The sequence below is a fragment of the Oncorhynchus keta genome, chromosome 11 (genome assembly GCF_023373465.1).
Source record: "Oncorhynchus keta strain PuntledgeMale-10-30-2019 chromosome 11, Oket_V2, whole genome shotgun sequence".
NCBI classification, from domain to species: Eukaryota; Metazoa; Chordata; class Actinopteri; order Salmoniformes; family Salmonidae; genus Oncorhynchus; species Oncorhynchus keta.
Genome location: NC_068431.1, coordinates 45,057,746 through 45,128,798, shown reverse-complemented (window position 1 = coordinate 45,128,798; position 71,053 = coordinate 45,057,746). Strand labels below are relative to the sequence as shown.

General features: G+C 45.1%; 4 protein-coding genes across 7 annotated transcripts in view; 2 read left to right on the top strand and 2 right to left on the bottom strand.

Annotated features, from left to right (window-relative positions):
• The window catches only part of LOC118390322 (period circadian protein homolog 1-like), an 8,792-nt gene extending 1,785 nt beyond the window's left edge, over window positions 1-7,007 (top strand). For 2 of the 4 annotated variants that reach the window (XM_035780767.2, XM_035780768.2), the window contains exons 3-17: window positions 110-363; window positions 496-617; window positions 716-917; window positions 1,037-1,417; window positions 1,542-1,695; window positions 1,842-2,085; window positions 2,223-2,337; window positions 2,450-2,719; window positions 2,827-2,985; window positions 3,089-3,415; window positions 3,552-4,606; window positions 4,717-4,873; window positions 4,990-5,173; window positions 5,414-5,564; window positions 5,728-7,007. In XM_035780767.2, coding sequence (XP_035636660.1) covers window positions 110-363; window positions 496-617; window positions 716-917; window positions 1,037-1,417; window positions 1,542-1,695; window positions 1,842-2,085; window positions 2,223-2,337; window positions 2,450-2,719; window positions 2,827-2,985; window positions 3,089-3,415; window positions 3,552-4,606; window positions 4,717-4,873; window positions 4,990-5,173; window positions 5,414-5,564; window positions 5,728-6,150 — 4,198 coding nt within the window. In that variant the 3' untranslated portion in view covers window positions 6,151-7,007. Of the gene's footprint in view, window positions 1-109; window positions 364-495; window positions 618-715; window positions 918-1,036; window positions 1,418-1,541; window positions 1,696-1,841; window positions 2,086-2,222; window positions 2,338-2,449; window positions 2,720-2,826; window positions 2,986-3,088; window positions 3,416-3,551; window positions 4,607-4,716; window positions 4,874-4,989; window positions 5,174-5,360; window positions 5,565-5,727 lie in introns of all 4 variants that reach the window. The other 2 variants (XR_008060602.1, XM_035780769.2) reach the window with 2 other exon arrangements.
• A 6,530-nt stretch (window positions 7,008-13,537) lies between these two features.
• Window positions 13,538-19,221, top strand: LOC118390321 (procollagen C-endopeptidase enhancer 2-like). The gene is made up of 9 exons (XM_035780765.2): window positions 13,538-13,767; window positions 16,265-16,373; window positions 16,473-16,731; window positions 16,900-17,024; window positions 17,221-17,357; window positions 17,727-18,082; window positions 18,186-18,263; window positions 18,428-18,598; window positions 18,785-19,221. The coding sequence occupies exons 1-9, from the start codon at window positions 13,658-13,660 to the stop codon at window positions 18,913-18,915; spliced, it is 1,476 nt and encodes a 491-aa protein (XP_035636658.1). The 5' UTR covers window positions 13,538-13,657; the 3' UTR covers window positions 18,916-19,221.
• A 21,360-nt stretch (window positions 19,222-40,581) lies between these two features.
• Window positions 40,582-43,446, bottom strand: tmem88a (transmembrane protein 88 a). Its single transcript, XM_035780764.2, has 3 exons — window positions 42,901-43,446; window positions 41,513-41,898; window positions 40,582-41,352 (listed from the first exon to the last, which is right to left on the bottom strand). The coding sequence occupies exons 2-3, from the start codon at window positions 41,885-41,887 to the stop codon at window positions 41,074-41,076; spliced, it is 654 nt and encodes a 217-aa protein (XP_035636657.1). The 5' UTR covers window positions 41,888-41,898; window positions 42,901-43,446; the 3' UTR covers window positions 40,582-41,073.
• A 2,045-nt stretch (window positions 43,447-45,491) lies between these two features.
• On the bottom strand, window positions 45,492-66,892 carry LOC118390317 (lysine-specific demethylase 6B-like). Its single transcript, XM_052457318.1, is given in 21 exon segments — window positions 45,492-47,199; window positions 47,297-47,473; window positions 48,463-48,589; window positions 48,760-48,901; window positions 49,993-50,180; window positions 50,345-50,459; window positions 50,546-50,694; window positions 50,787-50,855; window positions 50,970-51,208; window positions 51,303-51,508; window positions 52,044-52,149; window positions 52,357-52,483; window positions 52,571-55,303; window positions 55,306-55,697; window positions 55,788-55,943; window positions 56,212-56,472; window positions 56,611-56,833; window positions 56,959-57,009; window positions 57,099-57,222; window positions 60,721-60,880; window positions 66,722-66,892. Coding segments are annotated over 19 exon segments (5,604 nt in total). The 5' UTR covers window positions 57,218-57,222; window positions 60,721-60,880; window positions 66,722-66,892; the 3' UTR covers window positions 45,492-47,175.
• Window positions 66,893-71,053: the final 4,161 nt, after the last annotated feature.

The window sequence follows — 71,053 nt, the reverse complement described above, 5'->3', positions numbered from 1 at the left end:
TACGCCAAACACCACAACCATGTACAGATGGTAGCCGGTAGACACCGCTTATACTATTGTAATGAATGCTCAGCAGTGATAGTAACATCATGTTATTTTGGCCGGTCAGCTCCAACTCCCACAGCACTTCCCCTCCCAACAGCTCTATGGTCTACAGCCTGCTGAGTGGCAGCTCAGAGCAGGACCACCCATCCACCAGCGGCTGCAGCAGTGGCCAGCCGGCCCGGCTGCAGACCCAGAGAGAGTTGCTCAAGGCCCTGAAGGAGCTGAAGATCCGCATGCCTGCAGACCACCGGACAAAAGGCCGCTCCAGCACTCTGGCCTCCCTGCAGTACGCTCTCAACTGTGTCAAACAAGTCAGAGGTAAGATACTGCCTTTTCAGCCATGCCTTTTGCTACATGTATACTGCGAGGCTTTAGCATGAAATAGCATGACTACTCTCTATCTATAATGGCTATTTAATACTGTCTGAATGTGTGTGTGTGTGTTTTTAGCGAATCAGGAGTATTACCACCAGTGGAGTGTGGAAGAGAGCCACGGTTGCAGTCTGGACCTCTCAGCCTTCACCACAGAGGAACTGGACAACATCACCTCTGAATACACACTCCAGAACACGGTAGGAACTAGAGAACAATCTTTGTCTACTAGAACCAGACTAACAGGTCTTAAACCCAACCGAACATTGTTCTGACTTCTGTTTCTTCTCCTGTACAGGACACATTCTCTGTTGGAGTGTCCTTCCTCTCTGGGAAGGTGGTGTACATCTCTCCCCAGGCCTCTCCCATGCTGCGCACTAAACCTGAGCGACTACAGGGAGCTCTCTTCTCTGAGCTGCTGGCCCCCCAGGACGTCAGCACTTTCTACAGCAGCACGGCTCCCTGCCGCCTGCCCCCCTGGGCCTCCTGTACTGGCTCCAGTAAGTTTCCACATCTCTAATTCAGCTCTGAATTCACATGGAAATGGCTCATCACATTTGTGTATGTGATGTAAACATTGTTGTGGTGCTAATATCTCTCCTCTCTCTATCTCCCTCAGTGACCTCCCCTGTGGACTGCACCCAGGAGAAATCCATGTTCTGCCGTATCAGTGGTGGGAGGGACAGCGACGGGGAGGTGCGGTACTACCCCTTCCGTATGACCCCCTACCAGCTGACACTGCGGGACTCTGATATGTCTCAGCCACAGCCCTGCTGCCTGCTCATCGCTGAGAAGGTGCACTCAGGATATGAAGCTCCCCGTATCCCAGCTGACAAGAGGATTTTCACCACTAGCCACACCCCCAGCTGTCTCTTTCAGGAAGTCGATGAAAGGGCTGTGCCGTTGCTAGGCTACCTGCCCCAGGACCTGGTTGGGACCCCTGTCCTCATGTACCTCCACCCTGATGACAGGCCTGTCATGGTGGCCATACACAAGAAGAGTGAGTACTCCTGTCCAACAGTCATGCCTTATACGTTCTGTAAGGATTCATAAACCAGCAAATGGATGAATGATTATGTTCTTATACTCAATCAAAATGTTAACATATTTGGTTCTCCACTCAGTTCTCCAGTCAGCGGGCCAGCCCTTTGAACACTCGCCCCTTCGTATGTGTGCCCGGAACGGGGAGTATCTCACCATAGATACCAGCTGGTCCTCCTTCGTTAACCCCTGGAGCCGCAAAGTGGCCTTCATCGTTGGTCGACACAAAGTCAGAACGTGAGTAGTTGACCTCTCTGCTACGTCAATGACCTTCACAACCTTGCAATAGCCACATTTGAACTGCTCTGTAACCTATTTGTGTAGCTATCAAGCCGTGTCTTGTTCTAAACCCCATTCCCTTGTCCTTCTCCCCTCATCTACAGGAGTCCCCTGAACGAGGATGTGTTCACGCCTACTGTGGAGGTGGAGGCGCGGGCCATGTCTCCAGAGATCCCCAGGCTCAGTGAGCAGATCCACCGCGTGCTGGTGCAGCCTGTCCACAGTGGTGGCTCCCAGAGCTACTGCAGCTCCCACGGATCCCACCCACAGAGGCCCAGCCCAGGCTCCTCGTCAGGCAGCAACAGCCCCTCCACCAAGGAGCTCATCCTGAAGACCATCCAGAGACCAGTGAGTACTAACACAATCATAATCTCACGCATGTTTCTGTTGTCTATTTGATCAGGTAACAAGATTTGGTCATTTTAGTTTGTAATGTTTGACTAGTTTGTAACTAGGCCTAATTCTCCCCCATCTCTGTTCCACAGCAGCAGATGACATTCCAGCAGATGTGTAAGGACGTCCACATGGTGAAGACCAATGGTCAGCAGGTCTTCACCAAGTCCCGCAACCGCCCAGCACTCTGCAAACACGCCAACACTGGTAAACACCTGGAATTATTTAAAAAATAATGAGTTTGTTTTAGGATTTTGTTCTATAAAATGTCCCAATTAGAAATGTATAGCGTAGATAATGCGGTTATTCTTCCTCTCAGGAGCCCTGGTGGTGCCAGAGAATTTAAACAAGGACTTGGGACCTATTGGAGCTCTGGGGCCAACCAAAACCCTGGCCTCCGTGCAGTCAAGGAAAGACCCGTCAGCCAACTACTCCTACCAGCAGATCAACTGTCTGGACAGCATCGTACGCTACCTGGAGAGCTGCAATGTCCCCAACACAGTGAAAAGGAAATGTGGCTCCTCCTCCTGCACCACGTCATCAACGTCAGACGATGACAAGCAGAGGGAGTTGCCTGGAACAGCTAAAGGTACACAATAAAGATCACATTGAAACACCTCAAATTATGTTTTTTTCAATGCCTCTTTTTATGCTCTGCGTGTATTTTTGGTGTCTTAACTGTGTGTTTCCTTACAGATCTCAAAGGCCCCCAGAGTAATGAAGGGTCTAAAGGGGGGCCACAGATGAGCCCTCTGGCGCTGCACTGCAAGGCTGAGAGTGTGGTCTCTGTCACGTCCCAATGCAGCTTCAGCAGCACCATTGTCCACGTAGGTGACAAGAAGCCCCCAGAGTCAGGTAGGTCACATCCCTTTATTGTCCGACTGTTTGTTTACCTCTCTTATTGGCCTCCGTCTCTTCTCGCTCATCTCTGATGTATTGTCAACCTTATTCCTTGCAGATATAGTTATGATGGAGGAGACACCAGCCACCCCCACTCTCACCGTCACCTCTCCAGCCCCAGCCACTAACAACGCCATCACAATGTTAGTGACCCCCCGGCCATTGGCCCTGCCCAGCCCTGCACCACCCAGCCCTGCCCAGCCCGATAGGGACGGGCGCAGGTCAGCTGGATGCTCTGGCCGCCTGGGTCTGACCAAGGAGGTGCTGTCTGCCCACACCCAGCAGGAGGAACAGGTGTTCCTGAGCCGGTTCAGAGACCTGGGACAGCTCCGTGTGCTGCTCCCTGGCCCTCCTCCTCTGAGAGGACTCACCACCACACCCAAAGGTAAGACGGACACTTCAAGTGGAGATGTGGTTTTTATTATGACTGAAAGGTAATATGAATGAGAGACCATTGTTTTTCCATGCAGCTCACCCCTGTGTTCTCTCTGTGTCTCTCCCTCTCTGTGTCTCTGTCTCAGGAGTGTGCAGCTCGAAGGACTACCCAGCAGGTGGTCATGGACGGAGGAGGGGCCGTGGGGGAAAGAGGCTGAAGCACCAGCAGGATGGCTCCCAGCGTGGGATGAACGGTAGTTTCAGGAGGGAAGGGCAGGGGCCCCAAGGCCTCACGTTCCCCATGGGTCAACCCCTGATGATGCAGGGACCCCTGACCTCGTCCTCTTCCTGGCCCGCCTCTGAGGCCAGTCTCCCTCCTGCCGTGGCCCAGTACCCTCCAGGAGTCCTGCCCTTCTTCCCACTCTACCCCAGCGTGCAACAACAAGTCCTGGGCCACACCGGAGTGAACCCCAATGCCATGCAGATGGGCTACCCCAGCCCCCAGCCATGCTTACCGTACCCCATGCATACCATGCCGTTGGCTCCCCCAATGATGGTTGTTCTGCCCAACTACATGTTCCCTCAACTCAACGGATGTGTATCAACGCTCAATACCACCATGCCTCAGTATAACACAACCATACCGAACCTTTGCCCCGGTATCCCTGGTATGGCACAACTTAACCAAGCACTACCGCTGTTCAAACATACTATCCCACTACCACAACTCAATCCTGGATTGGCTCAGTTCAACCCTGCTATGACGCAGATGAATGGCATGCCTCGTGTTAGTCCCGCCCTAGCTCAACTCAACCCGTCACAGGTCAAACCGACTCTGTCGATGATCCCCCAACACTGTTACGATCCCAGCCCAGCATTACCTTTCCCAAATCCCATTCCGATTCCCAGCTTTGCCTTACCCGAGATGGATCCCACCTTTGTCCAACGTGGCAACTCCCGCTCCAGCACCCCTCAGTCCACGTGCCAAGCCCTCCTGGAGGGGACAGACTCGCCCCTCTTCCAGTCGCGATGCTCCTCCCCCCTCAACCTGCTACAGCTGGAGGAGTTGCCAGGCAACCGCCAGGAGGGCATGTCGACAGGGGCGCAGCAGACATTGCCCCCACCTGGCTCGGTATCACAGTTCGGAGGTCAAGGCTCTGTTAAGCGAAGCATTAAGGGTGACGACAGAGAGGACGATAACGTGAGTTTTAAACTGCAATCCATTTAGAAAATATAATTACCAAAAGGTTCATTTGAGTCTAGTGAGTTCTAGTCATTAACCCCTGTCTCTCCTGTGTTCTCTTCCTCCAGGATAATGCTGATGACCAGGACGCAATGTCCACCTCCAGTGACCTGCTAGACCTACTGTTGCAGGAGGACGCCTGCTCAGGCACCGGCTCGGCCGCCTCTGCCTCCGGGTCCTCAGGCTCTGGCTCTAATGGATGCAGCACCTCAGGGAGTGGCACAAGTGGGTTTAACACCTCCCAGATTATTCTTGTTAGCGCTGTGATTGGTAAAGGATGTTTATATATTGTGACTGATATGTCATGATATGAACTGAACGTGTTCCTTTTTCAACCACAGGAAGTAGCAACACCAGCAAATACTTTGGCAGCGTTGACTCGTCGGAGAACGACCATTTCCATAAGCAGGCACCAGGGGGGGCTGAAGAGGCCCAGCTCATGAAATATGTCCTTCAGGACCCTATCTGGCTCCTTGCGGCCAACACGGATGACAAGGTTATGATGACGTACCAAATGCCCACCAGGTAAGAATTCATTATGGTCACTGCACTACACTGTTGTCATGGCAATTGTAGTCATGATTAATATGAAATGCTATTGTAATTGTATTTATGAATGATGTAGTAGTATATTTATATATTATTTATTCATACAGACTATGAAAAAGAGAAATGCCTGCTCACCGTTCTGCTACTAATACACCTTTTACAGACTATGGCATATCTATGGACATGTGAAAGAGTGTCGGTGTGTGATTTTTAAAGGGACAAGGAGACTGTTCTCAGGGAGGATGGTATGATACTGAGGGCGGTGCAGAAACAGCAGCCGCGCTTCACTGAGGAGCAGAAGAGAGAGCTGATCCAGGTCCATCCCTGGATGGGCACCGGACGCCTGCCACAGGCCATCAACAGCCCTGTAAGTCAGCACACAGACACATACTGGAGACCGTAGCTACAACCCCGCCTCAGACTGGAAAGATTCACAGGAATCAGTATAGATGACAGTGGAGATTAATAAATAAATAAAATACCTGTGAAGAACGGGTTTATTCAACTCTTGTCCCCCTGCTTGTGTTTAGACTTGTACAGGGTGCGGTTCTCCTCCCACTTCCTCCGCCCCTCGGCCCTTTAATGTGGAGCTGCAGGACACGGATCTGACAAGGGTCCTCCAGCTACAGGAAGAGTCCCCTGTTACCATGGCAACAGACACATATGACACCTCCATCCCACCACCACCAGCACCCCAGACAGAGACTAAAAGGGGTGAGCGGCAAGGGGAGCAGGAACGAGACGGTAGGAACACCAGAGTGAAAGAGTTGGAGGTGACGTCATCATCCAGAACAGAGAAAGGGGACTCTGGCTGTAAACGGCAACCAAGGAGTTCTATATGGCCAATGACTCTAAAACGCAATGCATTGGGACAACCGGGAGCCACGGTCACTGTTAATGTGTTGTGTTTGAACAAAGAAGAGAACATGGATAAGGAGTCAAAGAATACCTGATCCTGTTTAAAGACATAGAGAATGTAGCTCAACGTATATGGAATCTAAGGTGTAAATATTCAATGTGTAAAAATGGAAAGAGAAGCCCTTAGTAAATATTTAATTGGCATGTTTGGTTCCCTGTCTGAGGACTGAAGACATGTTCCATTTGTAATTCACTGCTTTGGGATTTTTCTCCCCTTATAGTGACACTTTGATAGTTTTACAAGTTATTGTGTGTATCAACGCAATATAATTTTTGTCCAATGTCCATATTGGAAAATGACGTCAAATCTATTGTGAACCATTTGAAATCACAAATTCATTTAGAAAAATATATTTGGTAGAATACTTATTTCAAGTATTTTCTAAGTCATTTCTGATATTGTACCATGTGTATATTACAGTATACCACCGACCAGGAGCTGACATACAGTTTTCTGTGGGCTGTTTTGTCATGTAATGTTCTGAATGGTTAATTTTACACAATCGTTGTAAAAATATGTAAAGTTTTAGCCATTATTGGGAAAATATCCTATATTTTTTAATCTCCAGAGAAATACACAAAATACATAAAGACCATGTTAAAATAAATACCCTGTTTTGTTTGAGTTAAGGGTATTTCTGTACAAATATTATTTGAGATTTGTCAGGAGCAGAGATGGGCATTCCCATGTTAACAATAATGAAGCCAGTTTTGTTGATGATGGGGAGGAGCAGGCCTTGATCATGCAGTTGGTCAAGGTCAATATGTTCTATCAATAGTTAGTCTGCCCCTTATTCCCTTTTTCATTACTGTAAATAAAAGGATTAGTCACTTATTACAACTCTTTGGGGGGATTTTGGTATGTAAATTCATATTAAAAAGTGAAATGTAATTTGGTTCTGTTTTCTTTTGTCCGTCTTGAAGAATTTGTGGTGTGTAGTTTATATTCTTTCACGTATGCAAAGGACATCAGTGTAGCTAAAATCATCTAGTCAAGTATTACTCCTTGACCTTCTCTGCCACCAGAGGTTGTGGGGACAGTTGGTTGAAGGCTCCAGGTCCAGCCTGACTGGTGATACAACATTACATTTGTGAAATTGTCTACGGTAGATTAGCTAGGTATTCGAACATATTGAAGTCATTTTAAATTGCCAGCACTGCCGGCCCGCTCATTAGGCCAGATTAGGTGGCCTATGGCGGAAGATTGGCGAGGGCGGCATTTTCTGAGCTAAACTGGCCAAGACGCACCTCCAACAACAACACATAAAACCCCACATAATTCTGCCCAAAAACAATGACAATTTCTCTCAACCAGTGGAATATGTCTTTTTTTTGAGTGAGCGCTGATACGGCCCTGTAATACGGCCCACTTTGTCAAAGGAAAATAAATATTTTGTTTGTCCATTCCCAGCATGCCTTTCCAGGGTGCTGTTGATACAGGATATGGTAGAAAGAGTATGTGGCATTTTCTGTAGCCTACAGGCTGGAGATAAAATGAATGCCAATGTATTGAGAAGGACACTTTTTACACCTAAATCAAATAAATCATTACCGTTAACAAACAACATATCCTGAAAACAGGACCGGTCAATGTAGAATGGACAATACGGAACGGGCAATCACAAATGTTGTCCAGGAGTTTCACCCCATTCTCATGATCAGTGGTTTCAAGTTTGTGTCCGTAAAATGTTTGATAAGCTGATCATAGCGAAAAAGAAAATACTTCTGCCTTTCCAGCTGTGGAAACACATAGCAAATAGGCACAAGATAAGTCCTAAAAATTTGGGTAGCTGATATTCAGAGCTTAAAACGAGAAATTGTTTAGTTGCAGGAATCAGGACTAATAAAGCCAATGCGGCCTGTTTTTACAAATGGTGGACCTACCATATGGATGGGCCTTCATACCCTAACAAAAAAAGACTGCACTTAGAGTGCAGTATAACTACAATATGCCACAGTCGACTGCAGTTACTGCACTTTTAGTGTAGTTTCAAAATTACAATATTTTTTATTTTAAAAATGTTATTGCTGGCTGACATGGTAAGCACGAACCGACGTCTTTTGGATGTGTTTTTTTTGTCATGTCCAGATGTCTTTTTTTTGTGTGTTTTTGTGTTTGTTGTAGATGGGCATTCATAAAATTCAATTTCAGGGAACACTGTAGGCTACACCTCAGTAAGCAGGGACCAACACCAATGCCTTTTGGAATTGTTTTTTTTGGGTCAGTCTGGACCGGCCTTGATTTCCACACCCGCGGACATTGGTTTTTGGTCCAGTCCGGACCAAATGTGAACATAGATTACTATGTTTTGTTCAGATTTGGTCCGGTCTAGAATGTCATTGTATGCTGTAGCATTATTTCCCTTCGCTGGAACTAAGGGGCCTAGCTCGAACCATTAAAAACAACCTCAGACCATTATTCCTCCTCCACCAAACTTTACAGTTGGCACTATGCATCGGGGAAGGTAGTGTTTTCCTGCCATCTGTCAAACCAAGATTAATTTGTCAGACTGCCAGATGGTGTAGCGTAATACATCACTTCAGAGAACGCGTCCAGCCGACGCTTGGCATTGCACATGGTGATCTTAGGCTTGTGTGCGGCTGCTCGGCCATGGAAACCCATTTCACGAAGCTCCCAATGACGTTGCTTCCAGAAGCAGTTTGGAACTCGGTAGTGAGTGTTGCAACCGAGGACAGATGAGCTTTACGCGTTATGCGCTCCAACACTTGGCTGTCCCGTTCTGTGAGCTTGTGTGGCTTACCAATTCGCGGCTGAGCCATTGTTGCTCCCAGACGTTCCACTTCTCAATATCAGCACTTCCAGTTGACCGGGGCAGCTCTTGCAGGGCAGACATTTAACGACTTGTTGGAAAGGTGGCATCCTATGACGGTGCCACGTTGAAAGTCACTGAGCTCTTCAGTAAGGCCATTCTACTGTCAAAGTTTGTCTATGGAGATTGCATGGCTGTGTGCTCAAATTTTATACACCTGTCAGAAATGGGTGTGGCTGAAATAGCCGAATCCACTAATTTGAAGGGGTGTCAACATACTTTTGTATATATAGTATATATCTCTATCCCTATGTGCTCCAGTTCTAAGTAATATTCAAAGTAGGGAATTGGCATGGGTCAAAACAATTCCTGAAATCTTCCCCTCTCTAAATCCACAGGTTAAGTGCAACAGGCAGCGTGACTTAGAGCAGATTAAATATCTGCTTGGGTTTTAGGTCAGATTAGCCCAGTGTGGGTCTCAGCTGGTAGTAACAAACAGCCACACGACCTCGACTCTTAAGTCTGCATTCTCCCTTGACCATGGGGGAGGAGGCAGATGGACTTATCTTACACTGGCACTCTCACTTCCACCCACGGACAGAGTCATGGCCAAATGGTTAGGACATTGTGCAAGTCAACTGTACTTTCAACAGATGCTAGACTGTCCACCTGTGTGGGCTGCTGAACAGAGACTCACATTACTATTTTGTTGTTAGCCTGGGAGCAGAGTTCTCTTAGAAAACAAGACCTGCATTCTAGAATGCACTCATGCTAACCTCTCTCTTTAAAACCACATTAAGCCTTTTATTTTCATAGTTGCTTGATTTGCTATTATCTGATATAGAGTATGGATTTCCCCATGAGACCTGAGTTGGATGGAAACAAACACCGGATATAGTGTGTTACATAACCATTTTGGGAAAAAAACTTCTGAGTCTCAAGTTCATACCTCCCTCATTGTTGCCAAGGTAGAGGATATACGATCCAAATCCGAACACAATACTTCCCAAAAGACGTGGCCTGTTGGCAGGTCACAGGGTTTACTTGACTGTTTATATTCATATGGTTCATCCTCATTCTCATAATTATGGTGTCACAGTGTCTCTTTACTGTTTCTCTGTGCCTTGGACATTTCTCTGAATAACCTGACTCACCCATTACTCAGTAGGTTTTATTCATGGTTTATTTTAAAAAAAAGAAGTATTTATTGCAAGAGCACACGTTTGTGAGGCAGTTTATATTCTGTCTGTGCATGTGCATGTGGTGGACACAGATCTTTTTTAAGCAGGAGTGAATCCTTTGGAGTGAAACCACAATGAGAGAAGAGATGTTTTATGATTCGTCCGGGAACAGCAGTTGCTATTGTCACACTCCATTTCACACCTCCCTCACTGTGGTTCGGTTTGAGACATATCTTCTTGAAAACAATTTCCTCTCCAATTAGTTAGAGATATTTTGCAACTCCAGACAGTGTGCATGCATGTCCACTGCCAGTCAAATGTTTTAGAACACCTACCCTTTCAAGAGTTTTTCTTTATTTGTACTATTTTCTATATTGTAGAATAATAGTGAAGACATCAGAACTATGAAATAACACATATGGAATCATGTAGTAACCAAAAAAGTGTTAAACAAATCAAAATATATTTCATGTTTGAGATTCTTCAAAGTAGCCACCCTTTGCCTTAGCATTCTCTCAACCATTCTCTCAACCATAGTCACCTGGAATGCATTTCAATTAACAGGTGTGCCTTCTTAAAAGTTCATTTGTGGAATTCCTTTCCTTTTTAATACATTTGAGCCAATCAGTTGTGTTGTTTTAAGGTAGGGGGGTGTACAGAAGTTAGCCATATTGGGTAAAAGACCAAGCCCATATTATGGCAAGAACAGGTCAAATAAGCATAGAGAAATGACAGTCCATCATTACTCTAAGACATCAACATGGAAAATGTCAAGATCTTTGAACATTTCTTCAAGTGCAGTCGCAAAAACCATCAAGCGCTATGATGAAACTGGCTCTCATGAGGACCGCCACAGGAATGGAAGACCCAGAGCTACCTCTGCTGCAGAGAATAAGTTCCTTAGAGTTACCAGCCTCAAAAATTGCAGCCCAAATAAATGTCAACTATTCAGAGGAGACTGTGTGAATTATGCCTTCATGGTTGAATTGCTGCAAAGACCACTACTAAAGGACACCAATAATAAGAAGAGACTTGCTTGGGCAAAGAAACACGAACAATGGACATTAGACCGGTGGAAATTTGTCCTTTGTCTGGAGACCAAAATTTAGATTTTTTAATTCCAACCGCCGTGTCTTCGTGAGATGTGGCTGAACGGATGATCTCCGCGTGTGTATTTTCCACCGTGAAGCATGGAGGAGGAGGTGTTATGGTGTGGGGGTGCTTTGCTTGTGACACTTTCTGTGATTTATTTAGAATTCAAGGCACACTTAACCAGCAAGGCTACCACAGCGCACTGCAGCGATACACCATCCCATCTGGTTTGGGCTTAGTGAAACTATAATTTGTTTTTCAACAGGACAATGACCCAATACACCTCCAGGCAGTGTAAGAGCTATTTTACCAAGAAGTACAGTGATGAAGTGCTGCCTCAGATGACCTAGCCTCCACAATCACCAGACCTCAACCCAATTGAGATGGTTTGGAATGAGTTGGACCGCAGAGTGAAGGAAAAGCAGCCAACAAGTGCTCAGCATATGTGGGAACTCCTTCCAGACTGTTGGACAAGCATTCCAGGTGAAGCTGGTTTAGAGAATGCCAAGAGTGTGCAAAGCTGCCATCAAGGCAAAGGGTGGCTATTTGAAGAACCTCAAATATAAAATATTTTTGGATTTGTTAAACACTTTTTTGTTTACTACATGATTCCATATGTGTTATTTCATAGTTGTTATGTCTTCACTATTATGGTACAATTGAGAAAATAGTCCAAATTTAAAAAACCTTGAATGAGTAGGTGTCTAAAACTTTTGACCGGTAGTGTATATGAGTGTGCAGGGGGGATATCCGTCTCAAGCAGGAAGAAATAAATATGATTCAATTTCCATCATAAATACTTGCACTGCTGAGTATCCTCGGTTTGCAGTGGCATTTAAACTATCTAATTTTCCCTCCCCATTTTCTCCATCGGCTTAGTTAATTTCTCCTGGAATCTTCCAACTCTCCACCCCTCCCTCCATCCCCTACCACAGTCCCATACCACACATTTTGCCTTGCTGTCTCTCCTGCAGGAGGAATGTGTGTCTCGTGATGGACTGTTCTGGAGTCGTGGCAGAATCAGAGGCCTACACCCCTTGGACTCCAGCCAGGTGTTACGGTCACTCATGCTCCCCCGCTCTAGCAGCAGCAGTCCTCACACACAGACGCCATCCGCCCCCCAGCAGACTCACTCTGCACGTCACCACATTCCTGCTGTCTCAGCCTCTTATCAGAGATATAGCTTAACACACAGCAGGCTGCAGACACTGACTGGGGAGTTCAAGGCAAGCTAATGAGCAGCCGTGCCATAGCATTGTTGATAGGGGGGGTATCATAAAATGATCATAACACAACCATAACAACATTTCAAGCAGTTCAAGCAATCCCATAGGCTCTGGCTTATATCAATCAGTCAATAGTTCATGAATCCATGTTAAAGTGAGAGACCACCTGTAATTATGACTAGGGGATGTGAATGTATAAACATATACCACATCCTATGTTCTTTGGTCATGGTTTTACTGCTCTGTCCGTCTGAAAGAGGCTGTCTTTATGGTCTATATGAAACGGCCCCCCCTCTAAAGGCCCCAGCCCAGCGATGCAGGCGAAAGGGTCGGCTTTACAGATCCACATCATGTGAACACTCCCCCAAGCCTCTCTGGGGTGTTGTTCCCTATCTCGTTGCATTGTGGGGGCTGATGAAGACACTCTGACTGGGAGGCTGTGTGTCTGTCTGTCTGTCTGTCTGTCTGTCTGTCTGTCTGTCTGTGGCGCTAAAGGAGCTCTAGGGGGCTGGGGAAATATGGTCAAAAATAAATACGGGGCTTCAGATACTGGGTGTACCTTTATGTTCATCTAACTTTGGAAAGTTGCTTGGCTAAAGCCATTCTAATAGCCTATGCTGTTCATGAATATCAAAAGTGTCATAAATTTGATAAAGAACCATTCATCTAAATACATCAGTCAAGCTAGTGGTCAAAAAGTCGCACTGGAATTTAAAGAGAAGTGACCTTCTTTGTAATGGTCCTGGCCACCTGGTACCCCAGGCTCTACCGCCACCTGTGCAGCCAGGAACCAGGCATCATAATGATCCAGCAGACTCTGTGATCTACTGAGACCGATGCCGTAATTAACCTTGCAACAACCAAGATAAAAGCTATAATTTAGCATGCTCTGTGTGCAACGGTAATAAGCTGTTTCAGTTATTTATGGCCTTGAATTAGTCTATTGCACAAACTTTTGTGCAGCCATTGTGGGACGTTAGTCTCTCGTTCTCTCTTTTCCTTTTACCCCTTCTGTTGCATGGAGGCCAATGTTAACATTGAGACAGCATCTGGTTCTAATTAAACACTCCCCTCCCCCTCGCGACGTCTCCCCCGTCATGTCTCCTTCCAGCTCCTAACCTCTCAGCATCTCTCTCCTTCTCTCTCTCTCTCTCTCTCACTCCCTCTTTATGCCTCTCCAGTGGCTCCCTCCCCCTGTTCTCCAGCTCTCCCCTCTCTTGCTCCCATCTCTCTCTTCTGGTTTACCCTCTTACTGTGTCTGTTCTCGGCATCATGAAGTGTGAGCATTGTATCTGGGGTCTCTCTGTGCTCCTGGCTCTATGTTTAGGATGGGCACAGGGCCAGAGCCAGAGCCAGAGGCAACCAGAGACTAACTACACCAGGTAGGGAATATGAGTGTATTGGGCTTGTTGGTGTGTGTGCAATGTATGTTTGCAAGAGGCTTTACAGTGTGGATAGCTCCATTTGGGTGAATGCACAGTGTATTCGTCTGTGGCAATATCCACAAGGATGCACTTGTTTACATTATTTCTATGGTTCACAATATAAAATAACCATAAACAGAGCGTGTATGGTTTTGAGTGTGCCATGTTCAGATTTCACCCAGTGTGCTCTGAACCTCCTATCGGAGCTTCCTGCATTTGTATGTTAGCTTAGGGGTATGGCAGTGTTGTTGTTGGGGTTGTGAATGGTCCATGGTGTTGATGTGGTTGAGCTGCCCCAGATGTCAGTGCTTTGAGGTCTGTATGTCTGTCTGTATGTGTCTGTGTGGGGTTGGATCAGGATGGCTTGACTCTGGCTGGACATCTTATCTTTCATCAGCTTGCCTCGGTCTGCTGGGGTTCTGAAGGTCTGAGCTCCTATAATATGACAGACTGGGCGCTTCCTCAATGTGTCTGAGGTCAAGCCTTGAGTGTTGGCTGGAGTCCTAGAAAAGTTATTTTGTCCTCCGGTTGTGATAATGGTAACGACTAAGTCTGTGGGTTTTATTTGGTATGTCTCTACTATCTGTTTTGATGCTCCACACTAGGTATGAGTTACTTTTGTGCACCTCTGTCTCCTGTACAGACAGTCTCCAATGTGTCTGTCCCCATGACTGTCTGTGAGGCCACTGGCAAACAATTATATATTTATCAATGAAAGTATTCTGGTATTCGTCCAGGTTTGGTATTTTTCCGTTAGAAAAGGAGCTTGGATTAATTATTTGAGCAGACGTGGAAGTGCATGGGATGAGGGGGAGACTGGGTGGTTGTGTTAGAAACTTGGACAAACATAGGGGAGAATTCTTTAGGGGGAGGTCTCATTGATGAAGCTCTAGTCAAGAACACCTTAACCTCCACTAACTTGGCCCAGTCTCCATCCTGTCTCATCCTGTCTCCATCCTGTCTACACCCTGTCTACATCCTGTCTCCATCCTGTCTACACCCTGTCTACACCCTGTCTACACCCTGTCTACATCCTGTCTCCATCCTGTCTACACCCTGTCTCCATCCTGTCTACACCCTGTCTACACCCTGTCTACACCCTGTCTCCATCCTGTCTACACCCTGTCTACACCCTGTCTCCATCCTGTCTACACCCTGTCTCCATCCTGTCTACACCCTGTCTACACCCTGTCTACACCCTGTCTCCATCCTGTCTACACCCTGTCTCCATCCTGTCTACACCCTGTCTACACCCTGTCTCCATCCTGTCTACACCCTGTCTACATCCTGTCTACACCCTGTCTCCATCCTGTCTACACCCTGTCTACATCCTGTCTCCATCCTGTCTACACCCTGTCTACACCCTGTCTACATCCTGTCTACACCCTGTCTACACCCTGTCTCCATCCTGTCTCCATCCTGTCTACACCCTGTCTCCATCCTGTCTACACCCTGTCTACACCCTGTCTCCATCCTGTCTACACCCTGTCTCCATCCTGTCTACACCCTGCCTACACCCTGTCTCCATCCTGTCTACACCCTGTCTACATCCTGTCTACACCCTGTCTACACCCTGTCTCCATCCTGTCTACACCCTGTCTACAACCTGTCGCCATCCTGTCTACACCCTGTCTCCATCCTGTCTACACCCTGTCTACACCCTGTCTCCATCCTGTCTACACCCTGTCTACACCCTGTCTACACCCTGTCTCCATCCTGTCTACACCCTGTCTCCATCCTGTCTACACCCTGTCTACACCCTGTCTCCATCCTGTCTACACCCTGTCTACATCCTGTCTACACCCTGTCTCCATCCTGTCTACACCCTGTCTACATCCTGTCTCCATCCTGTCTACACCCTGTCTACACCCTGTCTACATCCTGTCTACACCCTGTCTACACCCTGTCTCCATCCTGTCTCCATCCTGTCTACACCCTGTCTCCATCCTGTCTACACCCTGTCTACACCCTGTCTCCATCCTGTCTACACCCTGTCTCCATCCTGTCTACACCCTGTCTACACCCTGTCTCCATCCTGTCTACACCCTGTCTACATCCTGTCTACACCCTGTCTACACCCTGTCTCCATCCTGTCTACACCCTGTCTCCATCCTGTCTACACCCTGTCTACACCCTGTCTCCATCCTGTCTACACCCTGTCTACACCCTGTCTACATCCTGTCTACATCCCCTCTCTTTTCCCATTCTCCTGAAACTGACACCAGTTTGCCAAGGGGAGGCATTATTGTTGGGTGCCTGAGGGATGTGTGTGTGTGTGTGTGTGTGTTTGTGTGCGTGTGTGTGTGTGTGTGTGCGTGTGTGCGTGTGTGCGTGCGTGCGTGTGCACATGTGCGAGTTTCCCAAAGTGATAGTGATGTGGTAAGCCTAAGCCAACGTTTATAAAGTACAGTACATGATAATACATCACTTTTTTTCCCACCCTACTCTCTCTCAGGCCTGTGTTTCACTGTGGGGGAGACATGGTTGCAGACTCAGGCTTTGTGGGCAGTGAAGGATTTCCAAACTACTACAAACCCAACAGCAAATGTACCTGGCGCATTACAGTGAGTCACTGGCCCTGCACTACATACCACTTCACCATTACTCTGAATTTAACCTACATATTGATCTAAAGCCTGTTCTGCCCTCTCTCTAAACTTCAGGTCCCAGAGGGCAATGTGGTCATGCTCTCTTTCCGCATCTTTGACCTGGAGGCTGACCCCATGTGTCGCTATGACTACCTGGATGTGTACAATGGCCACTCCAACATGGTGCAGAAGCTGGGGAGATTCTGTGGAACGTTCAGGCCTGGTTCTCTCATCTCCACCACCAACACCATAATGCTGGAGATGGTGAGCGACTCTGAGACTGGAGGGAGGGGCTTCCTGGCTTACTTCAATGGAGGAAAACCACATGTGGATGGTGAGCTTTACAGTATAACTTGGGCTCTCACTCTCTATTTTTTCTAAGGAACAACATCTTTGCCATTTCCTATGTCTATTAGCTCACATAATGTAACATAGGCTTATACCCACTGTCAAATATTTTAGTCACCTGATTATTTATTGATCTGTGTATCAATCATTTCAGAGCCCCAATTCTGTGGAGGAAAGATGACAAAAGCCCAGGGTGAAGTTAAAACACCTAACTGGCCAGAGAAGAATTACCCAGCAGGCATCAGTTGCTCCTGGCTCATCACAGTAGAGCGGGATCAGGTTATTAGTCACCATGTTCAGCTCTCCATGCTCTTTATTCTTAATGGACTTCTGCTAATGATGCTGTCGCTATGTTGCGCCAACCACAGAACCAAATGTGCACCAATATGCATAAATGTATTGGAGTTTCAAATTACGTTCCTAGTGTGTAACCTTGTTGTATTTGTCATTCTGTTTATTTCTGTGTGTGGGCTAGGTGATTGAGGTAAAGTTTGATAAGTTTGATGTGGAGTCAGACAGTTACTGCCGCTTTGATTACGTGGCCTTCTTCAACGGTGGAGAAAAAGATGACTCTCGACGCATTGGAAAATACTGTGGAGACGTCAGCCCCCAGTGAGTGGTACACAACTCTATGTGTGTTTGCCTCACTTCCTGTGTTTATGATTATGCTTGTTAGTGGTCTACATCTATGATCATATATTGTATATATGGGGCGGCAGCGTAGACTAGTGGTTAGAGCGTTGGACTAGTAACCGGAAGGTTGTGAGTTCAAACCCCCGAGCTGACAAGGTACAAATCTGTCGTTCTGCCCCTGAACAGGCAGTTAACCCACTGTTCCCAGGCCGTCATTGAAAATAAGAATATGTTCTTAACTGACTTGCCTGGTTAAATAAAGGTAAAAAAAAATATATATATATATCTGTTTGTTCTTGTCACTCTACTCTCTTCCAATCCTCCCTCTGTATTACTCTCTGCCCACAGAACCATTGTGACCAATGGGAACGTGCTCCTAGTACAATTTGTGTCTGACCTCAGCGTGACCTCTGATGGCTTCCTGGCCAGTTACACCAGCGTCCCCCGCGGATCCAGAACCCCCACAGTAGACAACACAGGATCAGGACCCCGTAAAGAGTCAGTCCCCAGGAAGACTGTTGTTAAACCCATCCTGCCTGAGAGAACAGTCATCGCCACTACAACCAGACACCAGGCCCCCCCAACCCCACAGCCCCAGGAGCCCACTGCCAAGCCCAAACCAATCAAACCAGTCAGGACCCGCCCACCAAACAAGCCAGGCCCAGACAGGGTCAGAGTTACTAAACCAGACATCAAGAAGCCAGGTAAGAGAAGCTGAAGAACTGGTGTAGCAAGACCTGAGTTTATGTATACATATGTCTGTGTGTTTGTGTGGCTATGTGTGTAAACAATGTTTGTATTTTCTAGTTCACTTGAACCCACTGTGTGCAAAGGCATGTAAGAGGGATGGAAATATCAAGAGCAGTTTCTGTGCCAGTGAATTTGGTGAGTTCCACTAGACGGCTAGCATCATTGGATAGCCAAATTAATCAAGCGATTTAAGGTCATAACAAATTCACAGCATTGCTCAGGCAACTAAACTAACTCTCTCTTTCTCTCTCTCTCTCTCTCTCTCTCTCTCTTTCTCTCTCTCTCTCACACACACTCAGTGATCACGGGTAAGGTGACAGCGCTGACCCCTGGTCCTCAGGGCAGTGTCTATATCAGTGTGTCTCTCATCAAGGCCTACAAAGCTGGCCAGCTGACCATCACCCAGGCTGGAGAGAACATGTCTGTCAAACTGGTGTCAGCCTGCAAAAAGTGCCCTATCATCCGCAAAGGTAACCTATTTTTCTTCCCAGACAATCTGACTGGCATGTACAGCATTACGCAACACATACATGTACACACACATGCATGCACAAATGCACACACACTGCTGACTTATCAGCATAGACTGTTGTGTCATCATAGACAGTATTGCCAGATTGCCTAATAAATGCATTTTTGATCAATCTCTTTCTCAGGAATGCCTTACATCTTGATGGGCCAGGTTGATGAGGATGGGCGTGGAACAATGGCTCCCGGGGCTTTCACTGCCCCATATAAGGCCCCACATCACAAACTGCTGACCAATATTAGCAACCAACCATGCTAACCTCACACCCCAGTCCACCAATCAGGGAAATTCAGCCTCGTGCATGGATACCATGACGAGCAAGGTTACGGTGACCCAAAAAATGTTTTTATTCTTGAGGAGTACTCAATGAAGTGAATTATCTTGTTTTTTTACTTAATGTTTGATGACACTAACTTAATTGCTAAAATCTCCTTTCATGGGTCGCTCACAGGTTCAGATTAAATGACAAGCATCACATAACAACAGTTTGACCCACCTCATAATAGGGCTATATATTAGATTATTTTTGTAATTTATGTCTCTCAATAAAGGATTTATAACACATGGTGTTGGTTTGATATGTTTATTACATGAACTTTATGTCCCATTCAGTATAATTTTACTGCAATACAATGATGGTGTGCCACCTAGTGGTCAGATTTACAAAATAACCTCCTATGACACACAAAGCAGGTGCCACTACCCTCTCAAAGAATTAGTGGCCTACTTGGTGTGTGAACTGCTGACTGCTGATCATTTGCAGATACTTGTTGACACATCAACCAGGATTAAGGGACAGGGCAATTTGTTACTTGTTTTTGGCAGTAAGTGGCTGTATTGGAGGGAGATTGGTTTCACCTCTCCTAGGCAATCAGCAGTTAGTGTTAGTACTCCAGTCTCCCCTGGTTACTCAGCGGCAGCTGTGTGGTCGTGTCAGTGGCAGTTTTGTCGCAAAACTAAGACAGTTCTGCCAAGTTGTTTGAGGAGTTGTTTGTGGAAGAAAAGAGAGTAAGGCTCCACACCACTTGAGTTTCTTACCTAGTTATTTTCAGATTATGTCATTTTTTGCTCTTTTTGTAGCTTTGGCAACTCTGTGTGTTGTCTATACCTGTTCGCTCTTCTTACTGAAGGCTTTATAGATGCTCCCCACACTTTGGCAGCAACCCTTCTAATTTAGTGTACCCTGCATGCTCAACGCGTGTGGAATTCCTGGTCTCTGGCAGCGCTTGGAACTGCAGATCTGCGGTCAAGAACGCTGAGTTCATCTCAGCCTATGCTGCCCTTCAGTCCCTTTACTTTTTGGCCTTGACGGAGACATGGATCACCCCAGAGAACACTACTACTCCAGCTGCTCTCTCTTCATCAGACTTAGCTATCTCTCATAGTCTAAAAGCATCTTGTCGTTGTGGTGGTGGTACTGGTCTATTCATTTCTCCTAAGTGGAGATTTTCTCTTTTCTCCCTATCTCACCTGTCCATCTCCTTATTTTATATTCCATGCTGTCACTGTAACTTGTCCACGCAAGCGTAACATTATTGTCATCTATCGCCCACTAGGTGCCCTTGGAGGGTTCCTCAATGAGCTCGACATCTTGATAAGCTAATTTTCTTACGATGGCTCACTGCTCTTCGTACTTGGTAACTTCAACCTCCCGACGTCTGCCTTCGATTAATTTCTTTTCAACTCTCCCTTTCCACTCATCTCTTTTCACCTTACACTTTCCCAGTCCTCTCCAACTCACAAGGCAGGCAATATGCTTGACCTCATCTTTTCTAGAGGCTACTCACCTACTAATCTCACTGCAACCCCCCTCCAGGTCTCCGTCTCCCTTTCCTCCAATCCTAACCATTCAGCTCCCTATCCAGATGGTCATGCGCATTCACAATCTTTATCATATCTCCCATCTGCTAAATCCTTCTCCCTTCTGTCTCCCGATCCTGCCTCTTCAACCCTACTCTTCTCCCTTTCCGCATCCTATGACTCGTACTGTCCCCCTTCCCCCCTCCCTGCTCGGCCCTCCAGCTCCGTGGCTGCGTTATTCATTTCAAGCTTACAGAACAGGGCTGCAGGCTGCTGGGCAGCTGAGCGATAAATGGAGTAAAACTAAACTTCCGGACGACCTATCATCCTTTCATTCCCTTTTCTCTACCTTCACTTCCTCTGTATCCGCTGCTGAAGCCACTTTCTTACTTCTCTCATCAACTCATCCCTGGCTGCAGAATGGCTAGAGTCACTCCACTCCTCAAGAAACCAACACTCTACTCATCTTAAGTCAGAAACTATAGACCTGTATCGCTCCTTTCTTTTCTTTCGAAAACACTTGACCATGCTTTCTGTGATCAACTCTCTCGTTATCAGAATGATCTTCTTGACCCTAACCAGTCAGGCTTCAAGACGGGTCACTCAACTGAGACTGCTCTACTCTGTGTTACGGAGGCTCTTTGCACTGCCAAAGCTGACTCTCTCTCTCCTCTGTTCTCATCCTCTTAGATCTATCCACTGCCTCCGACACCGTGAACAATCAGATCCTCCTCTCCAACCTCACAGGACTGGGTGTCTCAGGCTCTGCATGCTCTTGGATTGAATCCTACCTGACAGGCCACTCCTACAAAGTGACGTGGAGAGGATCTGTGTCTGCACCATATACTCTCAATACTGGTGTCTCCCAGGGCTCGGTCCTAGGCCCTCTCCTCTTCTCTCTATACACCAATTCACTTTGCTTCGTCATATCCTCACATGGTCTCTCCTATCATTGCTATGCTGATGACACTCCACTACTTATCTCCTTCCCCCTTTCACGTGCCTGGCAAATATCTCAGCTTGGATGTTGTCCCACCACCTCAAGCTCGATCTCGACAAGATGGAGCTGCTCTTGCTCCCTGGGAAGGCCTGCCTGCACAAATACCTCTCCATCATGGTTGACAACTCCACAGTGTCGCCCTCCTAGAGTGGAAAGAACCTTGGCGTGACCCTGGACAAACACCCTGTCGTTCTCTGTAAACATCAAAGCAGTGACTCACTCCGGCAGGTTCTTGCTCTACAATATTCATAGAGTACGACCCTACCTCACACAGGAAGCGACGCAGGTCCTCCAGCCACTTGTCCTCTTCCCTCTGGACTACTGCAACTCGCTGTTGGCTGGGCTCCCTGCTGGAATGGAATAAATGGTACGGAGTCAAACGTGGTTTCCATATGTTTGTGTTAGATCCCGTTCCATTAATGGTATTAAAATATTTACAATGAGCCTGCCCTATAACTCCTCCCACCAGCCTCCTCTGGTATAGACAATTGCTTAACTTACTTGCTACAAAACACATATAGATGTAGGATCTTCATTTGATCACCCTATTGGTGAAGAATTTTGCAGGACATTTTAAACTTGTAGTGTATGTGAGTTTAAAAAGGCTTCTAAAGTTTGTAATTTCCTCTTCGAAAGTGGGTGGTAGCCTTGCGGTTAAGAGTGATCAAAAGTTCGCTGGTTCGAATCCACGAGCCAACTACGTGAAAAATCTGTAGATGTACCCCTGAGCAAGACACTTAACCCTAATTGCTCCCGTAAGTTGTGCAAATGTAATTTTACCTTACAGAAAATGTATCAACCACAAAAAAATCTCTGTTAATTACAATCCACATACTAATTAACATTTCCAATTTCTGCAGGATTATTTTCCTGCTGTAGGAGACTGGCTCAAATTAAGATCCTACATATGAACAGCCTTTTAAATGAAAATAAGATCATATGCATAAGGATTTCCAGAGTGATGCTTATTTGGTATTGTCTACTAGGGCTGGATTCGCCATAATGGACTCTATAGGGAACTGCTTTGAACATCTTTCTGATGCAACAGTGCCACCATTTGACCAAACTCTGCTGTAATTTTTGTGCTTTGTCATTTCAGTTGAAAGTCACGACTCAGAATGATGTGAATTGCCAAAGTAGAGCTATGCTATTAGAAACCAAGGAGTCCAGTCATATTATCCAGGGCTGCAGGTATACTGCCAACATAATGCTATGATGTGTGTTAATATAATATCTGCATAATGACTTTGCACACATAAGAACTGTTATAACAACACTTGATATGGTTCACATTTGCATGTGGGTTGACCATTTATTGAAACCACTGGCTGTTGTAATCTGCCATGATTATGAAACAGGTAAATGTATAAAACAGGCAAGTGGATCAAAAAATGATTTGATCTCCATGTTTGTTAAGATATACTGCATAGCCAAAAGTGCTCTTCAAATATCTCATTCCAAATTCTTTGGCATTAATATGGAGTTTGTCCCCCCTTTGCTGCTATAACAGTCTCCACTCTTCTTGGAAGGCTTTCCACTAGATGTTGGAACATTGCTGCAGGGACTTGCATCCATTTAGCCACAAGCATTAGTAACGTCGGGCACTGATGTTGGCCGATTAGGCCTGGCTCACAGTCGGCGTTCCAATTGATCCCAAAAGTGTTCAATGGGGTTGAGGTCAGGGCCCTATGCAGGCCAGTCAAGTTCTTGTATACTGACCTTGACAAACCATTTCTGTATGGACCTCACTTTGTGCACAGGGGCATTGTCATGCTGAAACAGGAAAGGGACTTCCCCAAAGATTGCAAGCACAGAATCGTCTAGATTCAGATATGTCCGTCGGACTGCCAGATGGTGAAGATGAGAACAGGTTTCCACTGCTCCAGTGTAAAATGGTGGCTAGCTTTACAAAACCCCAGCCGACGCTTGGCATAGCGCATGGTGATCTTAGGCTTGTGTGCGACTGCTCGGCCATGGAAACCCATTTTATGAAGTACTCGACGAACAATTCTTGTGCTGAAGTTGCTTCCAGAAGCAGTTTGGAACTCGGTAGTGAGTGTTGCAACCGAGGACGGACGATTTATATGCGCTACCCGCTTCAGCACTCGGCTGTCCCATTCTGGGAGCTTGTTTGACCTACCACTTCACAGCTGAGCCGTTGCTACTCCTAGACGTCTCCACTTCACATTAACAGCACTTACAGTTGACCGGGGCAACTCTAGCAGGGCAGACATTTGACTGACTTGTTGGAAAGGTGGCATCCTATGCTGGTGCCATGTTGAAAGTCACTGAGCTCTTCATTACGGGACATTCTACTGGCAATATCTACGGAGATTGCATGGCTGTGTGCTCGATTTTATACACCTGTCAGCAACGGGTGTGGCTTAAATAACCAAAACCTCTCATTTTGAAAGGGTGTCCACATATGTTTGTGTAAAACCTGCTTCATGTTTGTATTGATGAGTTACCAAATATACTGAATGGATGTTTACCTGAAAGGTTTGATACATATCATGTTATGTGTGTGCCAATTACTATGTGTACCTATAGTTTTACTGTAGTATTTATCCAGGGAAGTAAACTAAATCTCCTCTCTTTTGTCTCACCTCTATCTCTGACACGCATTACATAACCCTTTGCCCTCTCGTATCTAAAACATGTCTGTGTGAGCTTTACTCAGTCAAATTAACCTCCCTAGCTCCCTCCAGTTTAGTCATGCCACTAAGTATTAATATTCAGTGTTTACTTAAAGCAATAAGGCTTGAGGGGGTGTGGTATATGGCCAATATACCACGGCTAAGGGCTGTCCTAATGCACGACGCAATGCGGAGTGCCTAGACACAGCCCATAGCTGCGGTATTTTGGCCATATATGACAAACCCTGGAGGTGCCTTATTGCTATTATAAACTGGTCACCAACATAATTAGAACAGTAAAAATAAATGTTTGGTCATACCCGGTATATGGTCTGATATACCACAGCTGTCAGCCAATCAGCATTCAGGGCTCGAACCACTCAGTTTCTAACGTCTCTTGTACCATTGCATTGTTGAATACTTGTTTCTGATTGGCTTGAAAGGAATTCTATAGCGTGCATTATTCAAGTGATAATGCCCTCGAAGCCAGTGTTTGGAGGACATATTGGCACGGGTGTTAGGCCCGAGACTAAGTTGAGGGCCGGTAAAACCGTGCCAATATATCCTCCAAACACTGGCTTCGAGGGCATTATCACTTTTATACAACGGGTAACCAACATATTCAAATAATGATTGACATATTTTAATTAACTTTATTTTGATTAATTTATTCATACTATTGCATCCTTCCATGAGATATAGTCCTGACACATATCTAGGGTTGCTACCCAAGCCGGCTGGTCGTTTGTTCTATCGGTTCGGTTGCCATAGACGTGACATAGTCGTTTAGACTTTTTGTTCTGTATCTATGGACAGTTGGACACGACCCAGTCATTCTTCTAAATGTTCTATTGCTATATGTTATTATCCCTTGCTTGCTAGCTAACCAACTACAGATAACTTACAGTCACGCCAAACAATGCAGCCAGAATAACAACAGTAGCTGCATTTGCATTTGTTTAAGCTGTTTTCCAGTAACATTTATTTGGATACATTTATAAGAATGAGCTCATGATGCGTGATTTCATCTGGCATAGAAAAATGTGCTCTCTCATCAGGGCACTGTTGTTCAGAGGAGCTAGCCAACAACACAGCTAACACAATCACTTCAAACTGAAGATGGAAAGACTGCAAGCTAGCTGCATTTAGTTTGATCTGTTCTCTATTGAAATGTCTTTGTATTTGTCCATAAAAATGAAGCTGATTCATGATTTCGACTGGCTGAGAAAAGTATTTCTCGTCCTGACTCCCGATCCCTACATGTTCATAACTATGGGACAGCAAGAGATCGAATTTCAATATGAAACAACGTTGCAAATTTCAGAGAGTCAGACTGAAAGTTTTATACAAATCTCTGTTATTGAAAACCGATTGCTAGTCTAAAAGAAATGGGAGATAATGTCTAGATGCTTTTTACAGTGGGGATGAAGTTTATAAATTGTCTGGCTGGGCTGATGAGACAGTGGATTGCGCAGTGAGATGGAACAGAGTAAATAGGCATTTCAATATCATAGCTTTAGCTTGTGGTAATTTGGGGAATAGTCACCTGCTGGAATGCTGTTTTAACCAATTAGCGTCCAGGATCAGACCCACCCGTTGTATAATTCCCTATAATGCACAGTATATCAGCATAGTAGAATTCAATGGCTATAGTTCATTCTTTCATGTTCTATGTTTGAGCTGCTTTTGAAAGAAAGTCGAATTGAAAACACTATTGGCATTGTTGAATTTGATTTTCATAATAGCAAGCTGATGGTTAGCTAAACCAGCAAGTCTGTTTGGTTACCAAGGCATCTCCTGCAGCTATCTAGTAAATTTGCTAGCTACTTCAATGAATGTTGAACACATTTCTACCTGCAAGTGAACACATTGCTAGTGACAAATGCCAGGGCTGCAGGTAGCCTAGTGGTTAGAGCGTTGGGCCTGTAACCGTAAGGTTGCTGGATTGAATCCTGAGCTGACAAGGTAAAAAAGCTGTCATTCTGCCCCTGAACAAGGCAGTTAACCAACCCACTGTTCCCCGGTAGGCTGTCATTCTAAATAAGAATTTGTTCTTAGCTGTCTTGCATAGTTAAATAAAGGTTAAATAAAAATGTACAAATTATGTTTTTTTAAACTATTTGAGCCATGTTATAAAAGGGATAATCAACTCAGGGTTCTCTGGAAAATAATGTGTCATTTGTTAGATGCCACCTTGCCAGCTCATCTTGGAACACACCTTCCATGTTGTTCATTATTTTAGTTGATTATCCCTTACTCATAAAGGCCTGTTTGTTGAGTATATCCCATTCTTACTCAAAACTATTGAAAGGCTGTGATAGGATAACAGTGAACATGGACCGAACTAGACGGACACTGTAGCAATGTTCCATAATCAAACTGCAAGACATTTCATTTGCAACTATCCAACACTATTTTAAAATATACTTGTTACATTATTGGTAATGTAACATTAGTATTGTTCCATTATTTCAAAAGAAACAACACAAATAGAATATAAAGTGACAGAAATAATTGACAGTTGTAGAATCGTAGCATAGCCGTGCATTAGTTATGACTAGTCTACAACACCAGTTGCTAGATGGGATTTTCCAGCAAACGTAATTTAGATGCAAAACATTCATCCTAAAACAATAAATACTCAACATTGACCCTAGAACAATAAATAAAGTGACAAATGATAAAACAAGAAGAATGCACTTTAAGGTAATAGCGTAAACACATTTTCTTTACCCTTATCTACAAAAGTGTTTTCTTCCAATTCTGTCAAAAAATGTCATATGCCTATCAGACTGTTCTCAAAAGTGCTACTCAGCCTCCATCTTCATTCAAGCAACTATCTCTAACATTGAGATGAACTGAGCTCCTCAACTACAAACAAGATCATTGAAGAACTGGGATATAGTCTGTTGTGAGACAGAGGATTCTGAGCAGACAGTCTTTGAGGGGTGTTTCGGCAGCAGGGGCTGCAGGATGAGGCTAGTGGTCAGTAGGTGGTATCTATAACGTTGCCTTCCATCTGATGTCTGTAGGCCACTCTTGCCTTGTGGGAAAAGTAGACAACTCCTCCTCCAGCGCTGGCATAGGTTGTCGGGGCAAACTGGGGCTCCGCTTCAATGTATGGAACTAAACAGGAAAAGGAGAGATGAGAGGATTAAAACCCCATTAATATTACATTAATACTGACATTCATCTCTGTTGGGAAGTCACATTCCCATACTGTACTACTATTGATGATGATGAACTGTCAAAGGGTTGTCAGTCCAAAATTACATTCCAAGTCAATTGTAAATGGCCTTAAAGTCGAACAGACAGCACTAGCACCATGAAATCTTATAAAAATCTATTCATATACACCCCGAGGAAGAATACTTCTTTCAATCTTTACTAACGACATGTCACTGGCTTTGCAGATGACTTAACACTATACACGTCAGCTACTACCGCAACTGAAATTACTGCAGCACTTAACAAAGAGCTACAGTTAGTTTTCCGAATGTGTTGCAAGGAATAAGTTAGTCCTAAAAATGTAAAAAAAATAAAAGCATTGTAATTGGGACAAATCATTCACTAAACCCTAAATCTTGTAATGAATAATGTGGAGCAAGTTGAGTGGACTAACTGCTTGGAGTAATCCTGGATTGTAAACTACTATGGTCAAAAAATATTGATACAACAGTAGCTAAGATGGGGAGAAGTCTGTCCATAATAAAGCGCTGTTCTGCCTTCTTAACAGCACAGGTGTCACGTTTGTCATAGTGAGGAGACCAAGGCGCAGCGTTGTAAGCGTACATCTTCTTTTAATGGAAGAACGAACACTGAACAAAACAACAGAACGAACCGTGACGCTATATGACTAGTGCAAACAAGCAACTAAACATAGAATAACAACACACAAACTATCCAAGGAATATGGCTACCTAAATATGGTCCCCAATCAGAGACAATGATAAACAGCTGCCTCTGATTGAGAACCAATCGAGGCCACCATAGACATATAAACACCTAGACTAGAAAAAACCCTAGACATACAAAAAAAACTAGATAATACAAAAATTAAACAAACCACCCTTGTCACACCCTGACCTAAACAAAATAATAAAGAAAACAAAGATAACTAAGGTCAGGGTGTGACATCAGGTCCTACAGGCCCTAGTTTTGTCACACCTGGACTACTGTTCAGTCAGGTGGTCAGGTGCTACAAAGAGGGACTTTTGGCTCAGAACAGGGAAGCACGGCTGGCCCCTGGTTTTACAAAGAGAGCTAACATTAATAATATGCATGTCAATCTCTTCTGGCTCAAAGAGATTGACTCCATCACTACTTGTATTTGTGAGAGTTAATGACATGTTGAATGCACACAGCTGTCTGTTTGAACTACTGGCAAACAGCTTGGACACCAATGCATAACCCGCATTCATGCCACCAGAGGTCTCTTCACAGTCCCCAAGTCCAGAACAGACTATGGGAGGCGCACAGTACTACAAAGAGCCATGACTAAATGGAACTTCTATTCCACATCAAGTAACTCATGCAATCAGTAAAATTGGATTTTAAAAATACATAATAATACACCTTATGGAACAGTGGGGACTATGAGGCAACACAAACATAGGCACAGAGACATGCATACACACACACATGATAAGATACGCGCTATACACACGTGCACACATGGATTTTGTGTTGTAGATATGTGGTAGTAGAGTAAGGGCCTGAGGGCACACACTTAATGTGTTGTGAAATCTGTTGTGAATGTACTATAAGGTTTATAGAAATGTATAACTGCCTTAATTTTGCTTGACCCCAGGAAGAGTAGCTCAGCTAATGGGGATCCATAGTAAATACAAATACGATGACAAGCGAGCACTTAGATATGGTCCTTTTCACGGTTTCATAAATTCATAGAATGTTTGGGAATGACGTAGAGTAAGGCATTTGTGGAGATTCTATATAAATATAGAGTGGGAAAGCAGCTGTGCATTTGGACTATTAATAGACACTGCACTAAATAAAACCAAATAAAGACATCTGTCCCATCCAGGACCGGAGTCTACGCAGATCGGTGCACCATAGCCAATAAGAGCTACAGTAGGCCTTTATATGCAAATAAGCCTTTGTGCAAATAAGCCATTTGCCACAAGGGCCTGCCATCATTCACTTTGAACTGGACTGTGTGTTTACAGGCAGTAGCAACAGCACAATTTAGATCATTCGAAAAGCATTCGCCAAAAGCCACAAAATACATCTGAATGGATTTCTGCAAATCAGTAAATACCATGGGAGGACTCTTACATTTGGGAACTTGACATACCTATTGATCAAACAACCATGAAAAGTAGTCTCCCCTTCAGTTATGCACATCAACAACAACAACCTCAACAACTAATGCTAGCCAGAGCAAGATAAGCTAAAATCTAATGAGGGAACATTAGATAAACCCTCAAACATTTTTCAGCTAGTTGGCCGTCAAAATTGCACTTGTCCTTCTGTGGCTCAGTTGGTAGAGCATGGCGCTTGTAACGCCAGGGTAGTGGGTTCGATTCCCGGGACCACCCATACGTAGAATGTATGCACACATGACTGTAAGTCGCTTTGGATAAAAGCGTCAGCTAAATGGCATATATATATATATATATATAAACGACGGGGAATAGTAGCCTGCTCGTCCTTCTGCAGCTTGCCTGCCAATGCACGCATGTTCCAAGACACGTTTTGACAACTGAATGGGAACTTACCTGCCAACCCATTTGATCGATGCCAAATACATTTCATTGACAACTAAGGGTGCCTGTTTCTGCTCTCAGGTTCAGGAATGGCTGAAAAAATTGACCCTAGAAGTAGTACTGTTGGGAGATCTGGAGAGACCGGGTCAGGCAATAGCTAATATACTAATACTCTTAGTAAAAATATTTATCTTCAATCTGTGGATTCTATTCGATTAGATAGATTGAAATTGTATGTTAGACATCATAGCATAGCTGAAAGATATATGGTGCATAGAATTCCGAAGAGGGTGGCCAGCAGAGATAGGTGGGATGGGCTGAGGGAAGCTGAGGGATGGAATGACGGTCAAAGATAAAAGTATAAAAAATAAAGTCAAAATAAAACATAACAAAAAGTATGTTTGAATGACACTGAGGGGCAATGTTGTTACTGCTCATGCCGGTTTGCTTGAGGCTGATGCTGTGCAGGTATTTGTACACATGCATATACACACACACTCATTCAAATGCACACAGGTGCACATACATGGTGACACACACATGTAAATAGTGCCATACATGCTCTTAAACATATTCAGTTGTCCTTGATATTTTTTGCTTTCTGTTTTCCTTTGTCTTTGTCTTTTTTGTCTTTGTTCATTTTCTTGGTTACTGGGGGAGGTCTTGGGGGTGGGGAATGGAATATTTTTTCTACTTTATTTTTGTCTTATTTTCTCAGGGGAGGGGGGACTGTGTGTGTGTGTGTGTGGCTGGTGGCCTGGCGGTTAGGAGCTTGGGCCGGTCGGTGGCTGATGGATTAAAAAAAATGTAAACCCATTTGATTTACAAATAAAATCACTGTGTTTCAGAGTGCACTCTGGGTCGTTCGTAAACGCAGAGTGCTGTCAGATTGTCTGTTGGTAAATTCAAAGCGTCCGCCCGCCCCTGGCATACTCAGACAAGGAGAGTGCTCTGAAATTGGACTAGATAGCCATAACAGTCGTTCAAGTTAAGCATAACTAGCTAGCAAAAGCGATTCACATTTCTTGCTAGGTTACCAAATGACACCAGCATCTCTAGCTGTAGCCACTGAAAAAGTATGTAAATGAAAAAAGTCGGTCACTCACCACTCCTCCAATGACGTGACATCCTCCCAGCAACGTAAAAAAAGTGACTACCTTTTACCTTACTTGTCCAGTTATCCCAAAAGTTAAAGAAACTCATTTTAAAATGTTTTCTTCTATCTACCCTGTTAATGATTTCTTGCACAAAAGATTCAATTTTGACAAAATGCCTTGTGGTTTTTGTTCCTCTGATTCTGATTCAGAATCTATAGAGAATGTATTTTTCTTCATGCCACCATTCTAGTGAACTATGGATTGAAATTCATGAATGGTTGTGTATAAAAACTCCAGAATTACCTATGTTACCTTTGATGACGTAAAATGGCGTTATGCTTATCCTTGTAATTGCGATCATAACTATTTTATTAACATTATTACTCTCTTGGCCAAATATTATATTCACAAATGTAAATGAGGTGGACAAATTCCTTATTTTGTAGTTTTTTTTGATTGAACTGTTACAATTTTATAAATCCCTTATTATTGTCGCAATAATAAAAAATAAATAAAATAAATAATATATAAATAAATAAAATAAAAAATAAAAGACTAGGCTCTGCGTTTTTAACTTGCTAAATAAATATCTAATTAAATAGATATGCTAGCCTATTAGCCATGTTATGACTGACTTGTGATCATTGCCCTTGCTAGTTTGATTATATTGACATTTCCCAGCCTTAGTTACATTCGTCTGTTTTTGTCCAAAAAAATGTAGTAGTTGAAAATGAAACAGTGCATCCCAAATGGGTGGAAGCAACAAACAATTTTCCAGACCAGCTGTTATTTACAACCTGATAGCAGTATTTTTGGGAAAACCAGTAATTATATTAATCATGCATTGAACTACGCCTTACTGTACGTCATGGACTTTTTACTTAAATATAACTTATTTTCAAAACCTCTTATAAAGTTGGTTTTGTAGCATAAACTGGGATTTTTTTGTTTTTAACTGATATTACGACTCTCTGTTTGTTTCATATCTGCAGATTAGTTAAAATGCTGTCAGTTCCACTTTAATGAACACAGTGTTCTTCTCTTTGCAAATAGTGCCCCATTGAAAAAATCTAAACAAATACAGTGCCTTGCAAAAGTATTCATCCCCCTTGGCATTTTTTCTATTTTGTTTACATGGATTTTTATTTGGATTTCATGTAATGAACAAAATAGTCCAAATTGGTGAAGTGAAATGGCAAAAAATTACTTGTTTAAAAAAATTCGTCAAAATAAAAAACAGAAAAGTGGTGCGTGCATATGAATTCACCCCCTTTGCTATGAAACCCCTAAATAAGATCTGGTACAACCAATTACCTTCAGAAGTCATATAATTAGTTCAATAAAGACCTGTGTGCAATCTAAGTGTCACATGATCTGTCACATGATCTCAGTACCTGTTCTCAACACCTGTTCTGAAAGGCCCCAGAGTCTGCAACACCACCAAGCAAGGGGCACCACCAAGCAAGCGGCACCATGAAGATCAAGAATCTCTCCAAACAGGTCAGGATCAAAGTTGTGGAGAAGTACAGATCACAGTTGGGTCCTAAAAAAATATCTAAAACTTTGAACATCCCACGGAGCACCATTAAATCCATGACTAAAAAATGGAAAGAATATGGCACCACAACAAACCTGCTAAGAGTGGGCCGTCCACCAAAATTCATGGACCAGGCATGGAGGGCATTAATCAGAGAGGTAACAAAGAGACCAAAGATAACCCTGAAGGAGCTGCAAAGCTCCACAATGGAGATTGGAGTACTTGTCAATAGGACCTTAAGCCGTACACTCTACAGAGCAGGGCTTTTCGGAAGACTCCCCAAACATATGGAAGAAGGTACTCTGGTCAGATGAGACTAAAATGTTGCTTTTTGGCCATCAAGGAAAGAGCAAACCCAACACCTCACCCCGAGAACACCATCCCCACAATGAAGCATGGTGGTGGCAGCATCATGCTATGGGGATGTTTTACATTGGCAGGGACTGGGAAACTGATCAGAATTGAAAGAATGATGGATGGCTCTAAATACAGGGAAATTCATGAGGGAAACCTGTTTCAGTCTTCCAGAGATTTGAGACTTGGACCTCAATCCAATGGGGAATCTGTGGTATATGACTTAAAGATTGCTGAACACCAGCGGAACCCATCCAACTTGAAGGAGCTGGAGCAGTTTTGCCTTGAAGAATGGGCAAACATCCCAGTGGCTAGATGTGCCAAGCTTATAGAGACATACCCCAAGATACTTATAGCTCTAATTGCTGCAAAAGGTGGACCAACAAAATATAGACTTTGGAGGGTGAATAGTTATGCACGCTCAAGTTCAGTTTTTTTGTCTTATTTCTTGTTTGTTTCACAAAAAAAGTATTTTGCATCTTCAAAGTGGTAGGCATGTTGTGTAAATCAAATTATACAAACCCCCCAAAAATGTATTTTAATTCCAGGTTGTAAGGCAGCAAAATAGGAAAAATGCCAAGGGGGATGAATACTTTTGCAAGCCACTGTAGGCATCACACTCCTGCAAAAACTGTAGTTGGTGTTGTTACCTGCTTTAGGGGGGCAGTGTCTGCCCTTGCCTCTGTCTTTACACCTCCTGTACCAGGGAAAACACTGGAGAACCTTCACACCCATGGGCGCAGCAGCTCGAAGAGCCAGTCTGAAAAGAGAGAACAAGGATTTTGTTATTTAAAAGAAGCATTAGCACTGGGCACTCTATACCTTTCAAAACCTGAAAACTGAGAAAACTTCAACAACCATATTGCAAATGAATTATGATAATTTTTTAGGGAATTTAAGAGCTACTCATCCCTCTATCTGAATTGCACCAGCAAAATTGGGTTGTTATACATTTCTAAAACTGACACACTCCAAACTTTTCCTAAATGTGTCATTCTGGTTTGGATTTAGGACTATCATAATAAAATATATTGATAGTTTTTATGTTTAAGAGAGAGAGAGAGAGAGAGAGTGATAATATAGGACTATTAAAGGCCCAGTTAGAACTTGTTATCAGTATTAAAGACACCTGTCCACAACCTCAAACAGTCACACTCCAAACTCCACTATGGCCAAGACCAAAGAGCTGTCAAAGGACACCAGAGACAAAATCGTAGACCTACACCAGGCTGGGAAGACTGAATCTGCAATAGGTAAGCAGCTTGATTTGAAGAAATCAACTGTGGGAGCAATTTTTAGGAAATGGAAGACATACAAGACCACTGATAATCTCCCTCGATCTGGGGCTCCACGCAAGATCTCACCCCGTGGGGTCAAAATGATCACAAGAACGGTGAACAAAACTCCCAGAACCACACGGGGGGACCTAGGGAATGACCTGCAGAGAGCTGGGACCAAAGTAACAAAGCCTACCATCAGTAACACACTACGCCGCCAGGGAATAAAATCCTGCAGTGCCAGACGTGTCCCCTTGCTTAAGCCAGTACATGTCCAGGCCCGTCTGAAGTTTGCTAGAGAGCATTTGGATGATCCAGAAGAAGATTGGGAGAATGTCATATGGTCAGATGAAACCAAAATATAACTTTTTGGTAAAAACTCAACTTGTCGTGTTTGGAGGACAAAGAATGCTGAGTTGCATCCAAAGAACACCATACCTACTGTGAAGCATGGGGGTGGAAACATCATGCTTTGGGGCTGTTTTTCTGCAAAGGGACCAGGACGACTGATCCGTGTAAAGGAAAGAATGAATGGGGCCATGTATCGTGAGATTTTGAGTGAAAACCTCCTTCCATCAGCAAGGGCAGTGGTGATGATACGTGGCTGGGTCTTTCAGCATGACAATGATCCCAAGCCCGGGCAACGAAGGAGTGGCTTTGTAAGAAGCATTTCAAGGTCCTGGAGTGGCCTAGCCAGTCTCCAGATCTCAACCCCATAGAAAATCTTTGGAGGGAGTTGAAAGTCCGTGTTGCCCAGCAAAAGCCCCAAAACATCACTGCTCTAGAGGAGATCTGCATGGAGAATTGGGCCAAAATACCAGCAACAGTGTGTGAAAACCTTGTGAAAACTTACAGAAAACCTTTGACCTCTGTCATTGCCAACAAAGGGTATATAACAAATTATTGAGATAAACTTTTGTTATTGACCAAATACTTATTTTCCACCATCATTTGCAAATAAATTCATAAAAAATCCTACAATGTGATTTTCTGGATTTTCTTTCTCATTTTGTCTGTCATAGTTGAAGTGTGTAGCTCAGTTGGTAGAGCATGCGCTTGTAATGCCAGGGTAGTGGGTTCGATTCCCGGGACCACCCATACGTAGAATGTATGCACACATGACTGTAAGTCGCTTTGGATAAAAGCGTCTGCTAAATGGCATATATTATATTATATTAAGTGTACCTATGATGAAAATTACAGGCCTCTCTCATCTTTTTAAGTGGGAGAACTTGCACAATTGGTGGCTGACTAAACACTTTTTTGCCCCACTGTATACAAAAGTATACGACTAAGCCATGGAGTGGTAGGCCACACAAGCTCACAGAATCGGACCGTCGAGTGCTGTAGCTCGTAAAAATCATCTGTCTTCAGTTGCAACACTCACTACCAAGTTCCAAACTGCCTTTGGAAGCAACATCAGCACAAGAACTGTTCGTCGGGAGCTTCATGAAATGGGTTTCCATGGCCGAGCAGCCGCATAGAAGATCACCATGCCAATGCCAAGCGTTGGCTGGAGTGGTGTAAAGCTCAACGTTATTGGACTCTGGAGCAGTGGAAACTCGTTCTCTGGAGCGATGAATCCCGCTTCACCATTTGGAAGTCCGACAGACGAATCTGGGTCTGGTGGATGCCAGGAGAACACAACCTGGCCCTATGCATAGAACCAACTTTAAAGTTTGATGGAGGAGGAATAATGGTCAGGGGCTGTTTTTCATGGTTTGGGCTAGGCCTCTTAGTTCCAGTAAAGGGAAATCTTAACACTACAGCATACAAGGATATTCTAGATGATTCTGTGCTTCCAACTTTGTGGCAACAGTTTGGGGAAGACCCTTTCCTATTTCAGGATAACAATGCCCCTGTGCACAAAGCGAGGTCCATACAGAATTGGTTTGTAGAGATCAGTGTGGAAGAACTTGACTGACCTGCACAGAGCCCTGACCTCAACCATATTGAACACCTTTGGGATTAATTGGAATGCCGACTGTCACCAAGGCCTAATCGCCCAACATCAGTGCCCAAACCCACTAATGCTCTTGTGGCTGAATGGAAGCAAGTCCCTGCAGCAATGTTCCAACATTTAGTGGAAAGCCTTCCCAGAGTGGAGGCTGTCATTGCAGTGAAGGGGGCACCAACTCCATATTAATGCCAATGATTTTGGTGTTTGAGCAGATGTCCACATACTTTTAGTCTTGTAGTGTACAGTGGCTTGCAAAAGTATTCACTCCCCTTGGCATTTTTCCTATTTTGTTGCCTTACTAACTGGAATGAAAATAGATTTTTTTGGTGGTTTGTATAATTACACAACATGCCTACCACTTTGAAGATGCAAAATATTTTTTCTTGTGAAACAAACAAGAAATAAAACAAAAAAACTGAAAACTTGTACGTGCATAACTATTCACCCCCCCCAAAGACAATACTTTGTAGAGCCACCTTTTTCAGTAATTACAGCTGCAGCTCTCGGGGCATGTCTCTATAAGCTTGGTACATCTCGCCACTGGGATTTCTGCCCATTTTTCAAGGCAAAACTGCTTCAGCTCCTTCAGCTTGGATCGGTACCGCTGGTGTACAACAATCTTTAAGTCATACCACAGATTCTCAAATGATTTGAGGTTTGGGCTTTAACTAGGCCATTCCAAGACATTTAAATGTTCCCCTTAAACCACTAATGTTGCTTTAGCAGTATACTTAGGGTTAGGGTCATTGTCCTGCTGGAAGGTGAACATCCGTCCCAGTCTCAAATCTCTGGAAGACTGAAACAGGTTTCCCTCATGAATTTCCCTGTATTTAGCGCCATCCATCATTCTTTCAATTCTGACCAGTTTCCCAGTCCCTGCCAATGAAAACATCCCCACAGGATGGTGCTGCCACCACCATGCTTCATTGTGGGGATGGCGTTCTCGGGGGTGATGAAAGGTGTTGGGTTTGCGCTTTCCTTGATGGCTTCAAAGCTCAATTTCACCAGATCTTATTTAGGGGCTTTATAGTAAAGGCGGTGAATACATATGCACGCATCACTTTTCCGTTTAAAAAAAAACAGAAGTTATTTTTTTCATTTCACTTCACCAATTTGGACTATTTTGTGTATGTCCGTTACATTAAATTAAAAATAAAAATCCATTTAAATAACAGGCTGTAATGCAACAAAGTAGGAAAAATGCAAAGGGCAATGAATACTTTTGCAAGGTACTGTACATCTCATATCACTCACATTATCTGAGGACCATGGTTACGAAAGTAACCTTAAATTATGGCGAGCAGCAAATCCCAGGAGGCTTAGCGTGTTTCTTCAGGGAATTGTGAGAACAAGGGAAAACACTGCCAACAAGATGATCTAATCTCAGATCTCTCTCCTTTACAGTACAGGACAAGGCAACCTCAACATGGTGATCCCCACATGCCCAACTAAGCTGTTATTGCTTGTGTGTGTTTTCCTAGGTCTATTTCGGTTTGTGCCCACAATTCTGAAATAATGTGAGGTTCCATATCAATGATTTCACATCGTCCTACCTGATACAAGTATAGACATTTAGGGGGTGCAGACTTAACCTCTATGCAGGGTCAAAACACTGTAGGCTACTCTTTTGTGAGGCAGGCCTGCAGGAATAACCCCAATGGTGGATAAGAACTGCACAACAGATGCACTACAAAGGCTGGGTCCTGCTGCCACCAGTGTAGCAAATAAGTGGAGAGATCAGCAACCCTAAGGTTACAGGGCAAGTGCACTTACTTTGCTTACTGTATAAAGGTGCTGTCCGGAGGGTGCTACACTTGTTCGCATTCCAGACTTGTTGCTGTCAACCGGTAAGCTACAGTAGGCTATTGATACACTGCGTTCTCTGAAAAGACAGTTACATAAACCGGCAGTAGCATAATCTGTTGTTGCCATTGAAACTAGAGCAATTTACGCAGAGAAAGGCAGACAGATCTCTCATTATCCCATAGCGGAATTCAATGCAGAAATGAATGACTGCATTTTTATTTCGCTAAATTCTGATCTTAAAATGAGAGATTTTGTGTGTTGTTATGCACAAAATAGCTCATGTATAAATAAAGTAGGCCTGGGCTATATGCAAATTAAGAAATCATGTAAGAGCAATAATTCTGAATTTCAATAGCCTTTCAAATATTTTAGAGGCCCAAATGCAGTCAAAATGATGTTTTCTTGTGTTTTGTATCATATTGTACAGTAGCTGATGAAACTAACACTATAAAAGTATGAACAAATTTGATCATTGTTTGATTTCCTGATAGTTGCTGGTTGAAAATGCAATCTACACAGGACCTTCTATTCAGCAGGTTTGCATGGGCAGGAATTTTGTACGTTTGTTAATGGACCAATAACAAAAAGCGTTCCAAACCTCTCTGGCAATGGCTAGTTTTCAGTTTTCTTGCTTGAGAAATACTTTTTTTTGCTTTAAAAAGGCATTTTCTTGTCAATTGTAATGGAAAACGATTAGACTACACTAAGATATTTAATTGGTACCCAGAAATTATATTTATATAATGGCTGCATTGGGCCATTAAGATATTTGTCCTCTTACTCCCTCTCCTTCCCAATTACTCAAATTTAAAAAATCACAATAGTCAAATGTAGCCATACCCTACAACCAATCAATAACAGAATGAAGGTTACATCAACCAAATACGAAACGTGAAAACAAAACATTGAAATATCCCTGTATGTCATGGTGCTATTGAATAGCCAAAATAGTAGAATAGTCTATAACTCACCTGTAAATGAAAGATCAAAATGGTATGAACTTGTTTTGTGAGTAGGTTTGGTTGGAGTTCTGTAAAAAATTGTATCATTTGCTTTTTGATGTCTGATCTTCTGGTTTGATGTCACGAGGCAGTCAGCGCTCATTCCTCTGACCACTGATGCTGTAAATGCAACCTGTCTTGTCCCTCGTAGAGCGTCTATCACTCTCTCATTGATACAACAAGGGCATGGAAATTTTCCACTGTCGACTCTGCGTCTTTAAATAGCTAATCCCTCAGCGCGTGGCCACAAAACAAAACATGCTTCCCCTGACGCTGTCCCCGCACTTACAGTGTATGTGTGTATTGGCAATTTAGTATGGGCAGTAAATAGATCTCAAGTGAAGTGTTGCTATGTATCCTCGTAAAAACTGTTAGAAACAAGGACATGAATGGTGATCTAATTGGTAAGGGATGCAATGTTAGTCAAGATGGTGTGTTAACCTACACCAATATGTAAAACACTTTATTCTGCATATTATACCTCCACATAGTAAGATATATATATATATTTTTTTTTAAAGGTCAACATATGCTGTTATTATCTTGTCCATCATCAACACGAGGACACCAGTGCATTCAACCAACACAAAAGTCTACCATAAACGTTGGTCATGTCTGAAAGGTGTCCTTACCTGCCTGTTTCTGAATAACCTATTTTGAATGACAGGCAGAACAACGCTGACCTTTGGTGACCCTGAGCAGTGAACTTTCCAACAGCTGACATACAGCACAACAGCTGACATACAGCACAACAGCTGACATACAGCACAACAGCTGACATACAGCACAACAGCTGACATACAGCATAACAGCTGACATACAGCACAACAGCTGACATACAGCACAACAGCTGACATACAGCACAACAGCTGACATACAGCACAACAAGCCGGCAGGGAGAAAATAGGTTATTTTGTAGTTGTTTATATGAAATTGGCATAGCTTTAATAATATTATTTGGGGGATTATCTATTTAATACCATTCTATTGCTATAATGGGCAATTAGAAAGCCTGTAATATACTCAAAGTATTTTTTTCCAGGTATTCTCAATTACGTTACAACAGCTATTCACAGGCCATGATTATATAAACATGACAGAAGTTGAATGTTTTAGCTTACTTGAAAAAAAACACACATTTGGCAAGTTACTCATGTATTTATTAATGCATGACAACTGTTTTTGTTATCCACAAAATATGAGTATAGGTTGTCAACAGTTTTCTATGAATGTCATCATTCTATTCAAGCCCAACAAGGGAATCCAAGCAAACCCTTCCTGAGTGAAGTGATGTCATGAAGTTACTGAGTGAAGTGATGTCATGAAGTTACTGAGTGAAGTGATGTCATGAAGTTACTGAGTGAAGTGATGTCATGAAGTTACTGAGTGAAGTGATGTCATGAAGTTACTGAGTGAAGTGATGTCATGAAGTTACTGAGTGAAGTGATGTCATGAAGTTACTGAGTGAAGTGATGTCATGAAGTTACTGAGTGAAGTGATGTCATAAAAAGATTTTTGATTGATTCTGTACACCATTTATAGGATGTATTTGTGACTATAACTCCCTTCAAACTTGGATTAACGAGTCAATATTTGACAGCTGCCAAATGGCATCAGAGAGATGGTAGCCTTGGTATCCCACAGGCTTGTGAGGTGATGTCATGGTAGAGGACATCTTGTGATCCACTAGAGGGAGGTGTTGCCATTTCATGCCACAGTCCACAACAGAACCTGATTCCCTTTTCTTTATTTCTTTAACACAAAGCAACTTTTTCGATATGATGGAACATTTTATTCTAAACAAGCATAGAGTAATAAAAGTACAGCATTATTGAATATTTAAAAAAACAAACGCAATAATGTGACATTGAATTACAGCGTAGTTACAGGGATATTTGATAGTACTTCATGTAGCATAGTTGTGTGTTTTTACAGCTTCACCTTTGCTCTCTACTTATAAAAGAACCAGTGTATTGTAAGATCCACCTCCACACCACCCCCAGACCTACAGACATATGAAAGATGTCCACAATCTCCACACCTCATGCTCTGTTTTCTTTCTCCATTCCTTCACATTCTCCCCCTCCCTGCTCAAAGTACAAGTTGCCCCTATCCACAGATCTAGGATCAAATTACTTGACCCCCAATCCTAACCTTCACCATAAGGAGGAAGAAAATGTTATCTGACCCTGCATCGGTGGTTGGGTCAACATCTACTCTACTCACACCCACACACTGCCTTTGCCCTCCCCCTCTGAGGCCCCATGCTGGCCGCAGCAATCCCCTCCACGGTGGCGCGAGGCAGGCAGGTTCTTGTATACGGCCCTGCTGTAGGGGATGAAACAGAGGCCCAGTTGAAGGTGGCGGGCCAGGCGGCAGTAGGCAGCCAGAGCCAGGACCAGGAGGGGGGTGACCAGGATGAAGCCCACCACCAGCAGGGCCACACAGCCACCGTCATCCAGCAGGTCTGAACAGTACAGGGACGTGCCATTGGGCTGCACCTGGGGATGACATACACACATATTTAAACTACTCATGTGTCACACTGCAATGTTCAGGTGGTGACTCATGCTCTTTCTTTCCCTGCGTGTCAATGACTCTTTCCTCTCTGTTTCTATCTCTCTGAGACACACAGACTTCCTTCCTGGATGGCAGTCTTACCGTGGAGTGACACAGGAAGCCAAACACGACCATGACCAGCGCTGGGGTCAAGATGGTGCCGAACACGATGCTGGCCAGTGTGCCGTTGACCAGTGCGATGATCAGGTTCTGAGCCGTCACCAGTACTGAGCACGCCCAGCAGTCCAGAGAGCCTCTCAGCTCCAGAGGTGCGTCTGTACCCCCTGATGCGCTGCCCGCCACTGAGTACGGGGGTGGCACCACCACTCCTGACCCCCCCGTGGGTGACCTTGGCACAGAGGTCACAGAGCCTGTGTGCTGGAGGTGGGATGGCAGTGATGACAGAGGTTCCCCATTATTAATGTGATTCAGCTGGGTGATGCCCTTCTCCAGGGTCCCGTTTCTCGACAGACTCATCCTCTCTGGGCCTTCAGAAAACAAAATGATTAGGGTTGTTTAATTAATTCATTAATTAATTTATGTGCATATCATACAGTACAATGGTATAATCATTATTACTAGTGGCAGTGCAGTTGGTTATGGGTTAAGTGGTATTGGGCGGGCCTATTACTTCTATTCTGTTAGGGTGCCTTAGGAGTTGCAGTTACATAGACTGGGAGCCCTGATAATGAATCCCCTTTACAGAAAGGAATCTGTTTGGCATGCCCATGTTTTTACATAACAGAGTGCAAAAAGCCTCTGAATGTTGCTCCATTAAAGTGAGAGTAGCAAAGTTTCCTAAAGTACAGTGGTGAGAGCTGCGGAAAGAAAACACAGATAACTGCACAACTCGGGGAAGTAGGAAATAGACTTCCCTTGGCCCCACCCCCAGTCTCCTGGATGACTACAGTCTCAGAACAATGAGCCAGGAACGAGCCCCCCCTCCCTCAAACACCCCTTCTGAGAAACCCTCTACCGCTAATTTTAACAGTCAACAACCTTTAGCTAAATTGGATTTGAAATTAAAATGGATCATTATAATGGCCTTTAAAATATATATATTTCACCCAACTTTCCAGTTGTCTTTAGAAGTGGGGTGGTACCTCAGCCATGTGTAATGGTCACAAATCTAACACTAGACTGTTGGTATTGAGAGGAAGGTAGCATGTATGACCAGCATGTATGACCTCTGAGAACATCATGGTAAAAAGGATCATGGATTGAAATAGTTCATTTTCCATTCAGTCTCCATATGAACCTAGCAATGAACGGGTGGATTAAAACCCTTCAATTGAAGTTATTCAACTGTTCTGTAATACAATGCCAAATGCTAATTGTCTCATCACACCCAAACATGCACTAGCAGCATAAACACTACACGCTGCAAGAGAGTTGACCATGATCTTTGTTAGGATGTTTAGTTTTAGTTTCCATGTCCCTCCTTCATCCCTGGACACCCATAACGACCACGGTGAGATGTGTTTACTCACTGTGTGATTGGTGGAGTCGTTCTGAGGATCTGTCTCTCTCTCCTCTCACAGTCGCGGTGAGACGATGAGAATGTACTCTGTTCTTTTAACCTGTCCTCCCACTCTGAGAACGCCCGTGGAGAGAAGAAGAGGTCGGCCTCCGCTGCATGAACATCCAGATCCCGAGGTCAGAGGGATGGTATTGATCAGGTGGAGGTTAATAGCCTTTATGTCGAGGGTTCAGACCTTTCTCTGCTGTATCCGGGTCTTTCAGAAGGTAAACTCCCGGTATTCAGCAGATGCTTTGTGCCCTCACAGCCCTCAGTCAGTGTGACTATCGTTCTCTTTTGCTTTGTGCTGAATCGGACCTTCTGAAGAGTTAAGGCAAATGTTGCTTTCCTGCTTGGCTCTGGCTCTTCATTTCCTGCCGTGCCGTTTCCTCACTTTTACTCCAGCTTGGTTAGTCACGGCGTCTCCCCTCTGTCTCCTGCCTGTCTCCTCTCTGCTGGGTGCGTGTCTGTGGGCTGCTGTGGTGCTGGTGGGTACAGAGGCAGCTGGGGTGTGTTAGGGGTTGGTGATGGTATTTGGGAAGGGCGGGGGCACACAGGAGGGATTACACTGATAACCCCTGCACCCAGTGGGGAGCGAGGGGGTGGGGAGGGATGGGAAGGCAGTCACTCCAGAGAGGGAGAGTGTTTATTTGGATAGATTAGGCGTCAGGGGTGAGGGCCAAACTCTAGCAGTTGCTACAACCACTAACCACTACCTTCTGCTGAAGTCACTACAACCACTAACCACACTACCTTCTGCTGAAGTCACTACAACCACTAACCACACTACCTTCTGCTGAAGTCACTACAACCACTAACCACTACCTTCTGCTGAAGTCACTACAACCACTAACCACTACCTTCTGCTGAAGTCACTACAACCACTAACCACTACCTTCTGCTGAAGTCACTACAACCACTAACCACTACCTTCTGCTGAAGTCACTACAACCACTAACCACTACCTTCTGCTGAAGTCACTACAACCACTAACCACTACCTTCTGCTGAAGTCACTACAACCACTAACCACTACCTTCTGCTGAAGTCACTACAACCACTAACCACTACCTTCTGCTGAAGTCACTACAACCACTAACCACTACCTTCTGCTGAAGTCACTACAACCACTAACCACTAACTTCTGCATTCGAATATTGAAAATGTGTGGATAATAAAATCCTAAACAAATGAGAACAAATAGTAGAGTGGAACTTTCTGAAGCAAGTACATTTAAGCTTTTAAAACAGGAATGTGTAATTTAGTGAGCTGGTGATAAGACGGAATAAACTGTTAACGTTTTGCAATGTGTCTCCATTGCAAGATAATCCGATCCAGTACATCTGTTTTACATTTGCCATACATTATTCAGAACATGGATAGTTTCTCACGTAAGATCCGTACATTCCTATCTACTCCTGAGTGAGATATAGATGACGGGGGAGGGGAACTCACTGATTGCACAAAGATAAGATGTAGCTTCTAATAGCACTATAGTATACAGACCCCGAGACAGAACACGGAACTGAACACATGAACTATGTAGAAGGTAGGTAGGGACAGCGGCTGCCTGGGCCATACAAGACATAGTTGTTTTAATGTTGTGCTGAAGGTCAAGAAGGAAAAGGGGACTGGCACTTGCCGTCTTGATGAAAAACAGAACACCAGGTTCAGAGAACGAAGAGGAAATGTGGATGGGGTAGAATGGAGTGATGTGGCAGGAGAAGGAGAGGATCACCAGATTGATAAGAGACCGGTGGGAGTTTAGTTCAAAGAGCGAGAATTAGTATTGGATGTTTTTCCCATTTTTTTTCTTCTTCATCTGAGTCTGGGCAAGTTTTGTTTATTTCTTCAGGGGGCAGATAGGAGCTCCCTCTGGAATGAGAGGGACTGATTGAATAAAGGAGGGGGGCTGAGGAGAAGAAAGAAAGAAAGGTGATAATACAGCCTTTTGTGTATGTTGAGAGGTGTAGGGTTGCGGGAGGACGAGCAAGACCAGTCTTCCTGTCTTAGGAACCAGGATATCCTGCTCTGTCCGTAGGTCTAGGGTGAGTTGTCCCTGCATCCTCTTTAAACTAAAGGTTTCCTATTCCCATGTCCCCAGCAGTGATACATCAAAAACAATACGCTACTAGCATTCTCTCTTTCTTAATAACTGGGAGCAGAACCATTCAAGTCACTCTTATGTCGCCACATATCCAAACACTGACGTGTGTGTGTGTGTGTGTGTGTGTGTGTGTGTGTGTGTGTGTGTGTGTGTGTGTGTGTGTGTGTGTGTGTGTGTGTGTGTGTGTGTGATGAAGGAGATTCTGGTTGACGTGCTGTATTAAAGCAGGCAAAGTGCAGGACTTGGATAATGATATGACAGAAGAGATGATGGCTAAACGCTGCTGGGCGTTGACATCAGCAGGGGATGAAGAGAGGGTAGATCCTAGGGATGGAATACATCTCCCTCCATAGAGATGTTGCAGCTCAGACATAAATCAGACCGTACTCTGTGAAATGATCAAGGCTTCTTATCAATACCGGGAAACCAATTCAATTACAAACATAACTCAAAGAATTCCTTCAAACATTTTGATTTTATTTGGATTAATATTACTCACAATGTCACAGAAACATCACAGGGTGTTTGAGACAGGTCTGGATCAGGCCTCCTTTGATAGGAGTTTTTTTTCTTCTTTTAAAACAGTGCAGCTTCAATAAACAGTCAGAGGAGAGCAAGATTACAACCTTGAAATGATACTCATGAGGACAGAACACGGAAGGAACCCAAACCCACACCTCGCTATACATCCCTAAAAGTCTCGTTCAAAAGTGGCTAAAACTACAAATACTGATAATATCCATCATAAAATCACAAATGCGTCACAATTTTATGAATGTCGTATTAATGCAAAAAAGTTGAAAAAAGGTATTGTTTTTATCAGTTAGATACAGTACAAAGACATCATTCTATTCATTTACCAGTAAGCGTAATGACGCGGTTCTAAGCACCAACCTCTCGGTTTCAGTTATATTCATTGACTTATATTCATAGATCATTTATACACAGTTAGTGAGGGGTTGGGCGAGGCAAGAGGGGGTTGAGCACCATTAAAATCCAACCTCCCCCTGTTTACCCTTCCCTGTCCACACACAGGAAACTTTAAAAATAGCTGGTGTCCCCAGAGAAGCACCATCAATATGCAATAAATACATTTAAGAAAACAAAACATATACATGTATAAATAAAGTCACAATTTACAATTCTTCCATTTTCTCTGTAATCCAGAAAACAAGGAGATAGCAACCCAAAAAAAGAGGTTTAAAAACAGGGAGAACGATACCATTTATCAAAAGAAAAAGGAAGGGGGATCCTCTTTAGGGTATATTGTAGCAATCACATCTCTCTCTACCAAACATTATTTAGGATTATTATGCAAAAACTAAAATCACAATTAAAACAGACTCGATTTCCAACGAAGAGTGAAACCAGATTAGTCCTCTCGTAAACCCGTATTTCTTAAATGAATATTCCTAATGCTTTTCGAAAACCTTTTCTGCATGTTTGCATTTTTCCCTTTCATCTAAATACAGTTCGCAAGGCCAATGAGGTGTACTTCTAGGCTGGTTAAACTTTTGAAATACCTAGGTCAGAATAAATGAAATGGAAATAGCACCCCAAAGAGTATACAGACAGGAATTATAAATGTCAGAGTTCACCTGAATAAAAAACAAAACCAAAACAATGTAATTTCATTGAGACTATTGGCTACTTTGCTAGTGAAGCGATTCCCCTGCTGTTAGCGTCGCAACACAGTAAATTCATGGGTGTAGAATAACTAGATTGGTGTAAAAAAGTTCCATTGGATTTGCATAAAAGTACCTGAATTAATGCACCATATACCGGCTACTTGACGCTTTTGAATCACAGCAGTGTCCGTTTTAAATAAGACCTGATTTTTCAGTGCTAACTATGTTCACATTTTCTGTAGTTGTCTGACATGTTTTTAACGAGTAGTTGTACCAGTCTAGTCATTCTATCTCAAGACTCAAGTCCAATCAGCAGCTGGTAGGAGGGGAAGACAGTGAGCTGGAATTCAATTGGCTGACGGACGATATCTTACGGTGACGTAAACAACACTGAGTAAACATGGTTGGCTGTTCACCAAGTGTTAGCAGTAGTAGTATTCCTTGAAGATGACTCCTGTGCTGCCACTGTGTAGGAGTTTTGGTTATGGCTGTTGGACAACAGGAAGGAGGCCTCACTTGGAGCAGGGTGATGGAGTCTGGAGAGAGAAAGAGAAGGTAGGAAAGTCTTAAAGGGGGGGTAAATAGGGTGGACATGACCTCACAGCACAGAGAAACAGTGTGTGTGTCTCTCACCACACAGAGGCTGTCGTAGGTTCTCATCAGCTCCTCCACGCGGTACTGCTCCAGCACCACAACTCCAGCCAGCGAGGGGCTCTTGGACACAGTCCGGGCACAGTCCTCACAGTGCACCATGTAGGTCTTCCTATTGCCAGACTCACTGGTCACAAACAGCAGGTCAAACACCTCCACCTGCACACAGACACAACACAATCACTCACTGCAGAAATAACCAAAGGCATGCATCAACACTCTGTTGGTAAGATACTTGGGTCATGGTAGTTCATAGCGGGTCTGATTCAGGCATACATCAACACTCTGTTGGTAAGATACTTGGGTCATGGTAGTTCATAGCGGGTCTGATTCAGGCATACATCAACACTCTGTTGGTAAGATACTTGGGTCATGGTAGTTCATAGCGGGTCTGATTCAGGCATACATCCACAGGCTGTTGGTAAGATACTTGGGTCATGGTAGTTCATAGCGGGTCTGATTCAGGCATACATCCACAGGCTGTTGGTAAGATACTTGGGTCATGGTAGTTCATAGCGGGTCTGATTCAGGCATACATCCACAGGCTGTTGGTAAGATACTTGGGTCATGGTAGTTCATAGCGGGTCTGATTCAGGCATACATCCACAGGCTGTTGATAAGATACTTGGGTCATGGTAGTTCATAGCGGGTCTGATTCAGGCATACATCCACAGGCTGTTGGTAAGATACTTGGGTCATGGTAGTTCATAGCGGGTCTGATTCAGGCATACATCCACAGGCTGTTGGTAAGATACTTGGGTCATGGTAGTTCATAGCGGGTCTGATTCAGGCATACATCAACACTCTGTTGGTAAGATACTTGGGTCATGGTAGTTCATAGCGGGTCTGATTCAGGCATACATCAACACTCTGTTGGTAAGATACTTGGGTCATGGTAGTTCATAGCGGGTCTGATTCAGGCATACATCCACAGGCTGTTGATAAGATACTTGGGTCATGGTAGTTCATAGCGGGTCTGATTCAGGCATACATCCACAGGCTGTTGGTAAGATACTTGGGTCATGGTAGTTCATAGCGGGTCTGATTCAGGCATACATCAACACTCTGTTGGTAAGATACTTGGGTCATGGTAGTTCATAGCGGGTCTGATTCAGGCATACATCCACAGGCTGTTGAGAGGGACTTACGTCACACTCGTTGCAGTAGTAGGCTGGTTCGTCCTTCACACGGCTCTGATAAGAGATCTTCTTCCCTGCAGCAACCAGCTGGTCTCTCAGAATCTGGATGTGCTTGATGGACTGTAGGAGACAATGTCTGAGAGCGAGAGAGAGAGAGAGAGAGAGAGAGAGAGAGAGAGAGAGAGAGAGAGAGAGAGAGAGAGAGAAAGGTAAGGTGTCGCAAGAAATAAACATGCATACTAGATACGTGACGAGGCGCCCACACAGTCTTGTATAACTAACACACGCACACGCACACACACCCACTTGACCATCTTGTAGGTTTCTTGGTCTGTGATCTTGATAGTGCGGGCCACATTCCAGGAGACATGGATCATGGGAACGATGGACTTGACCTTCTTCACCTCATTCCACTCAAAGCGCTCCAGAGCCAGCTGATACTGGTATGCTGAAAGGGCAAAGATGACACACAAGGCTCACATTAGCAGTGTTAAGGCCAAATAATGGCTATGTTCAGACACTATAGAGTACATTTGGAGAGGGATTTTAATAGTACACTGAACAAAAATATAAACAACATGTAAAGTGTTGGTCCCATGTTTCATGAGCTGAAATAAAAGATCCCAGAAATGCTCCATACGCACAAATACTTATTTCGCTCAAATGTTGTGCACAAATTTGTTACATCCCTGTTAGTGAGCATTTCTCCTTTGCCAAGATCTACCTGGCAGGTGTGGCGTATTAAGAAGCTGATTAAACAGCATGATCATTACACAGGTGCACTTTGTGCAGAGGATAATAAAAGGCCACTCTAAAATGTATAGTTCTGTCACACAACACAATGCCACAGATGTCTCAAGTTTTGTGGGAGCATTCAATTGGCATGCAGACTGCAGGAATGTCCACCAGAGCTGTTGTCAGAGAATTAAATGTTCATGAGCCTAGTATTGTAATAACCTCTGGACAGGGATAGGCCAAGGGGGCTTTATATTTGGGTGGGGTGGCTGTGGAACATTTTCATGTCTCTACCATAAGCCTCCTTATGTTGTTTTTGAGAATTTGGCAGTACATCCAACCGGCCTCACAACCGCAGACCATGTGTAACCATGCCAGCCCGGCTTCTTCACCTGTGAGATCGTTTGAGACCAGCCACCCTCGGACAGCTGATGAAACGGAGGATTATTTCTGTCTGTAATAAAGCCCATTTTGTGGGGAAAAACTCATTCTTATTGGCTGGGCATGGATCCCAAGTGGGTGGGCCTATGCCCTCCCAGGCCCACCCATGACTGCACCCCTGCCCAGTCATGTGAAATCCACACAGTAGATGAGGGCCTAATGAATTTACTTCAATTGACCAATTTCCTTATATGAACTGTAACTCAGTAAAATCGTTGAAATTGATGCTTTTATATTTTTGTTCAGTATAATTTGACTGAGGTAGAGAATAGCTACACTCTTCTCTGCTGTTCTGTACTGTGTATGACCCAGCTCTCATTTCCAATCTATGGCTCCCCCTGCTGGACACGGTTAGTAACTCACAGTTGAGAGGTCCAACATTCCAGGCGATGTTGTTGCACCAGCCCACAGCCTGCACCCAGTGGATGGACCCTGCGTTGATCCACACCAGGTCCCCTGGTCTCTGGATGAAGCGGTACACCGGGATGTTGGAGCGGTACAGATCCTCCAGAACAGGCCACCAGGACCCCGTCAGGTAGTCTACTTCATGCCTGAAGGAGGGAGCAGAGATGGCAAGTAAGTGGTAAGTGGCTAGTTTCTGGTTCAAATCCTCTGTGGGTCACCGCTATGCCTTTTTTTAAACGAGCAGAACAGCTCAAACGCTGAACTAAATGCAAAATCCTCACACACAAAAAAAAAACGCCTCACGACTCACTTCTCACAGAAGTTGTTGACGTGCTCCCAGTAGTGCTCATGGACTGCAAACCACTCACAATCCCCCGGCCCAATGTTAATGTTCACAGAGCAGAAGTTATTATTCTCCTGGTGGCCTGAAAACAGACATACACAGAGATATTTAAGCCCGTGTTCAGATGCGTGCAATACGCACCTAAAAACACACCCAGGTAACACTGACCAGGCGTGCGGCTCCCGGGGACCTTCATGTAGAGCTGGACGGTGTTCATGCCCAGGATGGTGTGTCCCACGTGGCTCAGCATGTTTCCATTGAACTCCACACGCATAAAGGCTGGCAGCTTCAGCAGCTCCTGCAGCTGGGGCTTCCACCTGGTAACACACGTACATTTAACACTCTACTTCCTCTCCAACGGTGTCCTTTGAGCTTTGAAACAATCTGCCATGGGGAAAGCTCATCTCACCTCTTAGGATCAGAGAGGTCGATGTTGGTGCCGAATTTGATGATATTTCCAGTCGATTTTGCCTCTGGCCTGTTGGAAAGGGGAAGTGTATTTCAATAAAACATCTTCAATAACTTCGGAATATTGTTTTGATGACATGTATTGCATTTGGTTTATTAAAGAGTTTATTAAGGATGTTCTGACCTGAGTGTGTTAGCAATAGGGGTAGGGCCGACTTTGCTAGCAACCACAGTAGGGTTGGCTTTGCTAGCAACCACAGAAGGGTTGGCTTTGCAAGCAACCACAGAAGGGTTGGCTTTGCTAGCAACCACAGAAGGGTTGGCTTTGCTGGCGCCAGACGCAGCGGTGGTTGATGGGTCAGAGGACGGAGCATGCTTCTCTTCTTGTTCTTCCTTATCCTCATCCTCACTGTCCTTCTCTTCCTGTAGACACATAGAAGTACACATGAACGTAGCTGGGCAAAGAGAGGAAGTGGGGGGAAATGTATGGAACCGTGTGTATGTGCACATCCCCAACCTGGAGGCTCTCCTGGAAGCTGGAGGCCTGGTACTGGGCGTACTTGGCGATGGTGGTGTGTGAGCGGCTGCTCTCGCAAGGCCAGGTCTGGCCTGAACCAGTGGCGTCCCAGTTCTCATCAGCAGGCTGCTGCACCTGGGTCCTCACCTCCACAGCATGCTCTGCATTGGCCTCCACCAGAGACTTAGTGGAGAACAGACCCAGGTCTGACATAGAGGGAGAGAGGGGGGGAAAGAGAGAAAGAGGGAGTGATAGAAGAGAGGTACTGTATAGTGAGTCAATTTGAAATGATGTTGCTGTTTTAAAAGGGCAACTCCACCACTTTTCAACCTCATTTTCATTACCTGCAGCACAATACCAGTGCCTACATATGTGAAAACGGCAGATTTTAACGTTTTGTAGAAAATAAACAAAGTTAAGAAGTTCTACCCGATGACATGATCAAAAGTGAAAACATTTTAAAACGGTGATCTTCAAACAATATGACATTCGAAGTGATGTGGGGAGCAAGAAAATGCCCCCCTCTGGCAATTGAAAAAAATACACTTTTATTCCTACCCTTTGATGTCACAACAAAGCATTATTTAGGACCTTGCCTTTTTAACTTACAGACCATCGAAACGCACCGTTTTCACATATAGACACTGGTATTGTGCCGGAGATACAGAATTTGAAGTTGAAAAGTGACAGAGTTGCCCTTTAAGTTCTAGCCCTGAGAAACATCAAAATACGTAAACTCACTGAGCCGGAGGGATCCAGCCAGGCCTCGGATGACAGTGACAGGGTTCTTGGGATCAGTACAGAACTGGAGGAGGACTGGGGAGAAGGCATCTCTCTTACTCTCCAACTGGACACAGACACACAAGACGATACAGAAGTGCATCAACAACGTGTTGCGCAAATACAGAACTGTGATACGTGAGAATGAAGAAGAGAATAATAGGAAGAGAGAAGATCAACTTTTGTTGTTGGTGTTGCTTTATCCCCCCTCCCCCCAAGGCAGCTTGAAGCATAGGGTCAACTGCAGTGCAGCGCCCCTGAGGTGAGGACTCACATAGATGCTTGGTGTGGGGGGGTTAAGCTTCTCTCGTGGGATGGGTGGGTCGGTGATGAGAACAGGCTTGACAGAGAAAGCACGGAGCAGATAGGACTCCCGAAACTTCCCCTTTACCTTCGCGCCCCTGAAACAGACAGAGAACGAGACAGATGAAGAGCTACAATTCAATCAGATGTCCTTTAACCCACGTTTCCTTGTACTGTGTACTCACTTGCAGGCCCTGATGACCTCGCTGGCTGTGTGTCTGATGCTGACCTCTCCTAGGGGGATCCGGTGCTCCTCGACCTCGGAGGCGATGAACGTCTCTCGGTCTCCACTCTCCACCTTGATCAGACGGATCTTCAGCTCCTTGGGAGGGCCCATGGACAGGGCCTTCAGCTTCAGGAAATCAGCAGCAGCCAGGGGACAGGGGGTCCTCCTCACTGGGGCAGCAGGCGGGGCCGGGGTGGGGGTAGCAGTAGAGGGAGTGTTGATGGTGCTAGTTGCGGTTACCACTGTGTCTGTGTTGCTGCCTGGTGTGGCCGTCATGGTTTCAGGCTCACTGCACCTCTCCTCCTTCCTCACTGTCGATTGTGCCCCCTGCTCAGTGTTTCCTGTGTGCGCCTTATCTTTCTGTCCCTGGATGCCTTTGCTCTGGAGGCCGAGGTTCCCCGGAATCGGACGGCTCTTCTTAGTGTCTTTGAGCTGCTTGACCGGGCTACTGGGGGGTGGTGTACATGAGGACAACGTAATGGAGGAGGCTGATTTTCTGTCTCTCTTTTCTTCTATCTTCTTATTTTCATTGCCTCCACTTCTCTGATGACTGCTATCTTGTTTCCTTCTCTTCCTTTTCCCATCCTCTTCCCTGTTTCCATCTGCACCGCTTTGTACCCTCTTCCTGCCTGTCCGCCTGCGTACCTCCCTCTGCCCCCGCTCCTCCTTGGTGGTGGCAGGGAGGCGGTGTGTGGTGGTCAACCTCAGCTCAGCGCTCAGAGACCCGGCTGTCTCCCCGCTGTCTACACCCTTAGTCCTCTCCTTCTTCCTCTCATTCTGAATCTCCTCCAATCTCGCATGCTTCTGTTTCGTGCGCTCCCCCACAGAGAGTTGTGGTTGGTTGAGGTCTAAGGAAGGACGGGGTTTAGAAGGCGGATCTGAGGTAGTGTGAGTGGGTGATTGGGTAGTGAGTCGTGGGGGCGTGGTGGAGTCAGATGTCGGGGAGGGACACTGCTGGTCCTGACAGTTGGTTTCCGGGTCCATGGCGAGGGAGGAAGAGTACTTAACTCCTCCCATGGAGCTAGGAGGAGGACGCCCAAACGGACCGCCCCGATATGTGTATCTCTGGCCCCCCAGGAACGAGGCCAAAGACTTGAAAACATCAGCCACTCCTGTCTGGTGGAGGTGTGGCCGACGGGGAGGTAGAGAGCTGGATGAAGTGTCCCCACTACTGTCCTCCTCTTCCTCATCCTCCTCTTCCACTCCATTGGGAGTATCAGGCAGGCCATAAAGCTTGGCCAAGTCGCTATGGCGAAGCTCATCAGCACCCCTCCCCTCACTGACCCCCTCTGCCTTCTCATTGAGCTTCTCTAAGTTCCCATGGGGGGGTGAGATGGACGGGCTGTGGGTGGGGCTGGGCTGCAGGACGGGTCTCCTCATCACTCCTCCCTGCTCTTCCTCCTCTTCTTCCTCACTCAGGGCTGATGCTGGGGAGCCTTGCCAGCTGAGCACAGGGGGGCTGGCGGGGGGGTTGTCTCCCAGTTCCTCCACACTGCCCACTCCCGCCGCAGGCTGGAGATCTGGGGCCCGCAGGACCCCCCCTTCTGGACACACACCCACTGTCACTGTCTGGTTCTGCTGGCTTGGGATGGACCCCGCTGACCCAGCCACAGTGGGAGCTGCTGGGGTTTTGGATGAGAGTGTGGAGGGGGTAGAATCAGCCTTCTCCTCTGTGCTGAATTTAGAAGGTTTTGGAGGGCTGGTGGGCTGAGGACTGGTCTTACTGGTCTTGCTGGTGCTGCTGATGTTGTTGTTAATGGTGGTGGTGGTGGTGGTGGGTGGGGGACAGGTTGGCAGTGGTGAGCCCTTGACGGGGTGTTTGGGTTGAGCTGGGTTTGACTTGTACAGGGTCCCTCCCCTCCTTGACTTTTTGTGTTTGGATGGATGTGGTGAGGGTTGGTTAGGATGGGCGGCAAGCGGGCCAGCAGGTGGCATTGTCTCTGAGGTATTTGGAGAGCTGTGGTCATGGGACGTTCGACCTCTTCCTTGGCCCTTCTCTCTATGTCTGTGTTTGCCAGCGGTGGATGGTGTCTGGGAGGGTTGGCCTGGCTTCCCTGGAACTCTAGATCCAGACTGAGTCTTAGGGGAGGAAGGCCATACTGATGGAGGGAGGGATGATTCACGTGGGGAATTTGAGCATCCCATCTCTGCTTTCTCCAGCTGCTTAGCCCTATGACTCTCCTCCCTTTTCTCCATCTTCCTCCCTTCCTCTTTCCTATTTTTTCTCTCCACCTTGTCCCTCAACTTATTCTTTACCCCATCCTCCCTTTTCGCTTCTTTCTCCTTTCTCCTTTTCCTCTCCTCCATCTTCTTCTCCATCTTCCTCGTTGGTTCCCTCTTTCCCACCTCGCCTCTCTCCGCTCGACTTTCTTTATCCTTATGGGTCCTCTCTGTCTGTTTGTGTCGATGAGGCTGAAGCCCTGGCTTGTTGACAGTAGGTCTGTTGTTGTTGACAGTAGGTCTATCCTGGGGAGAGCTGGGTGGGGTCTGGGTCTCTGAGCCTAGCCCTGTGCGGGAGGCAGAGAGAGGGGGAGGAGTGGGACTGGGTGAGGGGGTCCTTGGTCCCCGTTTATGGGGTGTGCCAGCCGCAGTGTCAGGACTCCTCTGATTGGGTGGAGGGTCTTTCTTCCCACTGGCCTTACTAGGAGTGTTGGAGCTGGAGAGGCAAGAGGGGCAGGAGGAGCTCAGGGCTGTGAAGCCTAAAACTCTGTGGCTGCTGTTGCGGTGGGGAGGCTCTGTAGCAGAGGGCTGGGAGGGGGTCTGATCCCTCTTCTGTCTGTGGGAGCGTGGAGCTGGGGGGCTGTGCTGAGGTACTGAGGGGGGTGATGGGGGGCGCTGGTGGTGTTGGCTGTAAGGCACGCCGGTGTGTTCTGCTGGTGAGGAGGGGGGCTGGGACTGGCCATACACCTCCACCCAGGATCCATGGTGGGGGGGTCTGCTACCGCCACAGGGCTGGGATGGAGAAGGGTGGCGGGGATAGGAGGAAGGAGGGGGCCTTGACCATCGAAGGGGACCTGGGGAACTGGACTATGGGTAGAATGATGTGTACTATAGTTGAAACGCCCTAATCTTGACTTGATGGATTCCTGAAATAACAAGAGAGAAAGGATTGTTCATCAATGAGTAGTCTTAAGAGCACTGTTCTCTTAAAGAACATTGACTATTAACTGACTTACTTGTAACTCGGTAGACGAGGTCCTCCTGTCAGCATGGGTGCGAGAACCAGGTCTGTCATATGATTGGTTCCAGAAACCTTGTTTGGGAGGGAGGTAGTGGGGTGGTGAGTGTGGCTGGTCTGGTCCAGATAAATGCTTTGAGCCACGGTAAGAGGGCTGGTGAGAGAGAACAGTACTAAACAGTAAGTGTCTTGGTGTATTGATCCCTACAAGAAGGTGGTGCTATTGTATAAATAGCACAGCTACACGAGTGACTTAAGACATCTGTTCCAGGATCAGATATAATGGTTAAGTTTAGCAGTAGAGAAATCTGATCCTAGATCAGGTTAGTAGACATGTTCCTCAAGCATTGATACAGGACTAACTGTGGGCGGGGACCGTCCACTCCTGGCAAACAAGATCATTAGCTCAAGTGATGACTGACCTGCTCAGGGCCAGAGCTCCTGCTCCTCTTGGCAGGGCAGTCCTCCTTGGGGGGCGGAGAGTGCTGTGAGTGTGGGGAGCGGTGTGGAGGTTGGCCACGGTGGTGCTTGTGGGGGGGCGGGCGCTTCCATGGTCCTGGTCCCTGGTCTATCATCCTGCCTGGGAAGGCCCTGGAGCGGTCTGAGGTGGCCCACCTCTCTGCTGGGGAGCCCAGGTCTCCGGGGGGATCTCTGGGCCGTTGGTGCTGGTGGGGACCCCCATACTGAGAGAGACAATTATCATCATTAAAGTCATGCAATCAATAAGAAAAAGACATAAACCTAACTACTGTATGTAGTAAATGATGAGTTATGTAGAGTATAGAATAGGCTGTCGATAGGCTGCCCTCTTCCCCTCTCACTCTGGGAGACTGGTTGTTGTAAAAGTCCCAGATGGTGTAGGGTTCCCCCGGTCCTGTTTGGTAGCCTCCCTGGTTGCGACCATGGTTTTGAAATGACCGTGGGGAGTCCTGATGCCAACCCTGGGTCTCATAAGCCTGGTCTTTCTGGGCCCAGGGTCGTGTTGCTGGTCTCTGGTCCCTCTGAGGGTCCCTTCCCTGGACATGGAAGGAGGGCCTGGCCCCTCTACGCTCCAGAGAGAAAGTGGAGATCACTAAGGGATCACTGCAGCAAGGTGACAGTGGACTAACATTTCAAAGATGTGCTCTGCACTCAATGTAAGATGTGAACAATTGAGATGTTTCACTCACCTGTCATAAATCTTGTTAACGTGCTGGGATTGGTTGATTCCTCCGGTGTACCTACAGTAGATAAAGGAGGGTTACCATTGGCTCAGCACAGACTCCATCACAGTTGTGTCAGTAGACTGTGGTGTAAGAAGAGGGCTCACCTGTTTGGAGGGCCCCAGGGGCGACTGTTGACGGGGGCCCATATTCCTCTGTGAGGTCCTCCAGCAGGGTAGGAGTCCCTGGTGTTACGTCCATGATACTGCTCTGCTGGGTGATACATTCAGCCTGAGACAGGATAAAACACACTTTTTACTGGACTAGGGTAGAACATGAGCAAACATACACACATGAACACACACTGTAGTCTACACGAAGGCAAGTGGTTGCCATGGACACAAACAGTACTGTACACAGAGGTAGAAATACTCACCACACTTGGTCTGTGTCTGTGAAGCCCTCTACTATAGAACTGAGAGGGTTCCACAACCACACCAATCTGTCTTTCCTTCAATAACTCTCAACCACAACCTAGAGAGAGATTATTGTTCAGTTGCTAAACCACCAAAATATCAACCACATCATGCTTGACATTCACAGTCTCTGCAGACTCGCTACACTGTACATGTTAATACACCTCCAACACTGCACTACAACTCCTTACACCAGCAGACAACTGCCACTGCCCACACACCAACAATAGACAACCTTTAGGTACTGGTCTAAGATCCTATAATGACAACAAATACAATTCACTGCAACTACAAACACACAACACTCTCCTCTCCCCTTTTCTGTTTCACTTTCTCTCCATGTCTGCCTCCTAATCTGCTGGAACACTCATGTTTGTTTGTGGTTTATCACCAGTCAGCCAGAGCTGCACCCTGCATCCAGCCCCTCTCTGATCACCAGCTCCCTGCAGCAACTGCAGCCTGTGGCCAGCCACTGATAAAGGCCTGTCTGCTCTATTTCTCCAACCATTCTAGTCTGGACATGAAGGCAACACAGACAGCAGAGACGGAGAGAGAATAGAGGGGCAGTGCTGATCTGCCGCTTCTACTGTTGATCATGGAAATGGACGTGTGTGACAGCAACAGAGATGGAGAGAGAGTGTGTGTCTGTGTGTATGAATGTACTTTAAGTAGACAGTGAAAGAGGACTTTCCTGTCAGGCTGTTTATATTCATGTTAGAATACTACTGTGTACTACAGCACAATGCAAACACACATAAACAGAAGAATGTTTATCTTATGTTCCAAAAGGACAGCTGTACATTGCAGGTCATTACAGGCACTAAATAATCTCTCTCGGGCCCTAAATTCTCTCTGTCTAATATGCAAACCAACTCCAGTTCATTCAGCTGCGTGGTAGTAGTGGTAACAGTGACAGGTGAAAACTAGAATATATGTTGCTATTGAGACACTACGATGCTAAACTAAAACATCAGTTTAGCCTGTTATGGTTTCAGCTACCTACGTTTCCTATACACTGAATAAATAACCTTTTAGCCCATCTATAGGATCCTGGGTGCCAGTAGAGTACGGGTAGGGGAGAGGGCTGGGGTTGATTAAGACGTGTGAGTAATGAGAAAGAGATCACCAAAGAATAAAAGAGGTTCTACACACACTGGGTCTGTGTGTGTGTGTGTGTGTGTGTGTGTGTGTGTGTGTGTGTGTGTGTGTGTGTGTGTGTGTGTGTGTGTGTGTGTGTGTGTGTGTGTGTGTGTGTGTGTGTGTGTGTGTGTGTGTGTGTGTGCGTGCGTGCGCGCGACTGTGCGTGTGTGTTTGGGATTGAGGTAAACACAGCATTTTATATTCAGTCAAACCCAAATATTCCGACCCATGGGACTGGCCTGTGACCCAGTGAATCAGAGTACAAGCACACATTGTGCTCGGTGTGTAGAGCAGCCAGAAACACACACCCCTCGCCCCTCCTCCTCGCCCCTCCTTCACTTGTCTGGCCACTCAGCCACACCCCTCGCCCCTCCTCTGTGCACTTCATTCCTGAAGAACGGACAATCGCTCTTTCAAACAGGGGTCCTGGATGGATGGGGGTGGGTATGGGGAAAGTGATCCTCTGTCTATGTGAGGACAGACAGGTCTCTCATCCAATGAGAATACAAAAAAAAGACGTCAAAGAATTTAGGCAAAACAAGAACCCAGAAAATCCATGCTATGAGATGTAGCTATTAAATATATCGCCAGAGAGACGATACATAATGTCTGTGAAGGTTGAAACCATGCATTCATTTCTCGATTCTATTGGGTTCTTCCAAGTTGCATATCCAATCTAGCACTTGTAGATCTATGCTTCATGGCCTGCATGCACCATCATCATGTATGTCAGATCAAGTGAGTACATATACACGTCTGCCTCCAGGCACCTTTAATGAATTAGGAGGGCAGGTGATAGAGGGGCCTTGAGAGAAGGTTACATGATATCAGCCCTGTGTGTGTGTGCACGTGTGTATGTATGTGTGTCTGTGTGTGTGCACGTGTGTATGTGTGTGTGAGATCGCAGATGGATTATAGTATGTCAGCACACAGGAAATTGCTCTCATTCAGGGGGTTGTGCGTGAGAGTGTGTAGGGGAGAAGTATTTTGACATCCTCCCTACACATACATACACACGTGCACACACACACACAGTCCACAGGCAGAGCATGGACTTTTGCTTACTCATCCACTAGAACTGCCAAAATACACAGCACCGTGGATACTCTTTGACAGAAACATTAAGCATGCATGCACGCACGTGCACGCAAACTCACACACACTTACAATAATGGAGAATTTATTGCTCCTATGAAACCATGCTAGATAGACAGATCATATCTCATCTTACATCCTCTCTGTCCAGACCACATCACACACAGTGCAGTATACAGAGTAGTAATGATCTGTGTGCCTCTAGTGGTGCCTGCCTGGTGCCTGAGATCACCATAGCAATCGATAATGATTCCATTTCCTGCACAAAAGCCTGCACTCCCCCCACCCAACCCTCACTAAATTTCTACCCCAAGCTGTGTCTCACACACTACCTCTAACACACACATGTAGACATTTCTTGTGTGTGTATGATGACACTGAACAATGAATAAGATCGCATATTTGTTTACTTAAAGCAATGCAAAACAGAGGCAATCCTACAGCAGATTTCCAACGCACAGAGGGAGAGTAGGAGAGAGAGAGAGAGAGAGAGAGAGAGAGAGAGAGAGAGAGAGAGAGAGAGAGAGAGAGAGAGAGAGAGAGAGAGAATGGACATTTCATAAGACAAATGGAGGCTGTATAGCTGTGCAGCTGAGTTAGTAGAGGGTGGAGGAAGAGGGTGCTCCACATTTCATCTTTACTAGCTCAGTCAGTCAGTCAGTCGCTTCTGAGCAGACTTGTCCTTCAGTTTTCAGGAACTGCAGCCCTCTATCGTTCTCTATCACCAAGGAGACCGGTGCCTTTGTCACCAGAGAAATCACTGTCCTCAACACTCACTAAATCTCCCTGGTAACCGGTGTCTCTGTCACCAGGGAAACACATAACCCGCACTTACACATATCCCTCTCCAGGGAAACCTGTTTTATTACTGTGACCCCCTGCCCATATATATATGTGTGTGTGTGTGTGTGTGTGTGTGTGTGTGTGTGTGTGTGTGTGTGTGTGTGTGTGTGTGTGTGTGTGTGTGTGTGTGTGTGTGTGTGTGTGTGTGTGTGTGTGTGTGTGTGTGTGTGTGTGTGTGTGTGTGTGTGTGTGTGTGTGTGAGAGAGAGAGAGGTGAAGGATCATTCTAGTCTTACCTTGCTGCTGAGTGCTGTGAGAGAGAGAGGGAGGAGGGGACACCGTCTGTGTGCTCTCGGTGTGAAGACGCCACTCACTCAGGGACAGAGGCAGCAGTCCACTTCAGCTTCAGCTTCAGCCTGAAGTCCTGTTAAACAGAACAGGCGTCCACTCCCTCTGCTAGCCAACACACACACATCCACAAACACAGGAGAGAGGGAGGAGAAACCACTGTCAGGTAGGACACAGATGTGAGGACATGAAAGGGGGTTATTGTCTAAAAATAAAGTAGGTATCTCTATTCCATTCTGCCATCTTTTCATTCCTCTCTTGTCCTCCCCTCTCCCCCCTCTCTTTCCTCTCTGTCACACACACTGTTCTCTCTGGCGTTTCTCCCCTCAGTAGACAGACAAAGAAAGGGAACGAATGGCTCGGTAGAGAAAGCAGAGAGGGAGAGGGAGAGCGTGAGGATGGCCCAGCCCCCTTTGACCAGCCAGTCGGATGTAATTTATTTTTGCCTTCCTCTCTCTGGCCCCTCCCCTATCGCCTCGTCACCTCTCCTACTCCAGACCCAATTCAACAAGACTGATTCCTCTCCAGCTCCCTCCTTCTCTCACTCCTTCTCCCACTTACTATCTCTCTCCACGTGTCTGCTACTCACTCTTTGTCCCTCCCTTTCCCTCTCTTACTCACAGACTGTGTCCTGTATCCTTGGCAACCAATGATATAATTTACCCCAGAGCCAAGAGCAAGACTCTGCCTTACCGAGACACATTTTCTTCGCTGTGTGTGTGTGTGTGTGTGTGTGTGTGTGTGTGTGTGTGTGTGTGTGTGTGTGTGTGTGTGTGTGTGTGTGTGTGTGTGTGTGTGTGTGTGTGTGTGTGTGTGTGTGTGTGTGTGTGTGTGTGTGTGTGTAAATGGCCCTTGAGATTTGCGAGTGTCAATGCCATTGTTATTATGGAATTCTCATTACTATTACTCAATACCCATTCATGAATTCTGATGCTGTTCTGTGGGTTGTGTGAAGGGAAACAAGTCTAAAACCTGTTATGTGGGTTGTGTGAAAGGGAAACAAGTCTAAAACCTGTTCTGTGGGTTGTGTGAAAGGGAAACAAGTCTAAAACCTGTTCTGTGGGTTGTGTGAAAGGGAAACAAGTCTAAACCCTGTTATGTGGGTTGTGTGAAGGGAAACAAGTCTAAACCCTGTTATGTGGGTTGTGTGAAGGGAAACAGGTCTAAACCCTGTTATGTGGGTTGTGTGAAAGGGAAACAAGTATAAAACCTGTTCTGTGGGTTGTGTGAAGGGAAACAAGTATAAACCCTGTTATGTGGGTTGTGTGAAGGGAAACAAGTCTAAACCCTGTTCTGTGGGTTGTGTGAAAGGGAAACAAGTCTAAAACCTGTTCTGTGGGTTGTGTGAAAGGGAAACAAGTCTAAAACCTGTTCTGTGGGTTGTGTGAAAGGGAAACAAGTCTAAAACCTGTTCTGTGGGTTGTGTGAAGGGAAACAAGTCTAAAAACCTGTTCTGTGGGTTGTGTGAAGGGAAACAAGTCTAAAACCTGTTCTGTGGGTTGTGTGAAGGGAAACAAGTCTAAACCCTGTTCTGTGGATTGTGTGAAAGGAAACAAGTCTAAAACCTGTTCTGTGGGTTGTGTGAAGGGAAACAAGTCTAAACCCTGTTCTGTGGATTGTGTGAAAGGGAAACAAGTCTAAAACCTGTTCTGTGGGTTGTGTGAAGGGAAACAAGTCTAAACCCTGTTCTGTGGATTGTGTGAAAGGGAAACGAGTCTAAACCCTGTTCTGTGGGTTGTGTGAAAGGGAAACAAGTCTAAACCCTGTTATGTGGATTGTGTGAAAGGGAAACGAGTCTAAACCCTGTTCTGTGGATTGTGTGAAAGGGAAACGAGTCTAAAGCCTGTTCTGTGGGTTGTGTGAAAGGGAAACAAGTCTAAACCCTGTTATGTGGATTGTGTGAAAGGGAAACGAGTCTAAACCCTGTTCGGTGGATTGTGTGAAGTAAAACAAGTCTAAAACCTGTTATGTGGATTGTGTGAAAGGGAAACGAGTCTAAACCCTGTTCTGTGGGTTGTGTGAAGGGAAACGAGTCTAAACCCTGTTCTGTGGATTGTGTGAAGGGAAACGAGTCTAAACCCTGTTATGTGGATTGTGTGAAAGGGAAATGAGTCTAAACCCTGTTATGTGGATTGTGTGAAAGGGAAACGAGTCTAAACCCTGTTCTGTGGATTGTGTGAAGGGAAACGAGTCTAAACCCTGTTCTGTGGATTGTGTGAAGGGAAACGAGTCTAAACCCTGTTCTGTGGATTGTGTGAAAGGGAAACGAGTCTAAACCCTGTTATGTGGATTGTGTGAAAGGGAAACGAGTCTAAACCCTGTTCTGTGGGTTGTGTGAAGTAAAACAACACTAAAATCTGTTATTAATAATACGTCTCTTTTTGACATCTGCTTTGGAAGAAAAGCACCTAAGAGAATAAGGTGATATGGGCCTTAAATTGTTCATAAAGATCCCCGCTGCTGCACATCTTAAAAACAAGACGCTTCTCCACTGACTTATTACTTATGTTCATTTTAGTTTGGTGCGATATATCGGTTATACTGTATACCGAGGTATTTGTTCTTCTTTCTAATAACTATGAGGAATCTAAATGACATCCAGCCCAGGGCTCCAGCTGTGCATTTGGTTTGCTAATCTGCTAGTTGAGTGTCGAGACGTCAAGATCAAGCTTCTTGGTTACAGCAGAGACATCGAATCCCCTGGAGGAAGATCCCTGTTGCCTAAATTGTTTTGTGCATCAACAGCAAAAAATTGCGCCCCTTGTGTGCACTTCCGTTAATACCGTGTACCCCGGTATGGTACAGAAACGGTATGACGGTATGAACATCTGGATACCGCTCAACCCTAGCCCCTGTGCTGAATAACCATGATAGAGTAAACTCCCCCTCGTCCTCTATCTTTACCCATCTCTCCTCTCTCCAGTCAGGTGTCAGCCCCAGGGGTGAGAGTGCCCCTTCCTCTCCCCCAGAACGACCTTACACTCCACAGGAAGTAACTAACCTCTCCAGATTAGCAGACATGCTTTTTCCTCAGTGTTCAACCAGCCTGCTTGAAAAGGTGCAGAATGATACCATGCATAATAGTCTTCTGACAATGGGAGTCATATGCTTTAAATTCTCCAATTTGAGTTGCCTCAATAGAAGCATACATCATCCTATAATCCTTCTGCGGTCTCTAGAGTGTTGAAGTTAGCAGAAATGTTGACGTTAGAGCAGAATGTCTTTGCACTGTCAAACCCTGCCTTTCAACTGGTGCTCCCGAGTGGCGCAGCGGTCTAAGGCACTGCATCTCAGTGCTTGAGGCGTCACTACTGACACCCTGGTTCGAAATCCAGGCTGTATCACAACCGGCCGTGATTGGGAGTCCCGTAGGGCGGCGCACAATTGGCCCGGCGTCGTCCGGGTTTGGCCGGTCGAGGCCGTCATCGTAAATAAGAATTTGTTCTTAACTGACTTGCCTCGTTAAATAAAGGTTCAATGTAAATGTTAAAAAAAAAACTTATCTGCAACTGACACAAGAACAGTAGTGTCCCTCAACCAAAGAGGCAGAGACAGCAGATTCCAATACAGCATTAATGCTCACCCTGTTGTGCTACACTGACACACTGAACAGTGTGTTTGTATCTGCCTGCTGGTGACATAGCAACCCAGTGCAGATGTGCAGCCTTCTGTGTGGGTGAACATGGCGGAGCCTCTACAATCAGGGCAGTCACACAGACAGACAGAGGTCACTAAGCTGCTTAGTGGAGGAGGAGGCAGGAAGCATACTGATCCTATCTTATATGGGGGGGATGGGCTGTACCACCAAACCACAACAGACCTGGCTCTGATACCCAACTCCCATTCCCAGGTCAACATGTGGAGCATTTAGACACATAGAGAAAAATAGAGAAAGAGAACTGAGCGAAGAGGGAGACGTCACTTCTCAGTGACACCTACAAAACACAACTACACAAATCAACCTGGAATACAGACTGACAGGGCAGCAAGCAGACAAACGGATACTGACACATACAGCCTCCCATCCACAGGTTAACAGGCAGAGACACTGATGCGTATGTAGCCTACTGTAAGTACTCAATGTCTGTAAGACAATGTAAAATGCTGACCTGAGTTGACACCAAGCAGAACGTATGAGATTCATATATATAGCTTTTCTAAAAAAAACTTTTTATAACCTCACAGCCCCGCTCTCCCTCCCCTCCTCTCCCACATCTACCTTCTCTTTCTCTCCAAAATGGAGGCTTCTCCCTCTGTATGCTCCAGAAAGCACAGACCTCAGACAAGTACTGGAATGTACCACTGCAGGCTTGGAACAGGGGGGCTCGAGGGGGGCATCTTTTCTTGCAAACGATACCGACAGACCAGGTGGCATTTCAAAGACGACAGCAATGAAGGAGTGTGTGTGTGTGTGGTTGTGTGTTAGTGAAAGAGTGTTAGTGTGTGTCTGCGTGTGTGTGTGGTAATGTGTGTCAGAGAGAGCCTGCCTGTGCTAGTATGTGCAGAGGACTGGTTGTCATGGAGATCATCACTAGGCAAGTGCATCAGCAGGGCAGGAACTTTATGATCTGTGACCCCGCAGGGCGGTAGAGGGGCAGGGACCTCATCAGAAAGCTGTCACACTGACCCCTCACCCCTGACCTCTAACCCTGGCCTACTGCTGAGTCTCTCATAACAAAGAAATATTTACCACTAAATGAATGAAACACACGGACCAATCCGACCACCTGGAACCTATTTGGGAGGAAAACAGGCAGCTGCTGAGTGTACTGAATATTAACCTCATCATAGAATCAGCATGGTCAAGTGGTTGGGTGTACTGGTTGGTGACCAGTGGTGAACCACAGAAGAGTTGAAGAGGCCAGGTCGCAGTTGCAAATGAGAATATGTTCTCAACTAGCCTACCTGGTTAAATAAAGGTGAAATAAAATGTTAAAAACCAGAGAAGAAATACACCCTGATGCCCAGAGTGTGTGTGTGTTAGGGTGTTAGTATGTGTTTGTATCCACATGGGTGTGTTATTTTAACTTAGCAAGGGCAAACAAGGCTGTTCTTTACTCCTTCTATTTGCAGCTGCCAGAGTGAGTCACTGTAGTGTATAAATACAGCACTAAATGTGGGTCAAAAATGCTCGGCCATTTTTAGCACAAGGAGGACAAGTTAGCCCACTACCAGGCAAACTGTTTGGGCTCTGCACACTAGGAAAACCCCTGGCAAGCTTAAATCAAAAAGGCCTGCATTTTCATAGAAATTCTGAACAATACACTGGGTTTATCCAATACATAAAAATAAAACATTCGTAATACAATAACATCTTTCAGCAATAAACTGACAAGCTGCACTCCCTATCGGGAAACTATCTATTAACACAATGTTTATCAATACCTACACAAGGTCACGCGCTGCAATCACTGGACTCCTTCCAGCACGGAAATGTAAGGTTACGCTCTGTTTTACTACTGTATCACAGCAACCAAACCACACACATCAACACGGACCAAACCCTGCGTTGCTGTAAAGCACAAAGTTAAAGCCTGAGTCTAAACAGATGCTTAAAGAGACTAACACGACAGGAATAACCATTACTCTAAAAATCTTTCAGCACAAGTCAGCTGACTGTGTTTATGTACAGTGTTTGTGTGTGTGTGTGTGTGTGTGTGTGTGTGTGTGTGTGTGTGTGTGTGTGTGTGTGTGTGTGTGTGTGTGTGTGTGTGTGTGTGTGTGTGTGTGTGTGTGTGTGTGCTCGTAGTGCATAACTGTGCCACACAATCTGCAGACATACAGCATAGTAATAGTACAGTAAGTGCAGAGGTAATATATCAACACAAAAGACATGTCCTAACATGCACCGATATATGACCCAAAACAATATTTGCACAAATGTGTACACAATTGCACCCCTTCTGTACAGTAACACAAAGAAACAGACAGACACACTCCTTGTTTTACCTGCACTCTCCTTTTGTTCTCTTCTTTTACTCGTTCTTTCTGCTCCACACACCCCTTGGCTCCTCTCCCTTTCCTCTTTCCTCTCTCCTCCCCCAATCCTCTCCTCTTCCTCTCTTCCCTCTCCTCTGCTCCTGGTTTCCTCTCCTCTCTGATACTCAGGCTCTAACAGCAGACTGATCCACGTGCAGAGACTTAAGGGGCGGGCCCCCACACCGCCATTTAATTCACACCATCCAATAAGGGAGGAGGGTCTCATGCCAATCCTCCTATGCTAAACAGGAGGAGGGGACAAAGACAGAGTGAAAGATAGAGAGAGAGAGAGGGGGGGTGTCTCTGTGTGTGTGTGTGTGTGTGTGTGTGTGTGTGTGTGTGTGTGTGTGTGTGTGTGTGTGTGTGTGTGTGTGTGTGTGTGTGTGTGTGTGTGTGTGTGTGTGTGTGTGTGTGTGTGTGTGTGTGTGTGTTGGAATAAAGCCAACAGAACTAGCAGCTATTTTTAAACCACCACAGTGAGGTAGCAAAGACTCCATTTTCTCTGTGGCAGATATTCCCCAAATCGTACTGCATCCTCCATACTTAGTACTGGCAACTGTATAGGTTTCCATGAATGGCTTGATAGTTATGAACTTGCCCTCTAGCACTGACAGTAATACTCCTACTAAATACTCCCTTACCGTATTCAAAATGTTGGAATCAGTTGCATTGTAATCCAATCAGGCGGACTGACTCTCTCCTTCCATACTGTATGAGACAAGCACTTTGTTTCAGACATTAAACTCACATGCCCTGTATTTGGCAAGAGCTCACAAAACCTGCAATTTAAAAGCACCACAAGTAGTGCTATGGAATGATTGGGATTTCAATTATGTCAGAGGGTAAGACATTACATGTGTGATAAGTCATTTGCAGAAAACAGACAGAAACCTGTCAGACTGTATCCTCTTAATATAATATATTGGAGGAATATAGAGTCATAATGGTAAAGTAGGATGCTGCGCAGACTGTGCCCTGATGTGTGTAATAATTTATGTCTATGTGATTAATCAGGACAGTGGTGATTATGTGCGAGGCTCTGACAGACAGACATTAGAATGAGGGATGACCAAAGGGTCGTAGAGGACGACTAACCAGGCCAGTAGCACTGGACCCCAGCATTGGACCCACAGGACTTCAGCTGGCTGTTACATGGGCCGGGGAAGGTGGGGCAGGGGGCATTGGGTTTATGTGGGGAGGGTCTTGCCTACGTGACATAAAGCCCACACCCAGTAGAGCTGCTTCTCACTGGCCCCCTCTCCTCACTTCACCCTTAATCAAGCAATACACCAGAGACAGTGGATAGACACAGACAGTCTGAAGGACAGATCTGAGAGAGAGAGAGAGAGAGAGAGAGAGAGAGAGAGAGAGAGAGAGAGAGAGAGAGAGAGAGAGAGAGAGAGAGAGAAGAGAGAGAGAGAGAGAGAGAGAGAGAGAGAGAGAGAGAGAGAGAGAGAGAGAGAGAGAGAGAGAAAAGAGTCCAGCTGACTCTCCTTAGCAACAGCCCCAATGCTGCCTCTACCCCATTGGCCAACCATCTGCTCACAGCACAACCCCATGTGGCCATATGAGCCAATCAGCAGGCACTGCCACAGAGGCTGGATTCCATTTTCACCATGGAAACTGAACATTACACCCTCCATGTACAAGTCGTGTAACATGGACACTCACCCAAGGCTCTCACACATACACACAGCTTGAATGCTGTGTGCCCCTCTCTACCACTGGGGCATCTTGAAAAGCAAATCACTGCCTACTTATTTGTATAAGCTATACATACTGCATACAACATAATGGCAGCCAAGGTGTGTGCTATGGCTGCATAATGTGGATGGTACGGTGCTGTGCATCAAGACACAACATTAAGAACCTGTGTCAGGGAATCGATAGTAATCAAAGCATTGAGACTTGTAGCAAGAGATGATTTGTGAATGCCAATAAGAGCATGTTCGATTTACTATCATGGGTTCCTTTATTTTGGTTATCTATGCTAAAGGATGCAAACAGTGGCTGTAGCTATGTATACAGGAATGTGGACCAGACAATCTCTTCGCGCTCAAAGACTATTTGAATTATTCATAATTTGGTTGAGCTATCTCTTTAACGTGTGATGACATTTCCCTTCCCATTGGCTGAGCAGATGTGGAAACCCACCTCATCTTGGAGGCTATTGGCTTAGTTGGACTTCATCTTCTGCAAGTCAATCAAACCATGTCTTCCATTGGCTATAGCTGACATCTCATCTTCTGTCCTCTTCTCCTATGGCCCACCCTTGTCCTAGGTGTGGATGCATCGCTCTCTGCTATTGGCCCACAGAAAGTGCTTACTCAATTGTAGGTGTCTGATAGGGTGTCTACAAAGGCGGTGCCATTTTTCACCTCTCGTTACCTGCCACCACCCACTGTCAAGAGAAATGAAAAAGCGATTAGCATGTGTTAATAGCATGCAACTGACTAGAGCAAACACTGCATTGATCATTTCAATCAGAGAGTAACACAGATTGAGAGCTGGCTCATGTTAAGGAGGGCACACTTTCTACATGACAGAATCATCATGTCCGTTCCATGTACCATTCATCTGAACGTTCTGTAACCCCACTGATCACCTCCCTGGAGCCCATTTTATATGACAAACAAATAGAGAAGTACTAAATTGAGACCTGATTGGATTGGTACTGACAGAAGTTATATGATCTAGTATCTTATTTGGAAAACTAATTATGGCTCAACTGGCCAATAACCAAACCCTGAGAAATGTAGTTAATTACTAGTGAATTACAACCACTAATTGAGAATAAACATGTAATAATCTACATTAGACAATAATCACATTCAATCATCTGCACTAAACAGACCTACGTGTAACTGTACGAAAAATAATCATAGACCTCCACACAAAAGTAGGCAGTTATATCATCCATGCACAGATATCGCCACCTTGTGGACAACAATCCATATTGCGTCACAAAAACTAGTGAAACAAATTGGGAATAGTGTGTGTGTGAGATTGAGTGGGAATATGCCAATTCCGCATTCAGTTAATTTCCCAATTCCCGCCGCAACTTCACGTGGCATTTAAACGTGATAAAGCGACACCATATTTACACAGTAAGTAATAACCAACTAATTTATTAAAGAAAAAACACTATAGCATGACCACCTATGGAAACGTCCTCTAAAAGTTATATTTTTGGGGGGAACTTGGTTAACTAAATGCACATACTAAAATAAACCCACAAGGGTGGATCGCCCAGGAGCCTACAATAACATGTGCATTATAGTCTAAATGAATAGTTTTATGTAACTTGAATAAGTAGGCTACATTTCTATAGCTTGATTGTAGATACCTACATATCCCTTCTCATGCACATTAAGAGTGAAATATGATTGATCCAACGATCTTTTCAACGGCATTATGTAAGCTTTTCAATAATCAAGTTATGTGGCACAGAGAGAAGCTTCTGAATTAGAATGTTTACTAACAAGGTCCGTCGCTTAAATAGACAACAAATAGCCTTTCAAACAAACAGCCTGGCAGAGTATAGCTATCGATAACTGTCCCTCCAGCTTACCTCTGACAAACGAAGATGGAACACATTTGAGTAGCGAAACAGTCGGGATGAGTGATTCAGCTTTCCTATTGCGCAGTTGTAAAGCCACTGATGGGAGCCACTCAATACGAACGCCTCCGTCTATGGCGCAGAATTCACCTACTCCTCCGGTCCTCAGTGGACGAGATACAGCTCGCGCCACGATGCACGCTGGCACTGTCACTCTTAAGGAAGCAGAACAAAAGGGCCACGGAATTTTGAAGAAGACATGCGGTGATGTTGTCAAATTTCACAAATAAGGACTGTGGCGCTTCACGTGTCCACAGATGAGACAAAGTTAAACAAATGTTATCATTACAGTTGTCACAAAGGGCTTTTCAACAACTAGGCGGAGGTCCCTTAACAGCAGTGCCAAGGAAAAACGAAAGGACGAAACCTCTAGAACAGGGTTCCCAAACTGATGGCCCGCGGGCGATTTTATTTGGCCCCTTAAGTACTTTAGTGTGTGGAATTTTCATTGTTGGACATAAGACTGTAAAATAAAAACAGGAAATCAGCTCCAAGGGATTTTAATTTAAGAAATCTGTTCCTAAGTATTCCCGCACCTAAAAGAGAGACACAACTTGATTATATACAAATGTAAGCAAGGTTTGAAATGAGTTTGTGTTAGTCAAACATTATACTCTTCAGTTCAAAAGTTTGGGGTCACTTAGAAATGTCCTTGTTTTGCAAAGAAAAGCACAATTTTTATC

Coding starts and splice junctions, on each gene's coding strand:
- LOC118390321 (XM_035780765.2), top strand. CDS start 13,658: ATGAAGTGTGAGCATTGTATCTGGGGTCTCTCTGTGCTCCTGGCTCTA. Junction 17,025..17,220: donor TCACAGTAGAGCGGGATCAG/GTTATTAGTCAC, acceptor TGTGTGGGCTAG/GTGATTGAGGTAAAGTTTGA. Junction 17,358..17,726: donor TGTGGAGACGTCAGCCCCCA/GTGAGTGGTACA, acceptor CTCTGCCCACAG/AACCATTGTGACCAATGGGA.
- tmem88a (XM_035780764.2), bottom strand. CDS start 41,887: ATGAGTCTGTCGAGAAACGGGACCCTGGAGAAGGGCATCACCCAGCTG. Junction 41,353..41,512: donor GCTTCCTGTGTCACTCCACG/GTAAGACTGCCA, acceptor TGTCATCCCCAG/GTGCAGCCCAATGGCACGTC.